The sequence below is a fragment of the Gadus morhua genome, chromosome 1 (assembly GCF_902167405.1).
Source record: "Gadus morhua chromosome 1, gadMor3.0, whole genome shotgun sequence".
Classification (NCBI taxonomy): domain Eukaryota; kingdom Metazoa; phylum Chordata; class Actinopteri; order Gadiformes; family Gadidae; genus Gadus; species Gadus morhua.
In genome coordinates, this window is record NC_044048.1 from 23713067 (window position 1) to 23782925 (window position 69859).

Sequence of the window (69859 nt, forward strand, 5' to 3'; positions counted from 1 at the left end):
TTTTAGACTTTAATACAATTTTTGTAAATAAAGCCTACCACCTGTTGATATACACAAACACACTTGTTTGGGTGGATACAAGTCATGAGGCCCCCTATTATGGTCAACAGTATCTGCATCGGTCTCTGAGTGAATGAAATATGCAAAATAATACAATTCTAATCATTATTTATTCTAGATTTACTACAATGTTTATGCACAGTATTTTTTTAGTGTAGTATACTTACTAAACCACTAGGGTCAAAGTTGACCCATGCAGTAGTCTGCTTCAAGGAATAAAGTTTGACATGACTTTAGAGGTTAGTTTAACATCCCGGGGCTACTTTCAATGAGGCCACTTCAAATCCTCACAAATCTAACGCCTGCTGTGCGACTAAGCTGGATGGGCCATTGAGAGCGCACCGCAGTAGGCCTTCTGGTTGAGCCACTTCATTTACCCTGATGCGGCCGGGCATCAGTGGGTCAACCACCAGAGGGAGCTGGGGGGAGCCTAGGGGACCTTCTCGCAGACCTACGGCTCTACGCATACGGCCTGGGTATCCTCCCATTGATCCGTCCAGGGACCCTACCTGGGGGACAGCCCTAAACTGTAAAACCAAACTCTAACAGGAAATTCAAATAAGACACAAAAACCAAAACCAAAAAAACTAAATTAAACCTAATGACGTTATCCTTACCTTAAAACAAAAGAAAATCCAAACACTGAATTCAAAACCAAAAATTCCAGTCCCGTACCCATAATCACTGTACATTCTTAAATAATAGATAAATAATGTATTATTATCCATTTTTAAATTTTGCCCTGGCTGTTTTTAAGGCATCCGGTTCTTCGATTCCATCGGATTTGTCTGATTTACTGGTTGGGTTTTTGATTCCAGAAATTCATATAAACTCATAAAACCACGATCACTGCGCAAGACGGACAAACTAAAATAAATCAGCTATATTGAACCGATGAAAATACTCAAAATAAATGAAAAACAGCCATATTTTTTATTTAAAAAAAGATACATTCATGACGTTGATGTAATGAATTCCAAATGACAGAAGCATGAAACACAGTGTCACATCATTTGTATGTAAACCTTGATTAAAAGTAGGTGACCTTGGGTGTCTTGAAAGGCGCCTCTAAATTAAATGTATTATTATTATTATTATTATTAAAATACTATACAGTACTCGCAGCCAGTTGTATGCACACATTCTATTTTCCTGCAGGTCTTAAAATATTTTTAATAAAAACGAATTTCTATTGAAGAACCGGTCTTCCAGTTTGAATGAAATACACATACCCGTTTACCTTTCTAAATACTTGAATTGAAGTAGGCTATCATCAACATGTGGTCATTCAAATGAAAACAGTGTTTGTTTGTTTGTGTATGACGCTTGTGGTCAAATTATAGTGTATAGAATGAATTGATATGGGTTATCAATAGTACCACAGCATTCAGGCACTTTTAGTCATCGTCAGTGTGTTTCTTCTCTTCGAGTCTCTCCTCGGGAATGGCACAAAGCTTCTTACCTCTTTGAAACATAACTCTGTAGGCAGAAAGAAGGCCAAAGAACGTTACACATATGCGTTACTGTGGCCAGGAAACTGACGACTGACAATCATCAGATTTAAACAATACAAAAAACATTTTACATATGTTCTGCATACTACTACGTGACGCAGCTCTTTAACTTATACTTTAACCCCTAATGATTATAAATGTATTTTGAAATACACCTCAAATTGGATTAAAATGTTTTTTTTTATAAACACAAGGGTCAGCTTAAGTCAGGAGATCGAGCGTATTGATTTATAGGTCGCTAGTTCGATCCCTTGCTCCCCCTAGGTGAGTTTCAAGGTGTCCTTGAGCAAGACACTTATGCTGCGTTCAGGTATTCTCTGCGAACCGACTCGGATCTCGGATCTGACGCCACGCCCACACTTCAAGCGTTTTATTATTTCGCTCGGTCGTTGGAGGAAAACATGGACGCCACCCGGAAAGCTGTTGTCGCGGTAGCATTGGCAGAGGACCAGGCGCTCCAAAATAAGTAGGCTATAGGCCATAGGCAGAGATACGGACGCAGTAAGGTATTGCAGTAATACGAGTGATTGAAATTGCCATTTAAACCACCAAAGTGGTCCAAGCACAATGAAAACAGTTCATACTACAAGTCACAATGGGCGCAGCCATCTTGAATTCTGTCTCGGAATTTTGCTCGGTCACCACCGAGTTCAACCGAGATGGCGAGTTCGCCGTCCGAGGAAAAGGGGCGTGTTTGTGTGTGTCGCTAGGCAACGTCCTCGGACCTCCGAGACGGATGGATATTAAAACGCAGCATAAACCCTAACTGCTGCTGACCAGTTGGCTGTCGCCTTGCACTGACTCCACTGTCGGGGAGTGTGTATGAATGGCTCAAGTTGCTTTTGATAAAAGCGTCTTCTAAATGTAAAGTACTAGAATAACATGTATAGTTTTGATTTGTATTTTAAATATTTCTAATTTGGCTTTCACTTCTCTCACTTACGTTTCCATTCCTCAAGGGATAGTGTTGCGTTGTCCCGGCTGTCGTCGTAGGGCTTGGGGTCGGGGCAGTCCTCCGGGTCCCTCAGCGTGTCAAAGTAAGGATGCTCCAGGGCCAGCTCGGCGGTGGGCCTCTCGTCCCCGTCCAGAACCAGCATCTTCTCCAGCAGGTCAATGGCTGCAGCAGAGGGGCCAACGTTGAATGGGTAGAATAATGAATCTCGTACGGATGAATTAACAGACGATACGTTCAGACACTGTTCGCTCTGGAGTACGGCCCCCCTTGAAGGAAGTGGGGGTGGCTTAGATGGAAATGCGATAAAACATTTCCGATTCATTAACAGGACTGTACATGGGCTATCTTCTGGGGACCAATGTTTAAAAAGGGTTAAAAAAAGCCTATTGTTTAGAATTTGGCTAGTAAACACCCATGAATTTCATTGTCAATAGTCTGCCTGTAGGCTTCTCTCAGGAAGATGCCTTCACCGTAACTGCTCATTAATTACATGTATCTAACACATCACATCTGTAAACAACAAGTGACATTTTTTTATAGAGTGAAAAGTAAGACATTGGAAGAGCAGGAGCAAATGCAGGAGAGGGTTAGAGGTCAGGTTAGAGGTCGGACTCACCTTGTGCACTGGCCTTGGGAAACAAGGTGGAGAAGTCCTTCCTCGGATAATGCGGGAGGTTCTTCATGTAGCTTTTGGCCTTTTAAAGCAATATAACAAGCACTCAATAACTGTAGACGACGCCGATATTGACTCCACAGAAGCCTCCCTCTCTTGAACCTCTCTTACCTCAGGGCTGTCCAGCTTCTGGATGAATTCTTTCCCAGGGACACCAGTCACTTTCATGATCTGGGTGAGCTGGTCCATATCTGGGATTCCATAGGGTCAAAGGTGAACAGCCTTTCATATCGCCTAAACAGAAATGATTGGATTTGTAAAGATTTGCATTCCCCAAATATCCTGTTTTGATTATAAATAGCATAATGGATAAGGATGCACGTTATATATCAATTTTGATAAAAATGTGGGGCATGATGACGCTAATGAAAGTGTCATTTGAATTATGTATTATTCAGATAATACAATTAGATCCGATAAATACAGTTGATAATTTGTAGCCCGTTATTATTTTACAATCGCAGAGGACAAGAGCACGAATTCTATTTGAAATACATGTTCAGCTCGGGTTCCAATAGCAAGGACAAAGTCCCACAATGAGTCACCTGACAATTTGTCATTGACAAGACGATGTGTTAACGACATTTAGCGCGACCATTGGTAGAGTACAAACAGTTTTTGGCAGTTGGCCGTCAGTTGGCTACTCACAAACTGCCATTCATTCTTTTAACGGTAATCATATTGATTATCGGCCATGATGAATTTGTTATAATCGGTTAGTGTAACGTTAAAAAAAAAAAAAAAACATTATTAGGCACACTTAATTACGGTAACAAGAACAACAAACGTGCTTAAATTTGAATGTTCTATTCACAAACATCCACAAAAAAAAGGATACAGTCTTTCCCTTTGAAGAGTGTTTTTCCGTTGATCATTTCTGCCATGATGCAGCCCACGGACCAGATATCCACTACAGAGCGGCGGGAGGCAAGGAAACCAGTTTACATGAAGAAAGGAAAGGAACCGTAGAGACACGAATCCACCCACGCCGTGGAATATATTTGGCAAGGGCTCAAAGGCCTGCTACATTCCTACCAAGCCAGACGATTGATGCAAGTATTCCCTAATTACATTCTCCAAGATATTCATAATATAACAATAACCCGTTAGCATTTAATCCATAATGAATGTCCTTCCCTTGGTTTTAATGAGCCAAACAGGTCTATTGAACTAAATTCTCGAGATAAAAAACACAATTAACAAAATAACAATGTAGGAAAACTTTCACATTACACCAAGCTGAAAGTACGGGTGACAGACATTGTGATGGAAGGGACCCTTGAGGAATCCAGCGATACGGATATTAACATGCAACATGTATGGTGTTCTTGCCAGTCTGGGTGTAGTGCATCCAGTTGAGAATGACTTCCGGCGCCCGATACCACCGGGTCACCACATAGCCCGTCATCTCAGCATCGGTACTGCGAGCCAGCCCAAAGTCGAGGATCTGGAGTCAACAGCACCGAGTTACAACGGTCGTGGTGGACTTTGGGTCAGAAAATAGATGGAAGATCTTGTCTACATGGTTTTCGTTTGAAAGATATTCCTTCTAGACGCTAACCTTTAACTCGCAGTCTTGGTTCACGGCCAGGTTTCCCGGTTTAAGGTCCTATGAACGAAGCGGGAAAATAACATTGTTGTTAACGGAAATTAAGTTAGAATCAAAATAAGGTAAATATTCCAACCCATGGCATATACTGACAACCAAAGCATGGAAAACAAAACCAACAGGACCACAGCTATAAAGAAAATTGTGACCTCAGAAAGAGAACAAAAAGGTGGGCAACATGTCGGAGGTTGTTGACTGGTTCGGACAATAGGGGAATTTTTGGACACTAATGCCGCTTTTCCACTGCATGGTACCAGCTCGACTCGACTCGACTCGACTCGACTCGCATTTTTGGCGTTTCCACCGCGAAAACATGGTATCTGGTACCTGAAGTGGCTGCTTTTTTTAGTACCGCCTCGCTCTAGGTTCCAAGCGAGCTGAGCCGATGCTAAAAGGTGACGTCGGCAGACGGCCGGCCACTGATTGGCCAGAGAGTGTGACGAAGTCACGAAAGCGACATGGCAACCATGCTGGTAACAGCCATAGCAGCGCCGCAGCCAAAATATTCCACTTCTTCAACTTCTTCAACATGCCAGCTAATAATACGAACACGAATACCATCGCATCGATGTCCTCCATTGTTGTTATGTGGGTTCTGTCCATGTGTGGGTTGCGTGCGTGTTGTTTGCGTCGCGTACACAAATACGTCACGGCCCTTTCGCGCAGCCGACCCCGCCCACGTACAGGAGGTACTATTTGCGGTGGAAAACGACCCGTGCTGCTACCGTGTCGAGTCGTGTCGAGTCGAGTCGAGTCGAGCTACATGTGCAGTGGAAAAGCGGTATGACTATGCACCAGAAAAAAACATCACCGATCGTGCATTGTTCGAATAAACAACTCAACACTGTTGGATGTCATTAGATTCTACAGGATGAGTCCAATTAAAATGAAGATGCATCGTTGAATATATTGTAGAAAAATCTGTTAACCTTTTTTTGCATTGTTGGGGTCAAGTAGTGCAATATATAGGGAACCAGAATTGTAAACTCAAAGAGTTTGAATAGCACTACAAAATGGTGACACCTCAAATGGTGCACAATATAGGCCCAACTGAAAAAATTGGGACACAGCGGTTGTCTATCAGCATAGAAAAGATTGCAAGTAACACTAATCAGGAATAAGGTGCAACTGCTTCGTTCCACCAGAGGTTGTGCCGTATCTGCAGTGTGATTCCCTAATTCGGTTCTTCTTTGAACAAGGGGGAATGTAAACTGAAATATTATGCGCAGATGTGGGGTGAGGCATATTCATGTCCTTAACGTCCCACAACATGCTGCTAGGAATCAGATTAAAGAATACTCATCCTACCTGTTGGGGCAGGGTTGGCCATGACTCAATACAATGAGGAAATAGGACTTACTCTGTGGATGATGCCTGCCTTGTGAATGTACTGTAATATAAAAGGAAAGGAATGACAGTTAAAACACACACACAGACACACACACACAAAAAGGGATGCAAAATAATGTCTAAAGTATCACGATTTACTGTAACCACCTATAACTCTAACCCCACATCATTGTTTGAAAAGGAATTGAGGAAATTTGATAACGTCGCAATTTTATTTGAATAGGCCGTGAACTTCATGGTTGGCCCTCATGACATCAACTACAGCCTCGTTCAACCACAGCGAAAGTCTCGCATTACAGTTTCAAAGGACTATCCAACATGACGTATTATTTCATTTCACAGGTAACTCCAGACATGTCCAGATGCTTTGTCAAACTACAACAAATGAACCAAAGGAATATTGTTTTGTGATTTACTGTGGGTCAATGCCAGATCGAGTTCAGCCTGAATTATTGCTATTTCGGTCCTATAACAAGCAATTGTCCCTGCCGATACAGATTCGGCAGGGACAATTGAGATTCTAAATGCTACAGTTTGCTCTTAAATATGTTCAAAATACAGTGTGAATAATTCAAAATGTAAAATGATTTAGATTTAAGACTAACAGTTGATGTTTATCACGCGACATCTTCCCCTTTTCTTAGACCTCCAACATGTAAATCAAGCCACCTAAATAATTGTCAATGATTAATTTTTCCCTAGGTATGTTTTTCTTTTTATGATCATAGTTTGTAGCAGTAATACACATTCTGAGTTTCATTGACCCCATTCATATCCCATACAAATATCACAAGGAGTAACTTGTTCACAAGAAGTTTTGTTTCACAAAATAAGGAATACCCTGAAAACTCATTAATATAGCACTTTAGCTCAACAACTACTTCTTACCTCCAAGATAACTTTACTAGTATACACAAATACCATATACTCTAACCAGGAGCCAAGGATAACGCCTAGTCAAATATCGATGAATCCTGATTTTATTAAGAATAATTGACTAAATCAAAAATAATTATTGCTAGCTCCATCCCTAATAAGAACACATATTTTCCCACAGTAAAAAAAAGAAGGCCAAGCTAACACCAACACACGACACTGAAGGCCCTACTTCTTTAGATACACAAATGTTTTGCGGAAACACCTAACTCTACTTTCTCACTCTCACCGTGTTTAGGTAGTTTGGTCAAACACGATCTCATTGCAATTCATTGCCCTTAGCGAAAATAGTTGCCTATATTGCAAAAAAACACCCGAGAGCTGTATGTACCAGAGGTGTTGTTGCCTTACCCTGAGTCCACACAGCATCTGATACACAAGAAACTGCACTTTGTCTTCGGACAGATTGCCGCGCACCTTTGACAGGTCAGTGAACATGTATGGCATGACCAGGTAGCTGCAGTAGATGGAAGAGACACAAGCAAAGGATATATTCGGAAAGGTAAGGTATGTAATGAACCCCACCACGCCACAGAGGTTTGCTCGCATTCTGCTCTGGCGGTCCACCTGACAGATGCTCTGACGTTCATAACAAACCGATTCCCGAGGCCAATCATTCCCAAACGTTTTTTTTTGTCGTTAAAGTTGGGTCCGCTGTTCCCATGTCTCACCAGTTAACCAATCAATACCGATGCCCCCTGTGGATTTAGACTTATAATGGCAGTTCCAAAAGCCCAAGACAATTTCAATTAAAATACCTTAAAATAGCTCAGCTGTCATGCGATTAATTTGTAATACAATAATAATAAATAAAAAAAAGAAAACAAAAACCTACGTGGCCAAGTTATAAACATCATAGAACCAAAAAAAACGGAAGCAGGTTTGAAAACATGATGTGAAACGGCCAATCATGGGTGGAGAAAAGGGAACCAAGCATGCACATACATAACAAAATAATAACGTAGAAGTAGGCAGAGTACTTACAAGTCCTGAAAGTCCTCGAACCCCGTAGCTGCAGGTGTGAACACGTCAAGAAGCCCAATGACCTGGTCAAACAAAGAAACACACACAGTTAGTAATCAGTGGATCTCCCCTCCCAGCCGGAAGGTGCTGGGTCCAATCCTCAATGTCCCCCAGCCCCTACCTGTTCCTGAATTGTATCATTGAAGTCACTGCCAGTTGACTAAATAGTAAAGAACTTAAAGAAAAATAGAATTGAATCATTTCCAATTATTATCATAAAAGGGTGCAATAGGAAATGAATGTTATGCATATGTAACTCATATTATTTCACTACTATTGTGATATTTTTCCTGCGATACATGACATTAAGAGGAGCAGGTGAACCTTTCGTTGTCCTGCCCCCTTTCTATGAATACATAATAGAGTGTGTGTGTGTGTGTGTGTGTGTGTGTGTGTGTGTGTGTGTGTGTGTGTGTGTGTGTGTGTGTGTGTGTGTGTGTGTGTGTATATACATTTTCGTGCTTCATGTGCTTCAGCAGTCGAAGCTCTCGATAGGCCCTCTTGGCGAATATCTCCGACTGAAAGGGCCTGTGCAGCTTCTTGATGGCAACCTTCTCTTTCGTCTTCTCGTTGGTCACCGAACTGAAATGTGTTACAATAACAAGTCGTGGTCCAACGTTATACAATGAACAAGTTGTAAATCGATAACAGTGTGGAGGGGGGAAATCTATGGGGGTGGGGCAATGTAAAATGACGGCCCATGTTGTATCACATGCGTAACCTGTGCAGCAATTTAGCAAGTTATTAATAAGCTCCGTTGACGTCTCCTCGATCTTCGCCGTAGTTTACCTGACAGCACATTGTTTACATCACCAAGACACACGGACGGTTAGGGCAAGACACGTCGAAGTTCGTCATTCTCGGATTGCATTCATAACCACTGCCCATTCTATATGACATGATATGGCGATACAAGCTCAATCCATGCCTGGACGCGTGTGTACGTCTCACACCGAACTCAGCGTTATAAATTAATCGCACCGTAAAAGCAAACCACCGTAGAGACTCACCACACTGAACCGTACGCTCCAGACCCGATTTGCTTCAGTCTAATAAACTTCACCGGGACTTCCCACACCGTATTGTTGATTTCCTCACGGGAGAAAAGCGGCCGAGCTTCCATGTTGAAACCATTCGAGAGCTCAGGAGGCGATCACGACGAACTGCACTCCTTCGCTACAACACCTCCACCCCCGCGTCTCGACGATCACTAGTTGGTTTGAAAGGTCAAACACAAAGGACGATAATAAAATACGGTCCGCTGGTCTGAGGTAATCCCACGATCTGGTGACACAGGGAAAGTGCATGAGTCTCTAACAGAGAGGTCTAACGAAGATACAGATGTACAGATGTATTCCCTGGTGGCAGGCCGACATTGTACTGGGCTGGCGGATGCCGCCCACTTATTCTCCTCTCTTGTTGATGGGATGTGATTTTACTCGTGATCCGAAACCACTTGCCGAAGCATGTCAACGTGATTCACTTCGTTCCCACCCACGCACACTAGAAGTTGTTTGTTTGTGTGTGTGTGTGTGTGTGTGTGTGTGTGTGTGTGTGTGTGTGTGTGTGTGTGTGTGTGTGTTAACTTGTTAATCTTCACCAAACAAACGCAATCAACATTAACGAGGATGTTATCAATGAGCATCGTGAAACGTCTGCAGGGGGTGCTCGCGACAGACGTATACGTCATCAGCAATAACATCTCAATTTTAATTAAAAAATGTGATCAACAATTGTTTCGTCAAACGGAGTTAAGCTACCGATTGGTTTCTACGTTGGGCTTCTTTCAGCAATGCAGCAAAGCAATACTTGTTTTCAAATTGTAATATTTAGTTGTGAAAGTCAGTTAATAACAGCAATAACTAACTCACCACATGGAGTTACATTTACATATGTACGCTATGTTCATAGCCCAGGCCTGACCCAAGACGTACAGCCTCCTTCCGCAATATGGTTTTTTTGTCTTTGATTTATTAATATTATTTAATAAACTAATACAACGAATGAATTGCCGGAACAAACTCAGAATTCGGCAAAAACATAATAAACTAACAGGTGGCGCTAATTGCTAGAGTATGGTTAATTGTTCGAGGAATATAGCTTTCTTAATACAGTAGGGGCCTCTACGAATAGCCAAATTTCCTAACCTTTATGCCTCCTTTCCTTAACCTTTGTGGAAAACGTCATCGGGTCAAGGAGAAATGAAAAGGTGCTTCCTTTCGAACATAGGAAAAGACAGCACTGTTAAAAATGAATTCGACTCCACTTTCCCTAACCGACGTCATTGCGTGACGGGGAGTATTGCTGACCTCTAGCGTCTCTAGCGTGGAACTACAGTTTTCCCAAGTTGAACTACAACAAATGCTCTTTCGATCCATGCGTTATTGTCGTATTGATTTCAATAAGGTTGTTGCCAACAGTGAGAATCACTTAGGTCGGACTTGGCTAAGGGGAATATTTTAGGCCACTTGAATCCCCATTCAAATGTGAAAAAAAAGAGATGTTGATGTTGAAATTAACTGCCCAGGGTAGTCTTTCTTTGTGAAGTCGGCATTTTATTTTCTTACGGTGTATACTTAATAACCACCAATAAATTAATTAATTTCGATTCAAATAATATGATTCTGGAATTGGTATCCATTATTATCAATTGTATTTTCTTCTCTCCTCTTCTTCTGCTTTCCCGCGTATCTCATGCGTCTTCGCGTAGAGTCGGTAGGCCTACCCTTCGTTGGTGGCATGCAGGGACGCGGGAAGGCAGTCCGAGGGGGGGTGCTGAGAGAGAGTCTATATAATGACGTCATGATAAATGCTGCGCAACATCCATTGTTTACAGAGACGAGATGAAGGGTGACGTCACATTCAGGGTTCCGCTCTGATAAACACTCTACTGGTGTGTAAAAAGAGTTCTGCCAACTAGCCACATAATAAGAGTGGATGTCAATAATTTAATGAAAAATCATGTTGTATGATAAAATTATACAAAAAACAAACAAAGTATTGATTTGTTCAGAAAACTTTCTCACTTCGGGGTGCTGCAGAACCCTAGGCACCCCCACTTCCCGCGTCCCTGGGTAACACTGTTGTTTTTATTGGTCGTCATGAAAAAAAACATAAGGGGTAACACTGTCGTTTTTTATTGGTCGCTCGTCATGAAAAAAACATAAGGGGTAACACTGTAGTTTTTTTATTGGTCGTCATGAAAAAAAACATAAGGGGCAACACTGTTGTTTTTCTTTGGTCGTCAAGTAAAAAACATAAGGGGTAACACTGTTGTTTTTTATTGGTCGTCATGAAAAAAAACATAACGGGTAACACTGTTTTTTTTTTTATTGGTCGTCATGAAAAAAAACATAAGGGGTAACACTGTTGTCTTTGTCAAATAAAATATAAGGGGTAACACTGTTGTTTTTCTTTGGTCGTCATGAAAAAAAACATAAGGGGTAACACTGTTGTCTTTGTCAAATAAAACATAAGGGGTAACACTGTCGTTTTTTATTGGTCGTCATGAAAAAAAACATAAGGGAAATACTAGAAATACACACATACATTTGAATGTCATGTATATCGTCTTTATTGATGATTGATTATTGTGTATTGTCATCACCTCAGTGGTGCAGTGGAGTGCACTCTGCCTAACCCAGACCGTGGCTCAATTTCAATGGAAAACCCAATATCATTAATTTAAAACGAAATGCTATCATGTCTATTGCACACTGTCATATAACCTCAGACATATTTAAATTTCAAATCTCAGTGGGAAGTGGAGAGAGCGGTGTGCTAACCTCGTGGTGACCGGGGTTCAAGTCCGGTTGATGTCCTCATTTGGAAGACTCTTATCTCTATTTCATGCGAATTATAAAGTCAAGTATAACCATTGTGCTGACTTTATTCGGTGTCTTCATGGTGCATTGATAAGTTCTGAAGTTAACACACCTAACAGCTCAGGTTCGGATCCCTGCAAAAACGTTGACAGGGGTACCACTGTCGACTTTTATTGGTCAACATGGAAAAAACATGAGGGGTAACTCTGTCGTTTTTTATCGGTCGTCATGAAAAAAAACATAAGTGGTAACACTGTTGTTTTTTTATTGGTCGTCATGAAAAAAAACATAAGGGGCAACACTGTTGTTTTTCTTTGGTCGTCAAGTAAAAAACATAAGGGGTAACACTGTGGATTTTTATTGGTCTTCATGAAAAAAAACTAGAGCTGTCAAGCGATTAAAATATTTAATCGTGATTAATCGCATTAATGTCATAGTTAACTATTATTAATCGCGATTAATCGCAAAAAAATGTTCTATGCTAAATATCCCTTGATTTTTTTGTCCCATAATTCTTCTCATTTTAATTCTCTTATCAACATGATGAAGTGCATCGGCTTGCCTTGTGCAAATGATTTTCTATTGATAACAACATTGGCATATACTGATCAAAACAGGACGATACAAAAAAAGAGCCTATAGTGCAAATAAACGACTGCTTTGAACAAATGTCATTTGAACATAGCAGTCAGGCTACTGCTTCTTTGTTTTGAGCCAAAAAAAAAAATTTTTTTTTTTTTTTTTTTTTAATAAAATAATTACGTTAATCGCGCGATACATTTTTTAACGCCGTTAAATTTGGTTTGCGGTAACGCCGTTAATAACGCGTTTAACTGACAGCTCTAAAAAAAACATAACGGGTAACACTGGTTTTTTTTTTATTGGTCGTCATGAAAAAAAACATAAGGGGTAATACTGTTGTCTTTGTCAAATAAAATATAAGGGGTAACACTGTCGTATTTTATTGGTCGTCATGAAAAAAAACATATTTAAAAAAAAAATATATTGTCCTTGTCATATAAAATATAAGGAGTAACACTGTTGTTTTTCATCAGTCATCATGGGAAAAAAACATAAAGGGTAACACTGTCGTTTTTATCAAATGAAACGTAAAGGGTAACACTGTCGTTTTTTATCTGTCGTCATGAAAAACCCATAAGGGGTAACACTGTCGAAATGTATCGAATAAAACATATGGGGTAAATGGCATGTTGCTTTCGTTGTTTTAAATATTGCCGCCGTAATGGATTATGGGATACCACTATCTCCTTTCCTTTCGTAAAGGTTGCTCAGGAGTAACCTACGCTGAAGGAGGTTATAAAGGAAGCATCTAGGCTCCTTTCCTAAGCATTTTTAGAATTCAAACCACCTTTTCTCCAAGCACTTCCGGGTCATATCGTAAGAAGAAGAAATTTCCTACGCAAAAAAAGAGAATTCGTAGAGGCCCCAGGTCTAAAATACCTACCAGGTTAGGATTATGGTATAAGTATTCCAAAATAAGGTACATAATGTGGCGAATCCCACGGGGTCACGCAGGGGATTCTGTGAATCAGTGTTGTCTGTTTGACAAAAGGGGCCTTTGTCTTCCTTGTAGTTGTTAGGTTGAGTGGGGTTAGCGGGGTTGGGGAGCCGGACCGGGCCCAGTTCCGGCTCGCGGAGTGGCACAATGACTGGGGTGCCGGGGAGGGGACGGCGGTGCAGGCGCTCCTGGACCTGTCCCCAGAGGACCTATGGGACCTCCAGGCCCTGACACGGGCGTTGGAGAGGCGTTTCAGGCAGGGGGGGGGGGGGGGGGGGGGGGGGGTCGTCAACCACAGCCGGGAGCTGCTAACCAGCCGCCGCCGCCGCCAGGAGGGGGAACGCTTGGCGGCCTTCGCAGCAGACATTCAGTTGTACGCCCGGCGTGGCTACCCCAACTTCCCTGTTGCGGCTAGGGATGAACTAGCCCTGCATGCCTTCCTTCAGGGACTTACCCCACCGCGGCTGGGGCAGCACGTCCGCCTCACCAAGCCCCCGACCCTCGATGTGGCTTTAGACGTGGCGGAACAGGCGGAGCGGGAGCTATCCGACCAACCCCGCCTGCAGGCGTCAAAGGACGATGATCGCCAGGACCTGTCTGGTCCGGCCAAGCACTGCTGCCGTCGCTGTGGTGCCCGGCGGGACGCGGCTGGGGCAGCCCTCTCTCGTGGCACAACGCCAGCGGCGTTCCAGTCCGAGCAGGACAAGGACCGGGTCCGGAAACCCCAGGCCACCAGACCTCGAGCCGGAGCAGTGTCGGCGGGTCAAGGAACGCGGGTGGGATGGACATGGCCGTCGACGGGCCAGACGGCAGAGGGCAACGGAGGATGGGGTCCCCGAACAGCGCTCCAGCGCCCCCCCCCCCCCCCCCCCCTACGGCAGAAACTGGTGGGGGCCTCAATGGCGGTGGTCCCCGTCCACACCCCGAAGGCTACGGCTGACCCGTGGGTTTCGGCAGAGGAGGGCCTATTCCGCCCGCTGCGGGGGACGGGCGTCCCGGACTGAGCCCCAATTAGACAGCCGGCCACCGGAACATTTCGGACAATGTGATGGGTGTTGGGGTCGTCGGGACGTCTGACCCCTAAGGTGGGGGCTGTGTGGCGACTCCTACGGGGTCGCTCAGGGGATTCTGGGAATCAGTGTTGTCTGTTTGCGAAAAAGGGGCCTTTGTCGTCCTTGTAGTTGTTAGGCTAAGTGGGGTTAACGGGGTTGGGGCGTTAATTGGTTGTGTGTAGTTGTGTGTTGTTTAATGTTAACGTGTGTGTATCGTTGCCGCCACCGTCACAGAAAATGACTTGTTTGTTGGGTGTGCTGTTGTTCCGTATACGGGGTTGGTGTTGAATAAAGGCAGCCGTAGTCGTGCGGTGTATGGGGCGCGGAACTGCATAATTGGTTGAACCTGGGCTCCCGTCTCATCCTTAATGTGCTGCTCGCCACAATAATTCTGGCCTCCGAGTTATTTTATGTTAGGTTTAGTAGTTAGACTTCCGAAATTAAGTTAATAAATACATGTCCATGTTGTTTAGCTCTGCGAGACTCAAAATAAAAAACGCATAACTTGAAACTTAATTTGCTGAATTGGCTCTCCGTCACTGCGCTACCGTCAACCGAGGAAAATGAGACACACACAAGCGCAACATAAACTTTTTTATTTTTTATATCAATGAAACACTGATACAACTATGAATAACCAATATTGCATGAATAAAATACATATAAAGAAATAGGCCTGAGATACAAAAGTGCAAATTAGGTTTGACATGCTTCTTTGTTTTCAGTTTTTGCAACCCTGTGCAAAAACTGATCGGAGGGAAGTAATTACTATGTGACTTGTTCTGATAATACACACTAATACATACATCTATATATTTCTGCTCTTTAAGTTTAGTTAAGACCATCATTTCCATTAAGGGCATGTTTTTAGTAGCATCCATTACTGACAGAACTAAATGTTCAATTTTCAACACAGGTATTCAACAGGTTCAACACAGGATATTAATGTTTATACAAGAGTACAAACAGAACAAACAGAACCAGAAATTAAAAGCTGACAAAAAATCTACTGCTGAAAAAAAAAAAGTATAAGTAAGCCCTCCCTTTATTGCAGTCGCCCCAAAAGCCCCATTTGTGCAAGAACATCAAAGTATAATATTTGTATCTTGACTTATAGAAGTAATATACACTTCTGTAAAGCTTTACTTTCCTGTATTGCAGGGATGGGCAACTTACATGATAAAGAGGGCCACATTTTTCATCATAACCATCGGAGGGCCACACGACTGCACACTTCAACTAAACGTGAGCTGAGAGAAGCTACACAATTTTGAATTTGGTAGATATGATTTCCTGTATTCTGGTGCATTTTGGGGATGGCCACTACCTAAAAAATCATCCAGAATCATAACCTATGTACGGTATGTTAATTTAACCAACATACATTCATTTCATGTTTTCCATGCTCAAACAGCCACATGAATGGTCAGTATTTTTATCAGTGCAAAGGGCTCACATACATCATCATTCAATGAAGTAAAAAAACTGAAAAACAGTGGCCCAACATTAAGTGCAACAACTCAATGAACTCAAACCCAACAAGCAGTTGTAGTAGTTGTAGTGGCGACTTAAGTGAATATCTTTAATAACTGATATCGCTTCTAAGCAAACTAGACGCATGGGTTTGCCTTCGAATTCTATGAATTCTTCTCATCTTTCTTGACCGAGTTTTCTGTAACTCGATCAATTATTATTATTCTTTTTTTTTTTATTATGTGCGGGCCAGACTGAGTGAGGATGCAGGCCGCACTAAGTGAGGCCGCCAGTTGCCCATCCCTGCTGTATTGGCAAGTGCATATCAGAGTTTATTAGGGATTGCCTTTCACTAAAACATTCAGTAACGCGGCTGTTAAGATTAGAGAGTTGTAAAGAGAGCATAATGGAGCAGAAGAAAGCACGATTTTGAAACCAAACTCGCCAAAAAATCCCCTACTTTCTGCACCATTTAGAACTGTTGCAATCACATACTGTACCTGGGATTGACAGCATATGCACTTAAATTGAACCTACTGCACTGCTTGTATCAGTGAACATGTTTAAGGCTTTAAGGCTGTAAAGTTTCAAAGTCTGACCAGTGATTAGTACATTTGTTTTTGAGATGATAGGAAAAATACATTGTGCTTCTACATAAAAATTTGCCATCATTGCAATGCTTTTCCTATTCCCTTATTCTCAGGGCATATGGCATATTCATGGTCTGGCAGTACTTAATGTTGTAAACAAGTACATTAAAACCTTCCTAAGGCAACTACAAAATCACAGTGGGTACCCAGATATGGCCTGATAATGTAGAAAAATCGTCAGCACCAATTAAGTCTGAGCGAATGAATTGCTGAATTCAAACTAGCAGCATTGAGCTGCCCTTAGACACTGGTCATGACCAATCCGCCCCATCTCAAGTCCCACCCAATTGGCTGGCCAAAATGTTAGTCTCCCCCAGGCTCTTTCCAATGAAATGTAGCACCATCATTCAGTTTTACTTAAAAAAGTGGTGCAGACCTGGATAACTAGCACCACTGGAATCATTCAACCACCTCACACAAAATACTTAACGTAGAGGCATCCAGGCATTCAACGTGTGGTAAACAACTTATATAAATATATAGACATAGCATCAGGACGAAGATTGCCACTACTTGAATTAGTGTTCCAGCTACTAGTATTCCTAATACCTCCCAAACACTTTTATCCCCGCCTTTGAATGAACTACATTCAGAATCTGTGGAATCACTTCCTGGTTTCATCTGCTCCAGTCCCAGATGTTCACATCTGAAATAAAGACAAAACCACCCATTTCTCACAACAGTCTTCTATTTTCTATTCAACCACTCAACATTTTCATTGTCAGGCTTTAATTATTCTGTTTCAAAATATAACTCTAAAATATCTTTGATTAACAATAGAGCAAAGACTATAGTGTTGTTAAAACATAGTCCATTTATATTCTGCATTGGGAAATGAACTACTTACATTTTGTGGGGCCGGCAATATGTTGAGTTGGCATTTGAGAATGTTCCATGGTTGCAATTAAGGCACACTGTGTCTTGAGAAGCTGTTCCTGTATCAATAAACATTGCTTTCTTGAAACCTAACCAATATTGATGCATGACTAAACATATTTGATATTTCGGAATGTTTGGTGGTAGCAGGTCTACGCAGGGCCCCAAATTTTACGAGGAACGGAAACGGAACCGGAACAGAAACGTTATTCTGAAATCCCCAAAACCGGTTAATAACAGGGTTTTTTCGTTCTCTACATAGCCAATAAAATTTCACAAAAGCATAGCCTATTTCATGAAAAAAAAAAAAAAAAATTGTGGTTGCCGTGTTCACTTCGCCGCCCGCTAAGCTCAGTTGTCACAAATCCCCACCACCACCCTGGCGAGAGGCCGCATGCCATTTCAGTTGCGATCATAAATAGGCCTTACCCGCAAAGTGAAATTGATTTGGAAATTATGTTTGTAATGTAGGCCTGTGAAGATGTATTGATGTATTGATGTATTTTGCCTGCCCAGGCCTTATGTCGTTTCAAAGTCGGGATTTTAAATGTTTGCACAATGAAATGTAGAGTTAAATTGGAAGTTGTTGGAGAGACTTGGGTATTTGTCAACAACATAGAAAATACAACATATTCGCTTATGGCGGGGTTAGAAATGATTGAGCGAGCCTCTATATCTAAAGATCTCCATGGAATATGGATACAACTTACGACCAGGTAAGGAGTTTCTAGCCCACTTATCCAGAAATGATTTTGATACAAAATTATATTTATCATAGAATATAGACTACAGTCAGCAGCAGTCTGCCTGATATGTGAGATGGATATCGCGAATATTTTTGGATGCTGCCTGTGATTTATGATTTTTGCGCGTTTAGACTACTGTGTAAATTAAGGGCAAATACCAATAACTAGGTCTGTAAGGTATCGAACACAAAAATAGACTAGGCCCAATAACACTGCCGGAACTTTAAGAACGAACGTTGTTTTGCGTTCCGAACCGGTTCAGGAACGATATGTTGGTGGCGGAACGCAAGAACGAAAAGGTTAAATATACCGGATCCGTTCAGAGCGGAACGATTGAAAAATAATTTCGTTTTCAAGCCCTGGGTCTACGCAGGATTTGCTAAAGCAGGGAAAACTTGGCCATTGCTGTGTTCCAATATCAATACTGTCCGTACTTAGAGCGGGATGTTTATTGCCGGGGAGGAGCCGCGGCGGCAGTCGTGATTGCAATTTCCGGTCAGTGCACCACTGAGTATTCGATTTGGAACTACACTGACATCTGAAAATTAGCGTACTTAGTGAGTGCGGATACTATGTTTAAGTGTACTCATGGAAATATGATTAATGGAACACAGCATATAATTCCCTGAAAACTCAGCCCTATTATAGCAGTATTAAAGTTATATTGACGTGTATTTTGGAAATTTGTTGGGTGTGTATACTTGTATCATTGTATGGATTCAAAGTGAATCGCCCATGTGGATTAGCTGCCCTCTGTACTGGACTTTTCTAACAATGATTTAATTTGGATATTCATGCACACATAGTGGGACACCAACCTCTTTGGCTGATGTATTGGCCAGGACTGCAATCCTTGTGTCTCTGAACTGCCATACATCCACCCCTCACTGAGTCCTTACAGAAGTAGCCGTCCAGTACCTCACACAGAGCATCTGATGTGGTTGTACACTGCTTCTTCAGCTTAAAGCCGAGACCTGCCAATCGCAATGCAGTTACAGAGAAGCCCGATGGAACACAAAAGTTGTCTGAGGAGGTGTTGAAATATAATGAAGGTGACAATACCTGAAGCACAGTCTGTGCAAGGAAAGCATTGTTTAAGCCCATTCGATCCATTGTTGAAAGTACCTTCGCTACACGGCAGACACACTGTGTACTTTCTCAGAGTACAGTCCTGAGAAACATATTGGCCTGTTGGACAGAATTGGAACGGATGTGCTTTGCCAAAATCAATAGATATAAATATCAATATTAATCAACATTGGAGGTATTTCACTCTTACCAGTTTGGCAATTAGGACAACACTCATGATGCATTATTGGATATTCATCCGAGGGACATCCTGCTGATATATTAGTAATGGCAATGAATATTAGCCAAACTAAATGTTCAAAGAAAATTGGACGAAGATGTCCAATGTTTATTCCAGTTTGAATCATCAGGAAGTTGCAGCAACCAAGGTGTTTGAGTTCGATGTCAGCTACGTTGTGTGGTGGACACAACTGGAAGACTGGAAATGTCTGAAAGCGATAAAAACATAAGACTTAAAAGCTAACAAAATTTAAATAAATGTATACACTACAAAAACTAAATATTAGTAGAAGCAATGTTAGTGTAAAGGCGATAAAGAAGAATAAGTAATATTTGAAAACCACACACACACCCACACCCACAATTACCTGTGCCGCACTTGGCCTGGACGCTCACTGTTCTGCTATCTCTTCATCTTGCATCTAGGGAAGCAAAACATTTTTATGAACACAGAACTGGTTTCATTGGCCAAACCCAATGCTGATGACATGCCATTGTCTCTCCCTCTCTCATAAAGCCCCCTTAACATAATTAATGATGCTCATCCATGTGTGAACATGCAATGGCACATACACACAATCGTGGCTGATGCCATAGATATTCAATTCTGATTCAACCCTGATATGATAGCATGTAGTTAGCAAGGTGGGTTTTCCCACCCATATTGTAGTAGGGCTGAAACGATTACTCGATTACAAAAAAAAACGGCAAAAACTGCCTCAAAGCTTCGTTAAATTCCTATTTCGCAAATTATGCGGCCTGCTCAGCACAGGGATCCTTGTTCAACACAGACCGTTTTTGAAGAAACACACGCTACATTCGGACTCAGTTGGCACGATGGCGGAGTCAAGAAGCAGTCCTTAAACGGCAGAGAATGTCCGAAGTTTGGGATCATTTTACACTAAAAAAAGAAGACGACAACAAGGTGCAATGCGTCTACTGCAATGTAGAACTGGCATACCACAACAGCACGACACTGAACATCTGAGCCGAAAGCATCCTGTTGTTAACGCTAGTTCACCAAGCGTCGCCGACACAAGGCAACGTAAACATTGATGATAGCTGATTGAACATACTGCATTTGTAGCAAAGTTGGGATGCGATTTGACTAGATTGATGTTTATCTTTGATTTTTTTAAGTAGTAAACTAAACTTATTCATGTTCAATTGCAAGCGAGTATAGCCTACACCAAATAACCCCTTTACACACACACACGCACACACCCTTGTCTCTCACTCTCCCTCACGCACGCGTGCACACACAATACACACCCCTACTCCCTGTGTTAGGTTACAACACCAAGTAGGCCTACCCCAGACATTATATATTATTTGTAGGTAATGGTAACTGCTGCAGATATACAACTCTACATAAAACAGATATTTACTTTAATGTGAGGGATAGATTACAGCATGACACTTGTTGTGCATATTAATAAATTGCTTTTTCCTCCCCCTCAGCACTTCACAACGGCGTATGGACAGCTTTGTTCACCAGGCTCCGTCATGCAATTTAGAAGCATGATCTCAACTTTCAATCCCAGGTACAGCATGTCATACAAACGATTGGAGAAGAAGCACAGAGACATCATTGAGAAATGGAAAACTGTCCTAAAGCAAACAGTGTGTTGCTCTGACAACATTTGGCATGTCACCTGGAGGTGACATGCCCCTTCATCGGCAAAGATTGGGAGATAAAGTCCCTCTCACTAACCACAATGGCCCTAGAAGAGAGACACACAGCTGCCAACATTGCAGACTGGCTAGAGGACACGACTGCCAAATTGAAGGTTCCATTTGAAAAGGTAAAGGCAGTTGTCCATGACAATTGGGCCAATCTGGTGGCAGCGGCAAGCATTCTCAAAGAGAGGCATGGTTGGGCTTCTGTGAGATGTGCAGGGCACACTTTACATTTAGTTGTGCAGAGCCCACCCAAAAACAATACAACTATTTCTAGTTGTGTGGGTTCTGCTAGATGCCTTGTTGAACTATTCAAGAAGAGTGAACTGGCCTGCACTAAACTCAAAGAAAAACGGCAGTAGATGGGAATGCCACCACTCATGTTGATACAAGATGTTAGTACCCGCTGGAACAGTACAAGACTCCTTGGAAGGCGATGGCCTGTGACTGCAGCTCTCTCCGATCCTGCAATCAATCCAAGAGCCAAACACCACTACCTGGTTCTAAAGCCAGAGCAGTGGAACCTCAGTTAGGAGTTGACCCAGGTCCTTCGGCCATTTGAAGGAGCTACAGAGTTTCTGAGTGGAGAACAGTATGTCACCCTCTCTGCCCTTCCACAGCTGGTCCAAAACCTAAAAGAATTCCACATCGAATGCAGAATTCGAAACTGCACCAGTGAAGGCATTTCAGTCTTCTGCTGCAGAACAGACCAAAGAGCGGTGGCAAGGGCTGTCTGAATTTCTACCTGATGCTCCCAACCCTGTTCTACTGGCTGCTGCTTTGGACCCCAGGTTTAGAAAACTGAAGTACTTGCCTGCTGAAGAGGTGTTTAAGGTCCAAAGTACAATTCAATCGATGGGACTAGCCGTCAAAAAGGAATCAAGACCGATGCATGTAAGGGGAAAGGAAGCCGCTGCCACCACCACATCAGCTACACACACTACAGGTGGATCACTCCAGAACAGTATTCTGGGATCATCATCAGAGGATGAGGGAGAGGATGAGGATGTGCAGCTTAATCAAGTTGTGCAGAGGAAGGTCTTGTAGTATTTTGGTGAACAGCCTATTTCCAAGAAGGAGAATCCACTGCCATGTTGGAGAAGAAATAGAACAAGGTATCCAACATTGGCACAGCTGGGAGGGTCTTTTTGGGGATCCCAGCAGCATCAACGCCCTCAGAGTGCTTTTTATGCTGCTGGGAACATTGCTTCAAAACGTTACGGATGCGGCACGGAACAGCTGCGACTCTGCCCTGCTTGCATTTCCACCGGGCGCCTTACGGCAGCGCAGCGCTGCCTTGCGAGCCAGCCGTATTCAGGCGAGATCACGCGATAATCCTAAACCTAATGTACTCACCTTCCACTCCCAAAACTACTGCAATTAAATGCCAGGCATTGTCCTTTCTGACATTATCTAAAAAGGATGATTTGAGACCCTTTGATTGATTGACTTCTGACCTGGTGCCACCGGTCATGACGTAATAATGTTGATGTGAAGTTGTGATAGGCTACATGAGCTGAATATTGTGTTTTATTTTGAAAATTGACCGGATGCTCTATGGCTTTTACTTTTTCACTTCCTGCCCTGCTCGAACTGCTCTGTTGAAATTGACGCGGTTCAGCAAAGGCTTGCGGCAAAAATAGAAATGCGACTGGGATGCTGCTGAGACGTTCCGCCGCCGCGCCAGGTGGAAATGGTCTCATTGATTAGAGTGGAACCTATCTGCTGCGGTGACCACGGCCAAGACGTGCCGCAGCCGTAACGCGTCCGGTGGAGCAAGTGCTGAGCATGTGGATATGTTGACATCTCTTGACTGACTGAAATACTTCACTATCTTGCTCGAGGAATAATTACTCATACATCATTAGCTTAAATTAATGATTCAATGCAGTTTGACATTTTTTTTAAATAACGAACCTCATCATAACTCGAATGACTCGATGAGGTAGTATTGGATGTCATGACACAGCTTCTTGGCACATACTGCCCACCGTAGTTTTTGAACAAGCGAGCACTATTAATTTCAATGCAATATACAATTGTACCACTAGATGGGAGTCATTTTTACAGTGTCCCTTTAAGACAAAACTAAACAGCATATATCAGTTTAATAATCCAAGTATTTATTTTTACAACCAAACAGCAGATCAATCCCTGAGCTACAATAATTTACCTCAAATAATTGAAGTCGTGTACGATGCGGCATCTAGGTTGGGTCGTTGGGTGTTGTGTGTCAGCTGGTTTCCGGTAGAGCTGTTTCGGTTCGACTGGGACTGCCCACAAATCTGTATTATAAAGAATACGGGGCGAGCAGCACGGAAGCGCGAGCAGCACGAGATGGGTGGTGACCACGATAAGCAATTATACAGTTCCGCGTCCCAATACACCGCACGACTACGGACTGTTATTAAGCCAACCCACGGGACATTGGTGAGACCTGACCAACACACACAGCACTCTCACTAATGGTCGCGATCACACTAAACATCACACAATGGAACAACACACAATAGGCTACCTTGGCTCGTAGCGTATTAATCCCCCCACAACAACCAACCACAAAGTAACCCAGGGAGCCCCAAAGAGGTCAAAACACCTACGATAGTTGAACCCCCAGAATCCCTTGCATCTCCGGGACCAGCGTCCACACCCGTGGTCGCTACAATATGTATTATTTTTAATAATGTATATCATTATTAATTATTTGTAATATATAATAATTATCCTTATAAATTCCCTTTTATCATGATGAATATTTTGTTAAGTGTTTGTATATTTATGTGTAGTAGTGGCGAAGTCACGCCCCTTCCACTAGAGTCCATGGGACCTATGAGAGATCGAAAAATATGAATGAGTTTCAATGGAGGGAAGGAAATTATTTTCTGGTCCCAGTCTTTATATGCCCCGGATTACACATATGTTGCTTGTGGATTTAAATTATACTGACCCCCTTTTTTGGTTTTCAAGTTAACAAAATATAGAGATCCAACCTTGTGTAAAACTGATCATAAGGAAGTAATGACTATGTGACTTGTTCTGATAATACATACACATACACACACAAACAAACATACATATTTATTTCAGCTTTTTAAACAGTGACCCTTGAATCTCTGTCACCTCAAGTGGTCCGAAGGGACCACTTACCTTTGCGAAGGGAAGGCCACTTGCAAAGCCATGGAACATAAACAAAGATATCTTTATGTTAGTAACATCCATTACTGACTGAGAACTTAATGTTCAATATTTGGTTTAAAACGGGTTGGTAATGTTTTAAAAAAAGAGTAAAATAACAGAACCACAACTAAGTGCTAACCAAAATTCTCTACTGCTGAAAAAAACAGATTAGAAGTACGCCATCACTTCATTGCAGTCACCTCAAAAGCAAAATTTTGCAACAAGTGTATATAGTTTTGTATAGCTTTATTTTCCTGTATTGGCAAGTGCATATCAGAGCTTATAAGCGATTACCGTTCACTATACAATTTGGTACCGGAGCTGTTGAGTTTTATCATACAGATATAGAGCCCAGGGAGTCTGCAAACGGTTTGCAACAATCTCTTCTCCTCCATGCTGTGGTTCACTCTGACAGGTCATTTGTAGGCAATCGGCAGCAGCTCATTTGCATAAAAACATGTTTCCTGGAACTCATATACTATGTTTACTTGTTGGGAAAACACCATAATATGTCTCCTTGAATGACCATGTTCAAGGCTTTAAGGCTGTAAAGTTTCAAGGACTGACCAGTGATTAGAACCTCATTCTGACTTGCTGGTGGCAGTAGTGACGCATGGCACATTTGGTTTTGAAATGATAGGACAAAGAAATTATGCTTCTCCGTAAAAAATTGCCCTCTTACAAGCGTTACCATGCTTTTCCTATTCACTTATTGCAGCGCTTTATGTCGAAAACAAGCACATTAAAACGTACCTACAGTAACCTCAAAATAACAGTGGGTTAGCACCAATAGTCACCGAATTAATTAATGAATTACCTGTCTAGCTCTCTCAATTCAGTTTGCCATCAGATTCCTGTTTTTGGCCGCCAGTCCTCTAGGCTCTCTATTCCAATTCAAAGCTCACGAGAATCTGGAAATCAAGGCTAGCATTAAGGTAGCAATGACTATCATTCATCTTACATAAAACAGACATATATCATTGTTTCCCCTGCATGCATTCAGCAGAGGAGGCGCAGAGCTGGATTACTAGTAACACAGCATTACTGGCGCCACTGCAATCAGTCATGCACGTCAAACACAATCATAACCTATAGGCCTTCGGGCCTTATGGGGGTAACAATATATAATAGTAAATATAGATAGCATCAACACGATTGTCAATATTTGAATTAGTGTTCCACCTACTATGAATAATAATACCTTCCAAACACTTCTCCTCCAGTTCCAGATGTTCACATCTGAAATAAAGAGAATAAAGAGAATAAAGAAAAAAGTCTGCTATTTTCTATTCAACCACTCAACATTTTCATTGTCAGGCTTTTATTATTCTGTTTCAAAATGTAATTCTAAAATGTCTTCGATTAACAATAGAGCAAAGACTATAGTGCTGTTAAAACATAGTTCATTTATATCCTGCATTAGGACATTAGCTACTTACATTGTGTGGGGCCGGCAAGATGTTGAGTTGCCATTTGAGAATGTTCCATGGTTGCATTTAAGGCACACTGTGTCTTGAGATGCTGTTCCTGTATCAATAAAAATTGCTTTCTTGAAACCTAAACAATATTCATGAATGACATTGAGGTTCAAAAACCTCAATGAATAATGGAAGAAGAGGAGATGTGACCCGGCCCGGAGGAACCGGGGGCCCCGTCTGGAGCCAGGCCCAGACGGAGGGCTCGATGGCGAGCGTTTGGTGGCCGGGTTTGCCACGGAGCCCGGTCGGGCACAGCCCGAACAAACTACGTGGCACCCCCCCTCTCTTCATCCCATGGCCCCACCACCTGTGGGAAGACCCGTTGGGGTCGGGTGCGCAGCCACATGGGTGGCAGCGAAGGTCAGGGGTCTCGACGGACCAGACCCGGGCGGCAGAAGCTGGCTCTGGGGACGTGGAACGTCACCTCGCTGTGGGGAAAGGAACCGGAGCTTGTGAGTGAGGGGGAGCGCTATCAGTTAGATCTGGTGGGTCTTACCTCAACGCAGTCTCAGCTCTGGTGAGGGTACGAGAGGGTCGCCTCCCTACACCTAAGGGTTGTAGGGGGGAAAACTCTGACTGTTGTTTGTGCGTATGCACCAAACATCAGTTCAGAGTACTCGGCCCTCTTGGAGACCCTGAATGGAGTCCTATATGGGGCTCCAGTAGGGGACTCCGTAGTTCTGCTAGGAGACTTCAACGCTCACGTGGGCAACGATGGAGACACCTGGAGAGGCCAATTTATGCTGTACAGTAATATACAAATGATGCGTTTGAAAAACCGAGGGCAGAAGTCTAAACTAGTCAACGTATCACGGGGATATGTTTACACAAATTTTGCTCACGCTAGGACCATGGGTCCTTCCCCCTCCAAACGGAAACAGGCAGGCGGTGCAGCGAGCGCAATGCATTGTGGTAGATGGAGGATTGCCTACTTTTGAGCCAGATAGACACTGCCTTTTCTCAGGCTAGGTAGAACCAATTAATTTTTTTTTTGCACATTTAGAATACATCATCATCATCATCATCATTTTTTCCCGCTCGGCGCATTTCATGGCCTTGGGGCGCTTCTGCTGGAGAGTTTTAAGTCTCTGTTCCAGCATCAGCAGGATGTCTGGATTCGACACCACATCGTGACTTCAGTCAGGGTTAGGTGCTTTGTCAAAGACACAAGGGTAATTCCGGTGTAAAATGGATTTGGGATATGTTTTGTATGATAATGAGTTGAAACGTTCGTTTTGGAGCACAAAAAATGCATATAGACGCTTTCTTCAGTTGGCTGTTTTTAGCCAATTCTATCAAAACGCTATAAACTTGGAACGATGGGGGCACTGGTTATGGTAAAAACGAAATCGCTATTTTAAACCACTTAAAAGGCTAAAAGTAGCCCGACACTCCTTGGTAGTATAATAAGGGTCTTAACATATAAAACAAGGCATTGAGAACTTTGTAAGTGTACAGATTGTTTATTAAAAATGACATTTTATACACACAATATCATCAGCAGACCACCCGTCGACGCCATTTTGTTTTTGAGAGTCGATAGGTAGATTGACGAACACAGAGATTGTGACATCCGTCAGCAACACGCAAGCTCTGTGTTTGCCAATCTACTTGCAAAAAACCTGCTTACCTCCATCAGAGATGGTCTAGCTCTAAGGTACGGGTAGCGCAAACGCCCAAAATGTGTCAACGTGAAAGTAAATAGACAATGGTCACACAGCTCATATTCAACCTTAGCGAATGGGGTACAACATCTGGAACCTTTCTGTGTTCACACAAACCATCAAAAAAATAGAGGAAGGAACGAGCTGACGACTCCGGGTCAATATAATTACCACCACCAGACGCAGGAAGGAGCAAATCTAACTAATAAAAAGCATTGCAAAGATAAAAACAGAGAGAAAAAAATAAAGAAAATTACTTACTTTCAAAATAAAATTATTATATAAATTTGACAAACTTCAACAATCCATAGTAACGCTGTAACAGTAGCACACATTAATGAAGAACTAAACATTGAACTCACATTAAACATTGTAGTTGGCATTGTAGTTGGAGGAAAAATCCACGGTGTTAGGCACAACCAAGGTATCTAAATTAGCTAGCGCTAGAGCGGGAGAGACGTCTCATGCACTAGCAGGCTCAATGGAAGTCAATTAGACCCGAGTTCTTCAAGCTTTTAATGACTGAGGCTTTGTCTTAATAATAAATAATAATAATACATTTAAATTAGAGGCGCCTTTCAAGGCACCCAAGGTCACCTTACAGAGCATAAAGTCATCATAAATCGTTTAAAAACAAGACATTGTGGAAATAATAAAATAAAACAAAAACAAGACAAAACAAACAAACAATCAAGACAGTGATCAGTTAGACGTTGTGTGCGAGTTTGAACAGGTGAGTTTTGCGTTGGGATTTGAAGGTTGTAATTGTGTCTGACTGTTTTATGTGTGGGGGGAGGGAGTTCCAGAGCCTGGGTGCTGAAAAGCTGAATGACCGGGCACCCATTGTAATGAGTCGTGATGAGGGGATACATAGTAGTCCAGCAGAGGTTGAGCGGAGGGAGCGGGAGGGAGAGTATTCTTGGAGGAGGTCGCAGAGGTAACTGGGGGCTAGGTTGTGGAGAGCTTTGTAGGTGAGGACTAGGGTTGTGTATTGGATGCGGTAGTGTACTGGGAGCCAGTGAAGTTGGATGAGGACGGGGGTGATGTGGTCAGATGATTTGGTGCGGTGTTAATCCCTGTGGCGCGTTGGCCAATGCTCCGCGGGCCCGTGGTTGAGAACTCCTGAATGAGACGACGTAAATTATGCTCATTTGTTTAAAAACATAAAAGTAGAAAAGAAAATCGAAAATCTTTTTAAGATCAGTATAAAGCAACGGACACACCAAACCAAACAACCATTGGTTTAGGCGCGTAGATGCGTTACACACGCTAAAGCAAAAGATTTAACTTTTTACACTCTTACACGTGACGCTTAGCCGCGATAGCCAATCAGCGTTGAGCTTGACCCGACGTCACTGGCAGAGAGATGGAGGACGCACAGAAGCAGAAAGAACATGGACGATTCCTACGTTCCTCGGACTCCCCCAACAAATACAGCGCAGCGATGGTGGTGATCTCCGGCATGTTTGTGGAGCAAAAGAAAAATAGCGGGGGAAAATAAGTTTTGGGCGGGCTCATCTAGCTGCGTAAGCCTAGGCACGTTGAACCATTTTTGTGACACATAATGATCAAGTGGTAGGTTAGGCGCTTTCCCTTAAGCCTACGCGCGTAATGTGTGTGGCCGTACCTTAATGATTCAAAAAAATGTTGGGATGTTTGAATAAAGCTTAACAACAAGGTTAACATTTAAAGGCCCACTATGCAGGATCGGCCATTTCGTCGCTGTTTTATTGGTTTACGCACACACTTTTTTCTCTACACATTGCCCCCTACAGCTTCGTAGTAGATATTTTACAACACTGTCGTAACAACTCGTTGACGACCCTTCCCCATGCACTTCTACGCGAGCCATGTGCATTTGTTTTCAAAGAAGCCGGCGAATGCGTGGAGCCGTGTCCGAAGTAGATGTTGATAAAGTGTAGAGGTTATACATTTTTTAAATGTTATATTTGTATTGCAATAAACATAAATCCATCCTTTTTTATAGTTGACGGGGAGAATTTATATCCTAGATAATAATTGTTTTATCTTTGTTGAACAGAACAATCAGTGTAAGAGTGTTGGCCAACATAATACATAACGATAGCACCGACAGTCGCCTCTTGGGTCCCTTATCAGTCGATTGATCCATGATGAATGCAAGAAGTGCCTCGCAACTGGCTGTTTATATCTAGCCGGTGCCATGTTTGGGGGTGTGTCTGTGCCGTAAAGCATTTTCAAAACTACAATCTGACTACATTTTCGAGGCGCGATTGGATACTTCCGCTGCGTCACATCCGGATTGTGTCGGTCCGAACAGAGCAAGTTGCATATTCGCTTTTTCCTTGGAGAAGCGACAAGGGGCAATGAAACACCCACCAAACGACCCAGAAATGGTTGTAGAACCATCAGAATAACTCTCAACCCGCATAATTAATGTAATTTCAGCTAAAAATTATGCATAGTGGGCCTTTAAAGAGTTGAGAGGTCTGAATTAGTGGAAGTCTCACAGAAATGGGCAACTGAAGAGAAGAATCCAACACACTTTGGACATACCTGCTGAAAACGTTAAAAGATCAAACGGTCATTCATTGAGAAGTTTGTTGTTCATCTCTGTTGGGGACCTCTGAAAAAAAAGGAATAATGGGTCAGGACACACAGCCCACTTATATCAATGTATTTCTTTGTATATTGATTTGTGATAGTGCCATTATTTGCGAAACTTGCCGTCTGAAAATAATACTAAAATAACTACCAACAATGTTACATAAGACATCACTGGTTATAAATACATTATATAGCCCACACATTAAACAGGTGGAGTAAGCACTTACCTTTCAAAGTAGGTTTCAACCTTTCCATCTAAAGCAAATATAATAATTGAGTTGATTACAAGCTGCACCTTTATACTAACATTGTATTCTGTCTAAAACCAAGGTAATAACACGTACCAATCTTTGAGCAGTTGCACTCCATGCTATGAAGTGATAAATAAGATAGAAGCATGTCAGGACAACAGCAATAGGATAGCAGTCACCATCATTCAGCATGACCATCATAGATATTAGGCTTGAATAATAGGCTTACCTTTTTTTTTTTTTCTGTAACAAACACAAAGCATGAACACTGTTATTAAGACGATTGGTATTGAGTTGAGCCATAATAATGCTTTTGAAGGTTCTCCACATTCAGAATCGGTTGATTGTGTTCCTGGTTTTATCTGCTGCTGTCCCTCACCACATCTGAAGTGCAAAGGAAAAAAAACACATGTTTAGTTTCCATTTTAGTTTAGTTTAGACCACATGTGAAGATGTGAATGGCATCTTCACTGTGTTAACATGTTTTAAAAGATTCAAGTGTTCCCATCAGGCTGTTAGCCCTGTAATAGTCTGCAGCTGTGGCTCAATTGAGCCACACCCATTCTGGTGCTCCTTAAGAGGGCCAGAGTTCTAGACTGGAGGGAGGCTTGAGTTGTGCAAGTGACTCGAGAGTTGTGGTATTGTTTTTAAGTAAAAATATGTTTTTACCAACAACATTGTGCGTCGAGGAAACACTTTTTCACACCACAGCATTGTTGAATACTTTATTCTGATTGGACAACAACATTCGAAGGGTGTGCATTTTTTTCAATAACTGGCACCTCTGCCTTTTAACTTTTCTAAGTCAATGCGCTACAAATCCAACATAAGAAATACAGTAAAATAACTATCGTCCAGATGTTCCCTTGATAACATAAAACAATATGCTCAAATAATATTTAGATTTCAGCTGATTCGGTCAATAAGAATACAATAATGTCAATGATAAAGTAACTGATATCTACTTAATTTACAAATAGTGAGCATACAGATATAATCATAGTATTATAATTGTGTACTAGTTCATATTACATGGTAGGCCTATACAAAGTAACGTTTCACTTTTATTTTTTTCGCTTATTATTCTGTTGCATTATGCAATGCCAACATTTCTTTGACTATATAAATTGGCTGAAGACATGACTATAATGTAAATGCAATTATACAGACTGCATTGATAAATTAAATGAAATGTCCCCTTACCTTGTGTGAGGCAGACAAGAAGTTGAGTTGCCATCTGAGAATGTTCCATCAATGCATTTGATGCACACTGTGTCTTCAGATGCCGTTCCTGTACAAATAATAATATTTGGAAAGAATGCAGATACATGAAATTCAGGTATAATGTAGACATCCTTGAGCAAGATACCTAACCCGATCTGCTTCTGTATCTCCATTCAAGGTCCTTCGCTATGGATGAAAGCGTCTGCCAAATTACACAATACCAGTTGCATAAAGTGCATTTCCAATTATTTAAAACATCATGGATTTGTTTTTGCTCACTGTTGTTCACAACCTGCCGACTCAAGACTTTTACAGTTGTCATATTCGTTTTGTACTTCACATCTTATTAGGTGAGTGCTGCATGCAGCGCTGAACTATTGTTCTTCTTAAGATGTATTCTTTTTTTCTTTCTTTTGGAACAATGCACATTTATCAAAGTTTAGCTTGCAGGTTGCCAATTCCATTGCCATTATCTTTTAGCCTGGATAGACGCAGGCATAAACGATGCCACCAAGGAAGCATATGTGCTACCCAGCATCTAAACTAGGAATAAACTGCAAATTAAATATGACAAGCAGATAGGCAAGCCTGCGTAAGCAGATTTCTGCGTAAGAAATTATTCATTAATAAATATTTTCATAAATACCTCTTTGGCTGATGTATTGACCAGGACTGCAATCCTTGTGTCTCTGTGCTGCCATACATCCACCCCTCTTGTTCTCCTTACAGAAGTATCCATCCAGTAGCTCACACAGAGCATCTGATGTGGTTGTACACGGCTTCTTAACCTTCAAACCTAGACCTGCCAATCACAATGCAGTTACAGAGAAACCCGATGGAACACAAAAGTTGCCTGAGGAGGTGTTGAATTCTTATTTGTTAAAGACAGGTGAATTTACCTGGAGGACAGTCTGTACAGGGATCACATTCTTTACGCTTATTATAGCCATTGTGGAAAGTACCTTCACTGCACTGCTCACAGGCCGTCATTTTATTCTCTGTACAGTCCTCGGACACACGCTGTCCTGTTGGACAGAAAATGGATGGAATTGGACCAGAAATGTTTTGCCAAAATAATTAAATTTAGTTTTTCTAAATTATCAATATTTTCCGTATTTCAGTCTCACCAGGTGGACATTCAGGGCAACATTCAATTCCATGTCGGTATTCTTTCGGGGGACAATTTGCTGATACAATAGTACCTGCAATAAAAAACAGCCAAACTAAATGTACCAAGGTGGTTGGACAAGGCTGTCCAATCTTTGGTCCAGAAGCTCCCATCATCAAGACATCATTGTGTGGCGGATACTGGAAATATCTGTGGAGATATAAAACATTGATCCATCGCCTAGCCTTACATCAACGCTACTAAAAATGAATAACAAATGGGTCATAGCCAAGAGTAACGTGCCTCCCTCTTTCCTACAACTCTACAATGCCCAAATCGAAATGTGTGTGTGTGTGTGTGTGTGTGTGTGTGTGTGTGTGTGTGTGTGTGTGTGTGTGTGTGTGTGTGTGTGTGTGTGTGTGTGTGTGTGTGTGTGTGTGTGTGTGTGTGTGTGTGTGTGTGCGCGAAACAGTTGCCTCTGCCCCTACTCTGCCTCTGATTGGTTTAGCCTGAAAAATACTTTTCTCAGGTACCCCTTGTTTAAAGAACAGGATATAATCATATAATATTTTTAAGTTAATGAAGGGAGGAGGTAGTGTTGGATGAATGGGTCCAACACAAGAGTTTCACCTAGGAGAAAGGGGTTTGTGTCCTGTGTGATTTTAGGCTAATTATGTTCAGTATTACAGCTTGGTTAGACTTTTCCGACAGAACTACAGTACTTGGTTAGGTTCAAGCAACACAACCTATTGGTTAGGTTTAGGCAACGCAACAACTTGGTTAGGTAAAGGCCACAGAACTCCTTGGTTAGGTTTCGGCAACACAATTAAGGGTTAGGTTGTGGTTAGTATAAGGTTTAGGCTAAAGGCACTACACAACTCCTTTTTCACAACTATGTATTTTCTCACCTTCTGCAACTAGGTTGATGCATAAACAGTGAACAAGACAGTAGAACAAAAAACTTTTTTTTGCCCATTTAATATCGGCACAAAAAAAAGAGACATGGGGATTTTTTTTTACAGCAACGATAAGCTCCGACGTAGGCTACACGGGGCTGCTATCGGTACTTGCGAAATTAAGGAAATATATTTTCTTCTTTGTATTGAGTTCGGCCTATATTAGCCTACTCGCATTAAGATGCATTTAGTCTTTTCCAGTCACCCTCGAAATTGTAACAAAAGACATCAGAGAAAACACTCCTTTAAGTCGGCGCGGGGACCTTTTCTTTCTCACATGGAGAAATTAAGGCCATTTATTTTCTGTTAATTTAGGCTTAATCAACCTTAGAATATTTAGAACTTTCTCCCCAAACAATGTAAAGTAACGCCTTATCGCCATACTCCTTTCCAACGGCCCCCTGTTACTAGGCATAATAGAGAAGAGAGCATTTCGTTTTCGTCGTCGTTTGATTCTATTTAATTTCCGAAAGGATAAATTGGTTACATACCGTGTTTTGTTGGAATAATGTTTGCCTTCCTATGTCTCTTTGCCACCCTTTATCAGAATAGGTTGCGGAAGAGGAAATAAGGTCGTTTTCTCATGAGAAAACGAAAGCGTGTGCATGATCGCTCGACACACACCCCTTTGGCATATCATCAAGAATTTAAAAAACGGTTTTACCTACATTGTGCAAGGCATGTTACGTTACGGTTGCCAACTTTAGGACTTTGGCTGGAGTAAGACTCTGTAGCCTACATTTTGAAAAAAAAAACTAATAAAATAGGCGAGTAAAAACAAATCTAAAAATAAAAGGGACAAATAATTGTTACATGACCTCCCCAGAAAACCATAATTCACGAGTTTCCTGCTCCCTGCTAGCCAATAACGCACTTAACGTTTGCAATTACAGTTGAAGTCCTATTGTTTCGGTACACAATTAGATTAGGCAAGGCTCAGTAATGCACACAATTTTATTAGACAATAGATTATTCGATTTGTAAGGTTATTTTTTGGTTTACCTTGATTGTCATCCACATTTTCAAACGCGCATCAGTGGGCTCCGACTCCGACCGCTCGGAAAAACTCTCTGAACCTTTCACGCATGGTTTTATCAACGATCAGAGAGTAGGCTACTGCAGTGATGCAGATGTTACAGCTGTTGGCCTTTAAATCCTCTCCTGTCAAACAATAAGCAGTGGGACAGTTCAGACATCAACAGAAAATTAACGGATTGAGAGGGTATAATGATAGCCTATGTGTTTTATTATTTATATAATGATTTTGGCGTGCTATTTCATGTGCGTGAGAGCGTCAAGGATGCCAATCGAGTGACACGCCAGATGCGTGAGAATTGGCAACCCGTTGCAGGAGAAGTAGGCTACACAAATCGGATAAAAAATAGTACAGGTCTACTAATTGTCCACTATAAGCGGAAAACATTTTTTTTTTCTGAAATGCTTCTTGGATGACTCTTGAATTCCGGTCTTATTCAACTGTCAATTAATTCGTTTGAGAAATAAGCAGGGAGCTACAGTAGGCCTATTGACTTTCTGTAATGATTATGGAATGCTTCATATTTATAAGGAATTCCCAGATTAATAGTCATTTCACTTACGACGATGGAATGTGGAACCTATTTATCTAAATTATTTTGAATTATTATGTGTGCGTAGAAGAGTCTTGCATGCACTTAAATAAGGCAAAGTAGGCTACCTTGAAAATCAAAACTGTCATAATACTTTTGAATCAACAATTAGTCAGAGTGTGCCTATGGGTGAGTGTGTCAGAAACCCCTGATTGTCTCACTTACAGAAATGGATTGATGGCTATAAAGCCCATATACACGTGCACGGCAATTCTCATATCCCCTCGGACCACATAATCACCTGATCAGTCATAATTCTCCGTGTGCGTCCAAATCCGAAACGTGAGTTTATATCAAGCTCCGGCTATAATTCACGCTTGGTGAATTACAGCAGTTCTTGGAAAACCTCCGCGTTTAGGTAAAGTGGGACTTCCCAATTGCTGATTTATATGAATTAGTTGTTATTCTTATTTAATCATAATTAATTACAATAGGCTATATGATAATTATTCATTATTTTTAATATAGAATAGTTATCCATTCCCCGTATAATGATGAATATTATGTTAAGTCTTAATTTCACCTCGACCTCTCTAATTCTAGTATCATTGCGCCCCAATGGTCATGCACTCATTTATGAACTCTCTGAAAAGGCCTCTCATGCAGGTATTGTCGCCCCCGGCTGGTCAAAGGATGTATTGCATTTTATTTCGGAAAGCAATTGCCATCTAATTATTTAAAAACGATAGAAGTCGAAAAAAAATCAGTTCCCCCAACACATTGTAAGCCATTTTACCTGTAGCCTACTTGTACCTCTGATGAGCATAGGATAATCGTATCTCGGGGCCAATGGAAAAGGTCCGGCTCGACGGGGCCAGATAAAATATGCTTGGCTAGTAGCCTACCTAATTAGGCCCTCGGCTTTCTGTACAATTATTCAGATTTAGAAAATGTTGGTGGTTGAATGTATGGCAATGGTTGTAACACAAATTTGTTACAATCCACCCCACCTCACGGTATTGTTAAGCTTGCTTTTTTAGCATAATGGTTTTAAACTAGCAGGGGAATAATCCATCACATTTTGCCTGAGCAACTTCGATACAATCATAATGTAGTCATATGATTGTATCTGCACGTATAAGTACAAAATATATATAGTCTTAGTCAGAAAGTATGCCTCAAAAATCCTTTTTTTATTTTTATACCTATAGGTGTCCAAATAAAAGTGGACATTTTCAGGAAGCCTGAGATAAGCAGACACAGACAGGTCTCAGCCTCGAGGGACCGCATTCACGTGTGCTCAAGACCTATAAACGCTCAATGTTGTTTTTGGCGGCCTGTTTTAATTTTAGCTCAACACAAAGCAAAATATCCATCCTTCAAAAAGGTGTTTCTACCCTGAGGGCCTCCAGTGTCACACTACTAAAACCTTAGCGATAACAATGGCACACCATGGTTATAGATTAGTTTGCATAATGTATAGGCCAGCAATTATATGGAACACTGGAACCGTATTGATTCACTAGACGTCTTTTGCACTTTGCCCTGACATAAATCTCACTCTGGGGCGGATTTCAAAGTTACGTGTCAGCAATAGTGGCAGAAATAGTGTAGCGATTTACGGAGAGTTGGAATAGTCGCAAAAAACACGGACAACATATTTTGGTGCCATCAGAAGAAAAATGAAAAAGAAAAATATTTTTCTCGCCTTCAAAGAAAGGATATTTCTTCAACACTAAACGGAGTCATTTGTGCACCACTGAAATAACCGAGTTTTCATCGATCACGTCTCTGCAGTCAGCCTATTCTAGGTAAGATGTTCACCTGTGGACACAAAAGGCAAGAAGGAATAAACTAACAGCCTTATCATCGTTAACTAAAGGTAGCAATACAGCATGTACACACACATATATATATATATATATATATATATATATATATATATATATATATATATATATATATATATATATATATATATACATAATATATATATATATATATATATATATATATATATATACATTATATATATATATATATATATATATATATATATATATATATATATATATATATATATATATATATATATATATATATACATACATAATATATATATATATATATTATATATATATATGTGTGTGTTGAACTACGCTGAATCTTTCGACTTGCCTGCTTATTGCGTCATAACAGCACTGCTAACCCAACCAAGCATCCCCACGTTATGGGTGCAAGGTCTTGCAAGGTCCGCGTCCTCCAAAATCAATCATTAACCCTCGAGAACAATGCAGTCATGCATGGGCAGGTAACTGTCAGTACATAATTGTTTAATCAAGGTCCATGGATTGTATGATTCCGTCTTGTGACCTTGCTGCTTCTAGGCAATTCTTTGGTTCGTATCACACAAACATCTTCCATCTGGAATCCTACATCCTGGACAATGCCACCAAGAACATCATTATCTTATCTAGTGTCTTGCATTGCCTTTATTTCTCTTTAGTAGCCTATACATGCTGGTTGTGTCAACAGTATAGTGTCAGGAGGCATGTGAAAGATCTATAATAATGTTTTGTGTTTCACCTTTGCTTGCTAAAGAAGTAGTTCCGCGCTTAACCGCCTAACGCGCTGCATCTACGCAGGCCTGCCTAAACTGCCATTGGGTCCTGGGGATGAGAGGTTTCGTAGCCCCCCTGAGAGGGGATCTTACAACAATGAAGATGTGTAACTTTTTTTCCGACATTTTGCCGTTGTTGACGGGCATTATAAAATAAAATATATTATTTATAATGGGGCTGGGGCTTCAGCTCAGGCAAGCCCGTGCATTTAGGCGGCCTTGCATCTACGCGCCTAAACCAATGGTTCCCTATGCAAAAATATTTTTTCTACGCCGCGTTCAGCGTGGAAGTACTTTTGAACTTCACTGCCAGACCATAAAGGAAGGCGCTCAGGCAACCGGCTAAGCCCCGCCTACAAACTACGTCAACATTAGTTACTCATACCAGTCTTTTGCTTTTTCTCAAATCCTTCTGTTGTGTTGACATCGTTTTTAACGTTGTGTAATGCTACTGTCGCTTTTGTAGCGGAAATCGGCTTCCCTTAACGAGTATTGAAGCGCGGAGTTTGATGAAAATACAACTTTTTGCATATATTTATATTGTAGGACATTATTTTTTAGTCCGGCAAACGTCCAGAAAAGAATTCGCTTTGCGGCGCCTTCTTCTGCATGCATTAGTTTACCGTCTTCAGGGTAAGTTTTAGTGTGTTATCCAAGCCATGCATGTCTCCAACTGATTTATCCTGCTGCAATAATTGTATCGCTTTGCTGTCATGCAAAGGCTAGTAATCGATCGGAAATCTCATGTGTTTTTGCAGAAAAGCATTGGTTAAATAGATAGATTATCATTGGGATTTTAACGGAGGAATGTTGTGGCGTGCACATTCCAGCATCGGAGATAGTTGAAGTCCATCGAGGCGTAGACAGCTCGTTCCACCATGAAGTCGCTTTGATAAGACAAAAGTTGATCATATAGGTAATTCAACAACACGTGAGGTGTCTACGGTGTATAACAAAAATCGTTCAAAAAAAGTTATGTTCACAGGGGGTGAATCTTTGCAAAGTCATGCCCTCTTCGGAATACATGGCTGGGAGCGTTTCAGGTAGGCCTTATCGATTTTTGATTAGTTAAGTTTGGTCGATTTTCAGTAGGCCTAACCATGTGAAATGTTGGATGACAGGAGCGCTTGGAGTGGTTGTAGGACATCCGATGGATACAGTCAAGGTGAGAGGTCAAATTGGCCAGTTAACTATTGCATTTAAAATATGTATGTATTTTTTAATGATAAATCCAATAATTTCAATCCTAAAGTCTCATTTAATCTCCAGGTACGGCTACAGGTGCACACTCAATATAACGGTATATTCGACTGTGTGGCCAAAACATTTGCCAACGAAGGGGTAGGTAGGCTGATAACAATCAAGTAATGCTTAAACATATGTTATTGTATAAGCAGACTTTATTAATTACCGTATGTCCCGTTTGCTTTCCGAAGCTCCATGGCTTCTTCAAGGGAATGGCGTTCCCGGCTCTGACCTCTGGCCTATCCAACTCTGCCATCTTCGGTTCTTATTGCAGCGCTCTGGATTACCTCACGCGGTCGCGGCCAGGCGACCGCGTCCAGGGCAAAGACGCTCCCGCAGCGCACGTCTTCGCGGCCGGCTGTTTCTCTGGACTAGTGGGGGTAATGGAGACGCCGCAAATGTCGCTCTTCTTTACAATAACAAATCACTCAGACCAACATTTTCAACATGGAAATGTAATGTGCTTAAACAGTGTAGTGGGTGTAGGGTGCTCATCTACCAGCCGAAAGGTTCTGGGTTGGATCCCCCCCCTACATTTGAGCAAGATGCCACCCCCCCTTAGCTGGCCTTGATGACAGGTATCTGAATGAAGTGTCAGGTAGGATAAAAGCATCTGCTAAATAACTAAATATGAACGGCCATTTGCGATCGGCCGTCTGGAAGAATCTCATCCTATTCAAAAATAATGTTTCATGATGCCATATTAATCGTCATTTGGACGTTTTTATCCAAAATAACATCCCGTGACTTCAGATACCGATCAATAAGGGGCAAGCAGGGGTATGGGGGGGAGGGATCTTGCTCAAGGACACCTACAAGCTAGACTGCGGACATTGGGGATCGAACCCGTGGCTTGGGGTCGAGTAACCTTACGCCACACTACACCCTCCGACCACCAGGTGGTGATCATAGCCCCCGTGGACCTGGTGAAAGTGCGTCTGCAGGGCCAGGCCAGTGGAACGCGCTACCGAGGGCCCCTCCACTGTGTCTCCACCATACTGCGGGAGGAGGGGCCCCGCGGCCTCTATCGTGGTGCGCTGGCCCTAGCCCTGAGGGACGTCCCCTGCTACGGCCTGTACTTCCTGCCGTACGAGCTGGTGAGGCGGGCCCTCACGGAGCCAGGAACACAGTCGGGTGAGAGGCGGTGCTTCGTTTAAACTTTATTTATATGTCAAGTTCTTTTCCGTGGTGCATTGCAGAGTGCTTGGCCAGGGTAAACGTTAACATGAAGAGAACAAGAAATGACATGAGTGTAGGCCAACCTGATGTAGATTAAAACCATGAAAGATTATTTGACCATTCAAATGTCACCTGAACTGCCAAGCTGGGAGACAAACACCCATATAATGAGTCTGTATCTGAACTAATGGTTGTCTATAAATATAACATCATGGTCTTTCTGTACATGGAAACGCGAGTAGCATTGAGGAAAAACACAGTGGTGAAAATGAATACAATGAAAAGGTACATTTTGGTGTAAACTACTATAAAAGCAGTGTAGTTGTGCAGGTAAAAAATATAGAAACAATGTACAATATAACTATCCTGGTCCTACCAGACCATCGTACTTTATTTCATTTGTACAGAAGGTCTGGAACTGCTCAATTTACAAACGTTCACTCACTCTGAGGCGGGTGTCTGTAGAAGTTTTAGAATGATTGGATCTGCACAGTGCCACTCTGGATCTGCCATAACCAATCGCATAGCGTTTGGTCGTGACGTATGTCATGCGACGGGACCGGCTCCTTCACCACTAACGGAGCCAGCTGGAAAATCTAACTTTTCCCGAACCCGGTGGGGAGAAGCGCCACAACATCACGGCCACCAACAAAGCTCTGCAAAGCTTGTTCTTGCTCCGGCTTTAATTTATCGATTTTTGGCAGCGATCCCACAACAGACCGAATAGCTTCTCTCGTATCCTTCTCCATTGTCTTCCTCTGACTACAACTGAAACGGGTGCGCAACCTAGACGTCATCGTTCTCAGCCACTCCCCCTGTTCCCTGATTGGACCGCCAGAAATCTGGTTTCCATGGAACGCATTCATATTAAGCAGACCCAGACCTAGAACTGAAGTGAAATGAAAGTTGAGCGGAAGTAGGTAGGTGGGCGGTGCCAGGCTACAATATAACCATCACAGTGTTAAAACCCAAGTTAAAATGGCCGCCGCCTCGCCACCGCGTCAATGTACCAGTATCCCTGACGTCTGCTCCTCCCCTGACCGCCCTCTTCCTCGTTCTCCAGGGACCTTCGCCGTGCTGATGGCCGGGGGCACGGCGGGCGTGGTGACCTGGGCCTGTGCCACGCCCATGGACGTGGTCAAGGCCCGGCTGCAGCTGTCCGGGGCGGGGGGCCGGCACTACCGCGGGGTCGCCCACTGCATCCTGGTCAGCGCCCGGGAGGAGGGGCCCCGCGTGTTCTTCAGGGGCCTCCTGCTGAACAGCGCCCGGGCGTTCCCCGTCAACGCCATCACCTTCCTCAGCTACGAGAGCCTGGCAAGGGCCCTGCGAGGGGGCTGAGGGCCGGGACGGGGGTCCACTGGGGTACACTGCATACACTAGTCCGGGGGGGGGGGTTAGGAAACGGAGGGGCGGGACTGAGCAGAGGGTAAACAGGGGGGGGGTATCTCGTTGACCCCGCCCACTCCCAGTTGAAACGGGCCCTCCACCGCTACATCATTGTGGAGTCCACACAACAGGACCACAGCGCCTCCAGTGGTCGAAATGTACCGTCAAAACCAAACAAACAGCATCCGGGGAAAACTACCAACATTAGATGTACAATGTTGCCCTTTTCCTACAAGCTCCGTAGCTCATTGACCAAAGAGGGAGGCTGTTTCATGGCTGTTGGGTTCTTGTCGTAGCCGTTCATGCTAACGGTGTACAGGGCACGCCGTCGCCTGTTGTCTTGTGGGCTTTGTATGTCCCCTGTGGCCCAGGAGACATGACCGTCTCGAGTTTTTTTTCACTCCCATTCGTTTGTAGCATTATTTTGTAACATTAAGATTGTTGTTGGCCAAACATAGCAGCCTTTATTTTTGTGATTGCTATTTTTCCTAATCTGTATTTTTTAATGATATATACATACATGCAATTATGTATTTATAAGATGTGTATATAGCGTTTACACTTTTAACCTAATTTACGTTGTGTGTTGAACTTAGAAGCGCTTGTAATTTTACCTGTGAGCTTATCTCAATGTAACAATGCATTTCCCCCATGACACCAGCAGGGAGCGCTGTTTCACCCTCCATGCCGTTGCGATACCTGCAGCTGCTCTACACTCTTCAGTTATGTTTACAGAACGGCTAGTGCCACGCCTCCTTTTTAGTCACTCCAATATTGGTTCTGTGCTCTGATGGTCCATGGCCAAACCTGTTGCTTTGGATGTGGTACAACTTGTAATTTAATGTTAGCATTATAGAAAGCAAATCACATATCTGAGCCTAAATGTATACTGTTTTTATGTTCAAATAAGCTTGAATCTAAAACAGCCTTACAAAGCACAACTTTTTTTTTAAAGGTTTTAAAACTGTTAAAAAAAAATGTTAGCACATGTCCCATAAAAAATATCTTTAATAAAAAGTATTGGTCCAAGACATGCCTCCTGTTCAATAAGGTATTATATTCACTTAACATTGTTCAAATGTAAAATTCCAAAACAAGATTATTTCCATATGAATGTACAGTATCAACTGGGTAGCAAGACATCAAGCCTTATTGCTACATCTTATTATATTAGATTCAACGAATTCAATCAATGCCTCATCCTCATTCAATGTAGGAATGTAATTCATTCCAACTAGTGGTGTAGACACAGGACAAAAAGTGGGACTCGTATTTCAAGAAAAGAAAAAAATGGTATTGGTAAAGCATTAAAAACAAAGTGAAATCTCGCCACAAACTCAGAATGTCACAGATTCCCTCGTTGCCGGGGAAACGTGCTTAATGGATGTAGAAAATGACTCTTTTTTTCTGCGGGCCCGCCTCTGGGCGAAATTACGATCATTTTAACAAGTACGTCTGGAATGTATCGACGGAAGGGAAAAGAGGAAACCGACGGCTACCTAGAAAACATCCCTGTAGAAAAGCTGAGCACGGGCGAGAATCCCGACTATGGGACTAAAACGGAGCAGTCTTCAGAAGCTCCAGTTTCTCGCATCAATCATCGGGAACGAAGTTAAGGCTTCACCGCGACATCGCTACTCCTTCACCCCCCCCCCCCCCCCCCCCCCCCAACTAAAAAGACTGCGTGCTCGAAAGATTACAAAAGGAAAGTTATCCTGAGTGCTTTCATATCTGAGGCTCCCTGAAACGACGCAGATCGCGTCGGGTACAGCTGAACGATCATTGCACGGACCTCTCCGATCCGCCCCGGGATACGGGGCCAGACCGCTATAAGACAACCGGGTCGAGATCCTGTCTGGAAGCAACGGCCACGACATTAAAGCCATGCACAAACACATAAGCTCTCGCAAACCTACACCATAAAATAATACAAAATTAAACATCAAACTTAAAATGACCGCATATAATCAACTGGGGATCCCAAATATGCAATCGCAAATACATGTCAGAAGCAAAAAAAAAAAAAAGATCTATGACTTTGTTTTTTTAACATAGTGGACTTAAGGGAAAAAGCTTGTTTGTGCAATATATAGTGCAAAAAGAGTCATGTGACACAGCAGGTACCTGTACTGTTCAGTCAGCAACAATTGTTTACAATTGTTTTAGGAATAACAATCGAAATGGACAACTTAGTGGTTGCTAGGTTACCACACTTCCGCTAACCAGCTCCCTTGCTGCCACTCAGCCTTCCCAATTTCCATTCTTTGGGGGATATTTCAGTTGAACTGGTGGAAATGCGTGTCAAGTGAGAACCCAACTCTCCTTTAGTGTGAAATGGGGACAGAGCAAGAGAGTGCAAAGAGTCAGAGAGACAAGGAGGTGGCCAAAAGTGAGTCCTGGATCGCCTCCCCCTCCCCACCCACTTGGCATCCTAACCTCCGTCCCAGGCTACGACTGTGAGGCCTTGAAGTCCTTGGAGGCCTTGAATTCCTTGGAGGCAAGCTGACCCTGGGGGTGGCAGGTATCCCAGGCTACGACTGGGAGTCCTTGAATTCCTTGGAGGCGGGCTGGTCCTGGGGCTTCAGGTCTCCCAGGCTATGACTGGGAGGCCTTGAAGTCCTTGGAGGTCTTGAAGTCCTTGGAGGCGGGCTGGTCCTGGGGAGGCAGGTCTCCCAGGCTACGACTGGGAGGCCTTGAAGTCCTTGGAGGCCTGCTGGCCCGGGGCCGGCGGTTCTCCCCTGGAGGGCCTGTGGCTGTGGTCGTAGTGGTACTGGGGGTCCTGCTGCCGGCTGGCCATGGCCCTCAGAGCCCTCCTCTGGGCCTGGCGGGCCCGGTTGTAGAGCAGCACGCCCAGCAGCACCAGCACCGAGCCCGCCGCACCCAGCAGCGTGATGTGGTTGCTGAACACGATGATGCTGAGCCACACGGACAGGGCGTGCTTCACCGTGCTCGCCACGCTGCGCACAGGGAGAGAAGAGGGAGAAAATATTTTCAAGGTGAATAACCTTAATTACCCTGCACATGATATTGACTAATGAATAATATTTATTTCCCCAAACCACGTTGAGAACCATGTGGATAGAATGAATCAAGGCCCAACACGCAAAGCTTAGTGTCAAGTGATCAAACCTGAAACACATGCCTTCATAACTGCCTTACTGGCAGTGTGGCTACCATTGGGAGTAATATCATAAACTCTTAAAGGGGACATATCATACCACCAGGTGTGAGTGTGATCGATTTCATCACACTCACACCGGTCGGACAAGGAGTCCAGCCGGGTAGGGGGCATTTTGCGATTGCTCATTCGCGTAATCGCGCACAAAATACATTTCAAAGTGGACCACCCACCGGGAGACCTCCCGATCGTCCCGATCTCCAGCCTCTGCTGCAGAGCGTAGTAAAAAAATCGCCGGCAGAACGGCCTGGGGGTCTAACACCGTAATATATATAAACTATAACCGCATTTCACATTAATCGCAAATATCCCGCTCGGGTCTGCCTTTGTAGGCGCGTTGAGAGGAGGCGCGGGCGATTCCGCTGTCAGTGCGTGTGCAGTGTATCAGTGATATGCGGGTTGATCCAATAGGCCTATGTGGTAGTGTACCCAAGCACCATTGGCATGTATGCGCGCTTGTCTCTGTGTGCGTGTGTGAACAAGAATGACAGGGAGAAAGAGTGCTATGCGGAGATGAATGAACGGAACGATAGGCCTATTTATATTAAAAAATAAATAAAATAGAAGGCAGAATCAATTTGTGGCGCTCAGTGTTGGCTCTGTGCCACATCGCCACACATTGGTCTGGGAAACACTGATATCAAATTATTTCAACGTGGGCTAAGGCAGAAAGGCCTACATGTGCCGAAAACAGATCGCTATTTATTAATTTATTTTACTGAAGGCAGCCTGCATGACGGTGAACTAGACACGTCTTTAGCATATGGAAACTATGGAACACGTCTGCCTTTCTAGTTTCGGGATAATGTATAGAACGTCGGCCATTATCGGGAAAATAAGGCTTATTCTCGATAATGACCGGCGGCGTTCTATACATTCTATACATTATCCTGCTCATTACACGGCTACTTGCCAAAAAAAGGAACTTCACACGGTGTGTCTTTTTACAATTTATTCGTTACCAGCATTCGTAATGTTGATCAGCAGAGAAATAGTCCGTCAAAGATGTTGACGTTGCTTAGCAACCAAGGACGCTGGGGTTGATAAGTTACCGGACTTCTTGCGGAGTGTTAAGACAGACGGCAAAAAATCCACTTTCCTTGACGCCGGTCATTATGCTTAGCAATGGTGAATTATCAAAAAAATATTCACGGCTGGAAGTTTTGAAGGAACCATGCAAGTGAACGGAGCGTTCTACAGCATTGAGAAGAGCCGTGTAATAAATAACGATAGTCACATTCATCATTCGATATTCTACGTGACTCAGACTATTCGACGATTGTTGCCCATCCCTAACAGAAATACATGTTTAAACTTAGAATTAAAAAGCAATAATTGCATGACTTGATGAGCCTTGAAGCTCGAGCCGGAGTCAAGTCTGAAGTCCTTTGGGTGGAGTCGCAAGTCAAGTCTTAAGTCACCGTTACTCGAGTCCAGGACTCGAGTCCCCATCTCTGCTAAAACCACAAAAATATTGACCCAACACAAACTAAGGTGTGACCAAAATGTGTTGCAGCTGCCGAACCCAACTTGGTCCATTGTGAACACATGAACCTGTAGCTTAAAAAAGGACACGCACTAAAAGTAACAAAACCTGTTGACACCCACGAAGCAATCCCTCAGGGTCCTCGCACAAAAACAAGCAACACGGTTCACATGGTTCAGATCTGCAGGTGGTGCAGAACTGCAGCTGCTGCAGACTAGAGCAACAGGTGGTGCAGAACTGCAGCTGCTGCAGACTAGAGCAACAGGTGGTGCAGAACTGCAGCTGCTGCAGACTAGAGCTACAGGTGGTGCAGCCTGAGGGGGGGGGGGGGGGGGGGGGGGGGGTCGTACCTGAAGGTGACGGGGGAGATACGGCCCATCAGGGCGTAGGCACTGACGCTCTGCAGGTGGAACAGCACTCCGTCAAACAGCAGCAGCAGCACCACGTCCTGACTCCAGACCAAGCTCCGCCCATTCTTCCCGATCACTGGAATGTCCTGTTGGGACGAGGGGGCAGGGGGGGGGGGGGAGACGGGGGGTCGGGGCCAGGGAGGGGTGCAGCGGTGGGACCTGGTGAGCAGGTTACGGAATACACAGAGCCACGTAGCCTCTTCTGTCACCCTACACCCCCATCCCTCCCTTCACCCGTCCTGGCCAACTCCCTCCTTTCACACCATCTCTCTCTCTCTCCCTCCCTCCCTCCCTCCCTCCCTCACTCCTTCCAGCTCCATCTCCCCTTTCATTTCTGCATTCCTCTCCCCTTCCCTCCCTCCCTCCCTCCCTCCCTTTATATGTGGTTTAATCTACAGGCTATCAGTGTGGCCGGCCTTGGGATATTCAGTATATTTGGGTGTGGCTGGTGATACTACGATTTTAATCTGATAATGTAGCTCTCAAAAAGTTGCAAATCCACCTTTGAGATCCACCTAAACACACACACACACACACACACACACACACACACACACACACACACACACACACACACACACACACACACACACACACACACACACACACACACACACACACACACACACACACACACACACAATGCAGCCACATGTCTGGCTCCTACTCCTACAGTGCTCTGCTTACCAGCAGGAACACCCAGGCAGGAATGAGCATGATGACAGCTGCTGCGCTGGTGTAGAACTGCAGCTCTGGTGGGCTTGAGAGGACACACACACACACACACACACAAATACAGTCACAGACACGCACAAAAAAAAAGAAGCCCAACACAAATGCAAAACTCATTCTCGTAAAAGAAAATGTTTGATGTGCCGCAATCAAACATAGCAGCCGGGCAAAATAGCATAATCCACTATTTGGCCCTTTACAGGAGTGAAGGACGGGGAGGAAGGGAATGAGTCGATGTTCACCCTCGACAAAAGATAGCTGACAGAGGTGCAGTCAGAGGGGGCAGTAGGTGCTTTGCGTTTACCTGAATTTGTAGGTGTCACCACTGAGCAGCTTTTTGGAGAAAACATTCTGTAAACTGGTGAACAAAAGACAAAAGAGAGACGGAGAGGGATAGAGTCAACGCACGTGTGGAGAGGGAGGAAGAGTGAGTCGCTATGGGTTTGAACAAACAGAATTGAATTAGGCTTAATAACTGCCAAGTGAACCTGGAGCAACAACGCGGTCCCACATGATCTACTGGGTGTCTGCTCCTTACTGGTCAAAAGATTACCAACCATGGCAACCATAATCCTTATCAACGTCATGACTCTTGCGCTACCCTATTGCCTGACACACGCACACGCACACACGAGGGGCCGGAGAGACAGCGATGCCTTCGAGGGAGGGGCCGGAGACTCACCAGTCCATGATGTTGGTGGAGAGGGCTGCGGAGAAGCCCAGCATGTTGAAGCTGAGCTCTGTGGCCGTACACAGTGCCAGGCCGGCCATGATGGGGAACAGGGAGAGATTTACCCACAATCCTTCAGAGGGAAATAGACACACAAAGCGTGTGGTAAGCAGGAGCAGGCGCAGAAAATGTAGCCCTTTGTGTGAACGCTCCCTGCCACAAAGTAAACAACAGCATAAAGCCCCTAGGCCTTGTTTTAACACATCGTCTAAGCACTTGTATGTATGTATGTAATGTATGTATGAATGTTTGGTCTGGCGCTGGCGTGACATTGATTGCAAAATGCAGAACTGTTACACAACAGTGTCCTTTCTCCATAATAGTTTCCTTTGTCAAGTCAGGTGACATATCTGGGGCATGTTTTACGTAAACAAGCAATCAATCTGTCAGTTATTTTTGCCCTTACTGCCTGATCTTGTTCTTCTACAGGTGTTGACTCAACAAATAAAGAACAAGAGAATTCTGTCCTGAGGACTACTAGAATAATGGATGCTGTTGTAGTAATTAAGAAAGCACAACATCAGCAGACCAATGCATTTGCTCTTTTGCAGAATATAAACATTAACCCCAGGGAAATGTTAATGTTCCTGCTAAAAGTACAACTTAAATCCCACAAGAAAAATTGCAGAGGTAGAGAAAATGGGGAATTAGCCCATAGGTACATTATTTAGTGTCAGATGTCTTCCAGTGTCTCCTCTGGCGTCCTTTGATTGGCGGGTTGACCCACCTGTGTACTCCCCCAGGATGAGGCGGGACATGATGACCGTGAAAATGGGCGCTGAGCTCTTCACCGTCTCGGCGAAAGACACGGCCACGTTCTTCAGGCTGACCAGGCCCAGCACTACCGTGGTGAACCTGGAGGGGGGGGGGGGGGGGGGGCATTATCAGCCAATGGGAGGACAGAACTGTCCCTGCTTAAACGCATATCAGATTTAAGCTAACAAAACGCTTGCGTGTAATAAATAGTGCATATTACGAATACCATTTTGTTCGGGTTTGCTTATCTATAGTTCACTAGTTCACTGTTGCAATAATTTCTTCTCTGTATACAGGCCCGTCGCTATGGGCGGGCCATATGGGGCCGGGCCCGCCCCCCACAATGCTTGTGCCCGCCCACTTGAGGCACAGATCTCCACAAAAAAACCCAGAGCCTCCGAGTTGACGTCACGACAATGGCTGCCCATTTCATTGATAGACTAAAGTGAACTTGCAGCAAGCACTAAGAGGCGAACTGAACACCCATTCTAACATTAGCATTACGATAAATTATAGCTTACAATTATAAACATCAACTGCTATATACTCCTTCATGTTCAACCATCGCAAGCAGTTCTAATAACTGATTCATCTGATTCAGCAAGGTCCCTGCGGGCATCCATACTTGTTGTTGTTATGAATTCTAGTCTCACTAACAATCACATTTCCGATTTTAGGTCATATCCTACAAACGTTTCCTGAACACTCTTATTTCGGAAGAAGGGAAAGTTTACATAAAGACACCGAAGAGCTTCCGAACCTCTGAGCTGCTTTGAAGGCGGCATCAGGTTCTCAAGCGTCACATTATGCGCCAGAAAATGCTTAACGTCACGCGAACGCCTTCCGTCTGTTCACACGAACGAACCGCGCGCCATATAGAGTGGCGAAGTCACGCCTCTTCCGGTAGAGCTCATGGGACCTATGAGATCGAAAAATATGAATGGGTGTCAATGGAGAGAAAATAATTATTTTCTGGTCCCAGTCTTTATATGACCTGGATTACACATATGTTTGTGGATTGGATTGATAATTTTTCATGCAAAGAAAACTAAAAATTTTCGTGAAGAAGATTGATAATTTTAGGTTTTATTTGAGGCCGCTTTGTGAACTACAGCTCTTCGCTGCTCTCGACGCATATGATATACGTCACAACACCCGCACTTGGAACTCGGCACAGAGATGGCGATCTCTCTGGCCCACTTCACCGCTGTTTCCAAGGGGAGGATAAAAGCATCGAAAGAGGTGAAAACCATCATAAGTCGGGGCACGTGCAGAGTTTCAGTTATGCCGATGGGAAGATTGTCGGTCTTCTCCACGCCAGTCGCAGGGAGCGTGACGTCACATACGAGCCGTGTAGTCTTTCTCGTTGTGTTTTCTCTACAGCCTTTATCTGAACAATTGCACAATAAACGGTTGAACTCTTTGCATGAAAAATTATCATTTAAATCCACAAACAACATATGTGTAATCCAGGGCATATAAAGACCGGGACCAGAAAATAATTATTTTTTCTCCATTGACACCCATTCATATTTTTCGATCTCATAGGTCCCATGAGCTCTACCGGAAAGGGCGTGACTTCGCCACTCTATAGGGGGATTATTCGTTTATTGAATGAAAAAAGAAATTGCTTGACCGGTTGCCATGGTTATCTCTGTGTGGTTAATTTTCAGTTGCGGTGTTAATTAGCGATGTTTTTGGCTTACTGTTACATTAAACTGTAATCAGAAAATGCGGTTATATGCTATAGACCCTATAATATCTGTGGTATAAAGGCTGGGACGAATTTCAAATTATAAATATGTACAATTTATGATGAAAGTATAGATATATAATGGCGCTCGACAGCGTATCTATGCAGGTTTATGTAAATTACAACTTTTTTGAAAACAATGTTGTGTGCACAATGTTATTTTTCAAAACGGAGGGGGGGAAATATTAGTTTCTCTAAATACCCTGCTATGTATAAACGTGGCCTAAGGCAGGGAACAATATTGGAAATTAGTCCGGTATTGATTGGGATCGCTGAGGCCTTCATCCACCGCAGGTAACAATGTATTCCTTTGGGGCAATAGCGGACATCCACGAACGCCCTCTCCATGGCTTGTTCTTAACACAGACAGGCTCCTGTTATTGTTGAGTGTGTCTGGATGATGGATGGTTTAAGCAGCCTCACTTGGCCTGAGCCAGACTGATTGGACTCTGGGGCTGGGTGAGGCTGCCGGCACCAGTTGAGCAGGTTGAACCAGCCGTCTCACACACACACACACACACACTCAGGGAGAGTTCTCCTGCATGGAAACACCAAGTCATGTATCGCACTCTGCAAAACGTACGAAAAACCGGCTTCAACTGACTTTCTTAAAAAAGCTATGCGGTTTATCCGTCTGCTGTATTAGGTTGAAATCTTTTTCTCTAATCGTGTACTGCTTTAGTGGTATTAATAGGCCGATTATAGTTGCACATTGTTGTCGTGCAGTTAGTAGACTTAATATAATTGTAGATTCCTACCCAACTGAGCCCACTGAGCAATCAGCACTTCTATCTATAGTCTCCCTTTGTCTGAGGTCATCTCTGGGTACGCCTCCTTGCGATCCCTTGTCTTCCTGGCTCTCACTTGGATCACACCAGGAATATACCAAATAGACATGTTCTTTCTACCCCCCCTCCCTGCTATCCTTCTCTCGATTACCTGCTGTGTCTGTAACTAAACCGGAGGAATTAAATGCTGCTGTATTCGTTAAATACCAGGTCTCCGTTAATGCTCCTCTGGGATTTCCACATCCGGACGGAGACTTCCAAAGTGCCACTGTTGTTTTTACGATCTTCTTTCACTCTCTCACTCCCTTCCCCCACCCCCTACTCCCAAAGCTGGCAACCAACTCAAACTCATATTCACCAGTAAATGCTCTCCCAAAGACAGTTCTGCATCTCCTCTTCGCGTCGCGAACCACCTCTTGACTCCTTGGTTCTTGCCTCAGTGCTGGGATGGGTTCCTGACAAGCTGAATCCCTACCCTCGGTCCATCGCAGGCTGAACACTCCCCCTTTGGGCTATACCTTCATTGTTGAATGCACTTTTGTCAGTCGCTTTGGACAAAAGCTCCTGCTAGGTTGATGTACCGTTAACATGAGTTATAGCTGCAGTGTAATCGCTCAATACTGGATACATTTCCAAAGATTAGGTCCACATTAGAACCTCGGACCACAAATGATGATGAGAATGCTATATGCTACAAAAATAATTAACATATATAAACAAAATATATGTTTTCCTAAACCCTGGCATAATGGGGTCATTGATTCGCTAACATCTTCCTTCGGCCTGAAATTGATTGGCTTAAGCCTTGCTAAGGACTGGCTTTAGGAGGTCATTGATTGGCTAAAAGCTTTATAAGGCCCGGCATAAGGAGGTAATTGATTGGCTAATGACTTCCTCTGGCCTGGCATTAGGAGGTCATTGGTCCTCATTCAATAATATGTTTCAGGGTTTATCTGAGGTATGCGTGTGTATGGTTCTATGAACAAACATTTGCACAGGATAGGTCTTGTGTATTATCTATGTATTTACTTATCTGAACAACTTTAATCTTTTTCTTCTATGTTTGCTCACCGAGGCAGTGTTTACCATGCGTTACAGACGGCACAAAGGAATTTATCATAGAAGAAAATGTTGAGAATAACAGAAAAGTTATATCAGTAAAAATAATGGATTATAAATATTGTAACATAATTACAGCATAATGGCTTGTTGTTGATTTAAAAAAAAGTGTTGCTTTGTGCATTGCATTACATGTTTTTGATTGTACGATCGTCATGGATGGTTTGTGTTTTGGGCTCCTGTATGTGGATTGAATGTTTTACCTCTGGTTTAAAGGTCCGAGAGCTACTGCTCTGGAGCACCTACTGACGCTGCTAGATGTGTGTTTTTTGATCGATTTCTGAAAGGAGGACTTCCTGAGCGATTTTCCTTTAACTTACGGACAGAAGTATGATTGACTTTTGAGGAAAAATACGCAAATGCTCTAGCACGAGGCCGACTGATTGGCTAACGTCTTGCTTAGGCCCGTCAATAGTTGCTCAGTAATTGGTCGGACACTCACCTCATCAGGCCAACAAACAGCATGGTCATGACGAAGTTGGACGGATACTCGGTGCGGGTCTTGTGCTTGTAGAGGCAGCAGGGGACAAACATTTTGAGGCACCCGATGATGGTGGTGGACAGCATCTGGACAGCACCTAGGGGTACCACACAAACAGACAGACAGTTTGACCACGATTGAATGTAAATGTACACATTTTACCTGAAGGCCTTTAGAGCTAGACAAACAACACCGCCCGTTCCTTAAAGATACAGGTACCCAAAAGGCTCAGAGTTCAGTAAGACGGTGAGAGGAATCAGACCGTTTAAACCAGTTGAGATATACTGGGTATTTACAATCCGTTTTTTTATCTTGGATAATAAAACCTTGAAATAAAAGTCTCCTTGCCAATAAAACCACATCAGATAAGACTGATAATGCTTATGGTACGAGTATCCTAATATTTGATCAGGCTATGTAAGCCCGCTTCTAGGAAACACTGCTGCACATCCTTTGGTTCAAAATTAAACGGATTACTTCGGCATGGCCTACACTCTCTCTTTCACTTGTCATTTCATGACACTGTTGAGTATAACAAAAATGTTTAAAAAAATAAATAAACCAAAGTGTGAGATGTGTCGGGACACACACACACACACACACACACACACACACACACACACACACACACACACACACACACACACACACACACACACACACACACACACACACACACACACACACACACACACACACTTACCCAGCATGCTCGGCTCTCCCTCCAGAAGCGACAGAATATACTTGTTGAGAAAGAGCGTGCAGAAGCTGAAGAAGAACCACAGCACCAGGTATGACATGGAGCGCAGGTTCCAGACGCCGGACTCCGCCTCGATCACCGTGGTCTCGGTGACGGTGATCTTCAACACACTTTCACCGTGCATGCTCTCGCTGCGGGTCAGCACCACGCGCTCCCGGCTGCTCTGGAACGGGGAGAAGAGACGCAGCCACGGGCATCTGCCGCTGGTCGGACCGTTAGCAACCATGGTGCTGGTTGTTGTTCGGGCGCACCGTCCCACCGACACTTATCCAACACGACTCCTCCTGGGTGCACCGACGAAAGCGCAAGGAGTGGACCGCGGTCTCGGTCGTCAGTCCATCTTGCCCCAGGGTAGGAGTCAAGCAGGTGGTGGTGGTGGTGGTGCAAACATGGCAGCACTCTCAAACTGTTCCTCAACTGTCAGAAATCCTATATGCAGAGAAGAAGCACGCCCAAAATAAATCGTTATGACTATACACCAAATGCAGTAATAACATAACAAGCAGTGTGTGATGGGAACACTAGGCGATGGTGCACGCTAAACGTGCAGGCTATTATTAAACGTGCAATGCCACGTGTACTGTTAGGCATCAGGGTTAAATTAAAACCCAGTACAAAGGGTAGTTGGTTATCAATACAACATACACGGGATAACACAATAAGAGCCATAGTGGTTCACCGGGAGCTTCTAACATGTTTAAGTCCCTGGACCTCCGGATTGCGAGTTACACAGGGAAATACAAGACAGTCTACAATGTTTTGCATAACTTGTTGATCTTGTGAACGAACCATTACAGAACACGAACAAGCTGCATTATGACATTAGCTCATCGCGTTAGCCTCCTGGAGAGGAAACACGCACACAATAGAGGAAGCTACGGCCAAGATGTGCGGTCACGTATGTTACCGAGGTTCACTAACAACATCTGGTTTAAGTAACGCGTGGATCTCGACCTGCATCGAGGCGAAGGTTTTCACTCACCCGGGGATCGCCTCTGGGCGCACAGTGCCAGGTTTAAAAAGCCTCAGTGGAAGCTTGCACGCCTCTTGTCCAATAGTTACGTCCTCCTGTACACACTAACGTTATGGTGGGTCCGTCTCCCTTGGTTGATATTGTTCTTATGTTTAGGCTGTGTAATGTTTTCCAGTTACAATCCAGCGTGCTTCCAGTGAGGAGCGAAGTCAAACCACGGGAAGTTTGGGATCATATGAGATCAGACTGCTTTTTGTGTGTGTGGGGTGAGCATTGTCTTTGTGTGGCGGCGGCTGTTCGCTGGTGTTTGTTGTGCGGGTCAACGCCCCCTAGTGGCGGACATCAGACGGTGGCGGCCGCTAGTGTTACAATGTCACCAAATACACTGGAAGAATCAGTAGCTTCTGGCTAAATATTTACTATGGTATAATAGGCACATGGGCCCATACAAATAAACCCTTTCTACTTAAACCTCACTTTGCACCACAGCACTCGACGCATTTTCTGCAGGAAATATTTTGTAGTTTGGCATCATTATTACATGCATTATTATTTCGGCACCAGCATGAATCTATGGTAGACTGTGATCTATCATCACAGTCTACCAGAAGGACAAGTTGAATACATTGATTAATGCAATTACTTTATGTGTTTAACAAATGAACCACGATCCTTAAAACAATGTGCCTTGCACAAGCAGAGAAGTCATTTCGAATGGTGGCGGACTTGAACTACAGAGCGGGGCTGTAGAAGACACTTCAGTACACACTAGTGCACATAGGAACGACGCCTGGAAATCACAGCAACTATGAATGCGGAACTGAAACCTACGCGAATATAGACTTCGCCAAATATAAACCGAAACTAAAATATGTAGTGGGAAGATGCAGTAACAAAGCCTGCACTCTACATAACTTTTAGGGAACATGGACGAGATAAGGTAAAATAAAACACGCACCTTCTGCAACTTTTCCTACTGAACTGACATGCCTACCAGTGTGGGTCGCAACATGTGACCCTTTGGTCCGCGAAGACTCGTGAGCGACAGACCTACTGCATCGTTGGCGAAGGCGATTGATTACAAGTGGTTATGACGACATCTCTACTGTACTGTGTGGCAATACGAGTGCCGTGTAGTTGTATCATAGTAGGGCTAATTGTAGCCTAGTATACGATTAGTCTTTAAACTTTCAGATCAACGTATACATTTGTTAAATGATGTCAAACTACTTTAACACCACTGGTGTACTCTACACCAAAGAGCGTGCGAGTTTGTTGTGTTCACAGCCCCACTGTGTATGTCGGTCCTACTTCACAGACCGCTGTTGGACAACTCGCCAGCAGAGGGCGCTGATGTTCCACATCTGAACCTGAGGCCGAGGCACCAGGAGTTGATCCCGACACCATGCGGCCCGGTGAGGTCAAACACCTTCATTAAGTAGGACAATACAAAATACAAATAAAAGATTTCCTCCCCTATAGATTTAGTTTGTCTTTTAGTTGCGCAGGTTTAATTGGAATACATCCCCTACATGTTGCTTAGCCGGGGAAGTCGGACACATTACATTTAACTGCACGTACACATATAAAGACCTCGACAAATAAAGGAACGAAGCCTTTGAATCATGTAAGATCTCTTAATTAATTTAAGTCTCATCGTTACACGTTACGTACATTATACATTTACAGTTTTTGCTTTTTCCAAAGTCAACCATGTTTGTCCTCCCATCATGGCACTCTAAGACACTAAGCGTCTTAGAGTACCATATTAAGCGCAATATAAATTTAATTTATTATTATTATTATTATCATCCTCGTTTTCGTCCCCGGCTCCCTCTTCGTCCCCAGATCAAGCCCTGGGCGGAGCTGAGCCGAGCGGTGCAGCTGTACTTCTGCTTCACGCTGGCCTCCATGTGCGTGCTGCTGGGCCTCACTCTGGCCAGCTTCTGCGGACAGTACGACGCCCTCCTGGAGCAAGACTTGGGTGTCTCCCTCATCCAGCTGGTGGGAATCTGTGAGTGCCATGGCAACAACGTTTCTCATAGCAACGCATCGAAGCGCCTGTCGTCCGGATTGAACGTGTTTGGTGGAGTTGTACTCTTGTTGGGGGAATTCAGCCAGCACCTGTGATATGTAGCACCTCCTACTCTTACTGTGTGCACCACCGCTTATCATAATTACATGTGCGCTAACCTCGTTTCTTTCAGATCCCTACAGCTGATCGTCACTCAGTCCGGGGGGGGGGGGGGGGGGGGGGGGGGGGGGGGGGGGGCTTTGTATCTCACACTGGGTCGAGCAGCACTTAAAAACGTTTGCTTGTAGTTGCCCCAGTTTCAATTGTATGCAATTGCAGGTTCCTTTTCGGTAAAAAAGTAGTCCCTAGTTCATAGTTAGACGATCTCAAAAAGATTGTGTGAAAGAAGCAGGGGTTGAGAACCTGGATGTATAAATAATAACAGTGTTGAGGTTTCAATTGACCACATGGCTGCTGCAGCTTTGGTTTGAGTCGTCAAAACATGAACCGAAAACAGACTGTGTGCCGGTGGAGGTCCTTTCACGAGGGGGCTCGAGAATACAAGAAGTGAGGTCCATTGTATCTGCACATTCCTTCATCCCAGTGAGTCTCTATGGAGCGTCAAAGGTCCACATAGGACGACCCCCCCCTCACCCTAAGATCCGACGCACACGCAGCGCACCAAAGTGGCATATTTGTTGTCCATATTTGTAGTATTTGTAGTAAAACCCCCCAAAGAAGCAGTGGGCAAACGTACCGTAGTGTTTATCCGAACACTCCTAATAGTTAAGTCTTGTTTTGATGAGACAAATCAGAAACATCACTCTGGCGTCCGTGCCGACATCGTCGTGTGCTCTGGGCTTCAAGCGTTGCGATGCCGTTGGTGACGGTTGTGTTTCCTCTGTGTTTGTGTTGCTTGTGTCGACGCAGTGTTCTGCGTGTACTACGTGGTGCGGGGCGTACTGCAGGAGAACAGACAGGAGCTGTGTGCCTTCCTACTGAGCGTGCTCACTCTGGTCCTCCGCTCAGTGCTCAACTACAGCCTCCTGCCGCACCAGGAGCAGCAGCATCTAATGGTGACACACACAGACACACACACACACACAGACACACAGATACAGCCACACACACGCACACACAGACACAAACAGATACAGACAGACAGACAGACACACACACACACACACACACACACACACACACGCAGACAGAGACACACAGACACACGGATACACAGACACACAGAGACAGACACACAGACGCAGACAGAGAAACACAGACACACACACACACACACACACACACACACACACACACACACACACACACACACACACACACACACACACACACACACACACACACACACACACACACACACACCTAAACCAAGAGAACAACAGTAACTCAAATGACACACTTCCTACATCATGTGACATTCAATGGCTGAGTGCCCTGAGAGCTTAGCACTTTGGTTAGCACTAAGCTATTAGTAGGGAAACAGCCATCTTTCTCCTCGGAATCGAATAAGATGCCTTACACACTTTGGGGGGGGGGGGGGGGGGTCGATGGGGGTCCTGTATGTTTATGTAGGAGTAGTATTAGTAGTAAGAGCATATTTGCAGAAGTTCTTCTTTTTCTAAAGACACTCCAGTGAGTGTCAAATCTCCCTATTCCAAAGTAATGGAAAGACTGTGTGCCTTGGTACAGTTAGGAAGTACTGTGTGCGTACTGTATTATAAAGGTCACACTTAAAGGCCAAGCGCCCCGAAAGATACTAGGCAGAAAACACTTCTACTGAAAGAAATGGTTGTACACTGATGATGCAAATCCATGATGTCACGTGACACGTGAAGCAGACTGTCTGTGTTCCTAATGCTCTGCCGTGATTAATCGTCTCTTGTTCTGCCGGGATTTCCGAACACTAACAGTACAGATTGAACAACATTACACAAAAACAAATCAATGTAGGCGGTTCAACGCAGATGTTTAAAGGGTCCCTGTGTCACACCACCAGGTGTGAGTGTGATTGCCCTTCCCTGTGCCTTGGTGACATCACGAGGGGGCGTGTCCACTTCCATCTGTCATACATCAAGGTGGAGCCTCCCACTGGTGATGTCACTAAAACACAGGAAAAAGCCGGTTTTCAAACGGCTTGTAATGGCTGATCACACTCACACTTGGAGAGGTATAATAGGGGCCCTTTAACGTGTCGACACATGTCCCCAGGTGAGGTTTGTGTGCATACTGTGTGTGGGCGTGGTCCACGTCGTCTGCACCTGCCTCCTCATCGGCGCGGCTGATAGGATGGCCTTTCGCGTGGGCGGGGCCTTGGAGAGCGTCCAAGAGCGGTACTTCCTGCTAAACCTGTGCTTCTCCATGGTGACCTTTGACCTGCAAGCTCAGGTGAGATCCTGGAGTGACAACATATACGGAATACAAAAGAGAGAATTATTGCAGTGACTTTGACTGTTTAAGATTAACTTCGAAATGTATAACACCTTATTAACATATATGTGTATTCCAATACAGTTGGCTTATATTTACAACAATTAAACCGAACAACACATTTTGAAAAAGGCTTGCAGTTGTATACACATAGATTCTAATGAATAACTACTAGTCGTGAAAATGTGTTCCCACGACTCCAGCTGTGCTTGTGTATCTTGATGAAATCGGGGAGCGAAGCCACGAACCTCAGGGACAGCATTCTGATCGGCTGCGCCCTCTTCTGGTCATGTCTCACTACTGCAGTCGGCGTGGTTGCTGTGAGCCGTACTTTCACTTGCTTTCACTTACTTTGACTGACAGTTGAAACTGCAACAGTTTTTTCCTGTTATCTTTAGCTAAATGTCTTTATGGTTACTAATTTAAATTTTATTGGGCTGTTAATGTTATATACGAATACTGTTAAAAATATGATTATTCTGACCAGAAATCACAAAAATAAATGTAAATGGTTATAGGCCATTTATAAGTTCTCCATCAGTTAATGTTAATGTACAATTGTTGGGTTCTAAACTGTTATCTTTTAGACTTTTTCTGTGAAATGTAATTATGATTATTTTCTTCCCGCTCCCTAGCTTTTGAAAGAAGCCAGAGTCTTGGTTTTGGTATTCCTCCTCCTGAACATTCCAGAAGTGGCCTTTTTCATCTATCTCATGTTCACGGTGAGGGTCCGACGCAAAATAGTTACCAATAGTAATTATTGGTAAAATAAAAAAATGTCAGCAATAGATTCTGATTAAGTTTTCCTATTGCCGTTCTCATTTCTGTCTGTCTGTCTGTCTGTCTGTCTGTCTGTCTGTCTGTCTGTCTGTCTGTCTGTCTGTCTGTCTGTCTGTGTGTCTGTGTGTCTGTGTGTGTGTGTGTGTAGGTCATCAGCAGGTGGCTGGCAGACAGCGACGGCCCCCACACGCTGGAGGCTGCCAGCGTGGTGGGGGCCCTGCTCTCCGTGGGGATCAAGATGGCGCTCCTGGGGGCCCTCGGCCGTCTGGACAAGCACTTCCGTCAGGGCCTGAGGCCTGGGGAGCCTGGAGCTGCCGGCTGAAGCATTAGTTACAAATATACATATTTTTTCCATCATTTTCCTATTAAGTACATATCTATATATACACCTGTATCTATATATCTATCTATATATATATAATAATAATAAATTGTATTTATAATGCACTTTATATTCAAGAATCTCAAAGTGCTTCAGAGAAAAAAAAAAAAAAAAAACTATTAAAAGGGGAACCTCAAAGAAAGATTAGCTAAATGCCCTTTTAAAGAGATGGGTTTTGAGGTTCCGTTTAAAAAGTAATATAAACATGTATATATATTTGATATACATGTGCACTTTTGTGGCTAATATATTGCCTAACGTTTTTCTTCCCTGGACTTCCGCCTACTGAAGTTTCCGAGGTTCAAGGAGATGGTCGCTAGATAGCCCCGGTGTTTAAACCAACCAACCTGTACTATGTCCGGTCACTGCCCTGCGCCGTCCACTACGCACTCAGACAAGCCACTCTGTGCTCTCCGGTTTGCCTTGTGTGTCGGCTGTTACTACTGACGACTGTCATCCAAAGCCATGTACAGAGCACTTTTAGAAATGGGGATACAGGTCATCCATGAGCAGGTGGCTAAAGCATCTTACTAAAAAGACATTGGGATTAAAATTCAGTTCCTTTAATGTACAGTATTAATTGACCGTGTCCTTTGTAACCCGTTAACTGACCATCACCATGGAAACCTGTTTACTGACCGTCTCCATGGAAACCTGTTAACTGACCATCACTATGAATAACCTGTTTATTGACCGTCTCCATGGGAACCTGTTTACTGACTGTCTCCCCCCCCTTCCCCCCGAGCTAGAGCTGACCAGAGACGCCTCTTCATCAGGAGGGGGAGGTGAAAGTCAAACAAAGTGTTACGTGCAATAGTAGCTGCTGCTTGCGTTGACAACTGGTGTTTCTTGTGCAGGACGCATCGAGAAGAAAAAATTTACAATTGTATTAAAATACCTTTTTCTTGTCATGACTTTTTTGGTATATTTTTTTGAAACACTGGTATGGAATTAGCACAAACTTTAGTTATTTTTACTTCAGCATCTCGAAGATTTTCATTGTGATGGATGCATGTTAAGTTACCAACTATTGCCAAATAAAGTCCCTTCACCAAAGGGATAGCCAGAGAGAACGTAACGGAAATCTTCGAGATTTCCAATTTAACTTTATGTTTTAATTGAAACAAAAATGACTTTAATCAGAAGATTATTAATGTTCTGCAAATTGGAATCAATAATAATGTAACGAATTTTGTTTACAACATTTAAGCAAAAGTGTACAATGAAACACATACATACGTTTCCATGTTAAAGATTTGTTGTTTATTAAAGTGCTCTGGGCGAGAAAAAAATAGCAGAATTCATACAGAATTATTTACAAATGTACCATTACAAAAGTGAGAGCTGAGAGAAACAGGTTTTGAAAGTGAAAAGCACTTTTCGCAAAGACTCGACTACTTGGCGTAATGTAAAAAACAATGAAGGAATTCGTAGTTCCTGACAGACAAAACCCAAGAAGGATCTGTTGACAAGGGTGAGACGAGAAGGGCCCCTCGTTCACAAGGTTAGGTCTGAAGGGACACTGGCGGTAGCGTTTCATTGTACAACTCCTTTGTTTCTTGTGAATGATTCTTCAGTGGTCAGCCTCACGGATTTCAGTAAGGCTCTTTGTTTAACCCATGGGCCACGGACTTAAAAAGTAAACGTGTAGTCAAAAAAAATGAATTTATATATCTATATAGACATATAAAGATTTACGTTTCCCAAAACCACTGGGACTTACTTCAATAATCTGTTGATTAAATCTAAACATGGAGGGAGTACCAACGTCGGGGATGCCTCTTTAACGGGTCAAGGATCAGTTATGGTTCCACGTCGACGCAACGCAATGACCACGCAGACGCTTTGACGCAGTCAGGAACCTGTTTTGGTTCTGTCGGGTTTTAGTGAGCGGACCAATCACAGCCCTTGCTGCTGCTGCGTCGCCTCGACGCAAGGTTACAATTTTTGTGAGGGCCACGTCGCTCGCGGTGGACACAAGGAGGGTCCGCAAGGACGCAAGGGGTCCGTAAAGCCCCTTGCGTTGTGTCGACGTGGGACCATAACTGAGCCTTTAGTAGATTGAGGAGACTGAACACAATACATGGCACACTCAACACTTACAGGAAATTAAGAGGAATGATCTCTCTTGGTCTTCTTGAAAAACATACAGTGATACGAGCTACAGTGATCAATGGGAACACTGGTCCACGGGCTGGTCGATAAGTATCCCGACTGAATAAATGACAGACCTTCCACATTATACATCAGACACGCTATACGTATTCAAAACACACGCACGCACACACAACTCAGACTTTGAGCACACCACCCACGGTAACAATCGCCGACTAAAAAGCCAACCTCCACCAGTACAGGGTCCCACCTTGTGTCAAGACCCCCGTTAGACGTGTGCATGTCCCCCTATGGCTTACGACGCGACTACCACCACGTCCACGACAAAGAACACGCACAAGACCGCCTGGGGTTTGACTTGAGTTTTTTTTTGGTCTGAATGGAATGGATGTTTCAGTTCTGGATAAGCACAACACAAAAGGTCACGCGAGGGTTAGGAGAGAGGTTTGTAAAACAACTGCTGAATACATTTGTAGTATCGCGAGAAGAGTCAAGAGTAATGGAACTTACTCTCTGCTTCAAGGTGCTGACAGCGCAGAGCGACAGCGTAGAAAAATACTCTAAGTACAAGGCTACGGTAGATCTGCACAACTGTGAGAACACGTTTAGAAGAATAATTAAGATCTTGTAAACCTTAGAAAAATGACATTAGTTTTCAATACAACGTACCAGTGGTGAAGGCACAGTCTATACATTAGAAATGCTATAGCATTGGTTTTCTCCTGCTTTACATTAAGATCTGAGTGAAAAAAAAGAAAAAAGGTATCAATCTTTTGACGAAAAATTCTGCTTTTTTCTTATTAAATGAAGAGCAACAGTCTTGTTTAACATTATAGGAAACGTTTTGGTTCTGCAACTTTTGAAAAAGCAACTTCACACAAGACGCCATTTGAGTTTTCAGCGAAGCAAAATACTTTTCCCCCCTTATGGTTTTCTTTATACACTTTCGATTAACTTTATACGCCATTTGTAACTGACGTTTCAGCCTTTAGAGCGACGCGAACACGCCAACGCTTCCAGGTGTGTAACCCTTTAAATATATGTATAAAATTAGACTTCATATCAAGCAGATTAAAAACGTAGCTCCATTAATTTGAACACGTAGGATATGTGGTAATTGTTGAGCCTTCCCTGACAGCCAGTGATCTTCCCGTAAAGTGTAGAAAGTGTTCCGACACCGGATCACAACGCTCACCTACGATGGCCCGCACAGACCATCGAATCAAATGGCCCGTGTGTACAGCGCTGTCCACACTCCAGGTCCGGAAGGGGAACGACCCTGCCAGGTTTTGCCTCCCACCTCACGATCTGAGCTCAGGGGAACTGATTGAAACGCTACCCCTCGGGGTAGACCTCGGTAGCCCAGCACAGATAGTAGGATAACAACACCCTGCAGGCACCCCCTTTCTGAACTTTGAAGGTGTCATTATAAAAAATATATAATAATAATAATAAAAATCAGAACCATGATTATTAATAATACAATTGTTAGTATTATTAATTATTATGGCTGATAATAAAAATCTATCGTTACTATAACTAGAATATTGAAAATTGTTATGAATAAACTATTCATATTATTAATTACAAATAATAATAATTCAAATCAAATTCATGTCATCAATGAATAACCATGTAGCTGGCTTCGACCCCAGGACCCACTGACTGGATATCATGTTTGATTGGCCGACAGAGCTGGCGGGGGGGACAATGGGCCAATCAGAAGCCCTCAGAACTCCTCTTCCTCAGAGGTGAGGTGGTGCTGCTTCTTCCTCACGTTCCAGTGTAAACATTGAGCCAGGCTCTCGAACCAGTCCGTGACCGGGTCCCGGAAGCAGATGGAGGGAACCGGGAAGCAGGAAGTGGTGATGGTGATACTGGATGGAGACACAGCAAACAATCAGACTGGGAGTTTCACAATAAAAGCGCAAAAAAGTATGACCTTATCTCACACACACACACACACACACACACACACACACACACACACACACACACACACACACACACACACACACACACACACACACACACACACACACACACACACACACGGTGGATCTTGCCACACAATGAACTTCCTCAAAGAGGTCTGTTACGGTAACAATGGGGTGGATTCCAAGAAGCAGGAAGTTACCGTGGACGGGTTACAAAAGAGTGTTAACAAACCAAAAAAGGGGCTATTATGTCAGGTCCCTGATGCGAAACTAAAGCCATCAAGTCCCAGGGCAGTTCCCTCTTCGATTCGATCCTCGACTATACCCTGTCCCTGGGAGGGTTCTGCTTCCTCTACAGACCCGGCTGTCTCTCCTGGCCGGCTGCCCTCGCCTCACCTCCATTGCAGGGAGGTACGGAGCACCTGTCCGTCATTCTAGCTGTCCATCCGTACGGAGGTCTGCCTCTCTGCCCGTCGTCAAAAAGACACTTTTACCCCAAGCTTAATATACAAAATACAAAACTAAATACAATTCCAGGCTTGAAGAGTTCTCCTTTTTATCGACCTCTTACTCAAAGATGTCTCCTGGTTCAACTGGGGATGGGACAATGGGGGGGGGGGGGGGGGGAACAAACAGGTAGTGCCCCCCACCATCGCCTACCCCTGACCCTATCCACCCGGTTGCCACGGCGACGGGCTCGGCGACTGACCTGTCCCCGTGGCAGATCTCCTGTCTCTTCCGGCCGTCGAACGACACCCAGGCAGTGTTCCGCGCCTCGCTGGACAGCATGACCTGAGAGGAAGAGGAGGAGCAGGAGGAGGAGGAGGAGGGGGAGGAGGAGGAGGGGGAGGAGGCCCAGAGGTCATGCTAAGGTCAAGGTGATGGGGTCCTCAGGTATCCTCTATAGGAGTATCTGGTTCTCAGGCCCAGTATAGATTAGGGCTGAACGATTAATCGAATTCAAATCAAAATTGCAAATGTAATTAAACGCGGTAAGCAAATCGCAAAGGCTGCAAAAAAAACAAAACATTACTGACTGGAATTCAGTACGATTCATTTATTTTAAAAATTCAATCGTTAAATAAAGACGTTTATAATATAAATTAATCTTAACATATCGGCCTGGCCTAAACGAAAGAGCAGTTTTTATGTTGACTGCTTCCAATGTTGTGTTGGACAGACTAAAGAATGTTTTTTTTGTGAATAATACACAACATAAGGAACTTAATAAATTATGAAAATCTCACATTAAATCGCAATATTGGTCAAAATAATCGCAGTTAGATTATTTCCCAAAATCGTTCAGCTCTAATAGAGATAACCAAGAGGAAAGGCCAAGAGACACCTAAACTATTTCATACCATGCGCAACACATTCGCACAATAAATACAATCTTTGGCCGTTTATCTCGTATGCACACTTGGACAACACTGGAGCAATAGTGTTGACACAGAGGAACCAGTTTTAAGGTTCCAGGTTCATCGTACACATCCTGCTTCTGGCATTGTACGTGTCCATTACTATTTGTAATGTTATTCTCAGACTCGTTCTGCTTATTGTTTTCTCGCGCCCGGCCCTGGCGGAAAATCCAGTCTGATTTCTTTCTGATTTCCATGCATTCTTTGATCCGTTCCCAACATCCTACCCCCTAGACTGCCGTCAGTGAAGCGTACTGTGTAATGTACTCACAGGGAACTTTGGATTGAACTCTGCAGTGAACTATGTATATGTAGTGAACTATGTAGTGAACTCTGCAATGAACTCTGAATATGTAGTGAACTATGTAGTGAACTCTGCAGTGAACTGTGTAGTGTTCTATGTAGTGAACTCTGTAGTGAACTCTGCAGTGAACTCTGCAGTGAACTCTGTAGGGAACTATCCAGTGAACTCTGTAGGGAACTATCCAGTGAACTCTGTAGGGAACTATCCAGTGAACGATGTAGTTAACGCTGAAGTGTGCACGATACACAACAGCAACTCGACGAGCGATCCCCAGCGCTCATCGTGTGACCGGTGGGGCGGTGGGGACGGTGTTGGGGGGGTCTGGGCGCTGGTTACCTTGAGCTCCACGCCGGCCGGTACCACGATGGGCCTGAAGGAGAGCGAGTGCGGGCAGATGGGGGTGATCATGATGGCCGGGACGTTGGGGTGGATCATGGAGGCGCCCGCCGCCACCGCGTATGCCGTGCTGCCCGTCGGCGTGGAGACGATCACGCCTGAGAGAGAGAGACGACACACACACACACACACACACACACACACACACACACACACACACACACACACACACACACACACACACACACACACACACACACACACACACACACACACACACACACACACACACACAGAGAGTTGGTTTTGGTTATGGACTAGATACATGGTCAGAAGGAAGCACAAGGAGAAGGAAAAGCAAAAGAAAGAAAAAAGGAAAAAGAAAATACCCAAATACGGTCATGTTTTCTCTCTGAATACTGCTGACTAACGTTGACTAGTTTGTAAGAATTGATCATATATATATTTTTCCATTGCTTTTTAACCACTTAGTGTTCGGGCCATTTTTGAAAACATTTTTTTGTTTTTGCACTACGCCTACTCTAGAGAGCGCTGCTCCTTCATAGTATGACCTCTAATCACATGCTTGGTCTCTTTGGAAAGCTGAGAACCTGTAGAATTTTATGACATTATCAGAATAACTATCATGTACTCTCACAGTGCTGGGAAGTCTATAATATTGTTTTTCCTCCCGGCCGGTTACACACAACTCCAAAACCAAGCTGATTGTAGTACCCTGGGTAACTCCATATCCCTTGGAAACACTACTGAGCCCTATCCCTAGGACTTGTGATGCTTTGTGTAAAAGAAGATCAACAAAGCATAAAAGATGAAGTCTCCAGATCCTTTTATGTACTGATACGTCCATTCGTTCTGGTCAGGGTCCTTTTGGATACTCCAAAAAAGACCTTTGGCTACCAAAAATGCATACTGTAAACAAAAGTGAACCCAAACATGTAGAAGCATAATCTTGGTCTCAAATGAAAGGTTACCCTCTGTGCTTTCTTGTGAACCATTTAGATAGCATACCAGATGTTCTGATATGTAATGAGACAGGTATAACCACACAAAAATCAAATTTTTAGCTATCCGACTCTGGGGAGGAGCCTGCTAGTTTACGCACACCCCTTGCGCATTTGTTTTCTCAACCACACGTGAGACGTTGTTTGACATGCTGGATATCGTCAGAAAGGTATTTTCATTGGCTATTAGGATATCTAAGGCCCGTCCCCGACCCTTCCTGTGTGCTGGTGTAGCTGTCAATCAAAGTATACACGCCCCGTTTTGATAGTGATCGCCTCATTGGCTTGTAAGGCTTGTAAACAAGGAAGTATTGGTCTTACAGACATGTGGGAGGGCTCTATGTCACCGTGAGACCCTGGCAAACACAGCGGATTCAATGAATCAGACGACAATAGCAGAATTCATACCCTGAATCGCAGTTTTCTACAAAAAAACAGTGGCGTTTTGGTTTTCTATTTTTCGGCTGCTTTGTATAAGATGGCTTGTGCATAAACACAATGTAATTACACTAAAATAATGTTTGATATTCGATTTCTGGGGACTCTTATGAACATTTCAAGACCCAACATGAAGTATCAACTCATTGCTAAGGATATCCGCAACGACGATAAAGTTAGAATGCACCAAGGGAGGAGGAGGGTGAGGGGGGCTATTTTGACCTAAGAAACTAGGATATTTTTGATCTATATTCGCCAAAAATATCTATTCCACCATATGGTTGACATTGGATGACATTCCTGAGATTCTAAGCTTTCAAACGGTGTATGACATGACTATAACACTCAACTGTATGATGCCGAAAATTGACCCAGCATGTTGGGGGGAAGGGCTGGTGTAACGAAAACGTGCCCGCCGGCAGGATTTGACCGTTAAGTGGTTAAGGGGAAGTCTTTGTTTATTTGTAGCATCACTTCATCATCATCAGCATCTCGACAGTCTCGACATCGAAGATGCCAATGTTTGTTTTTCGTTTTTTTTTTATTTCATGTCGTTTTTTTTTTTGTGTTGTTAATCATTCCATCATCATCTGCATCTCGACTGTCCAGACATGAGGGCTGGGCCCCGCCACCTTTGTGCGGGGCGTGTCCCGGGGTACTCACCGTCCCCCTGAACGGTGGTGATGAGGTGTCCGTCCAGGAAGAGGTCCACGTTGGAGAGGTAGGAGGAGGGCCCCCGGTCCACTACCACCTCGTTCAGAACCTGGGGGCCAGACGGCCAGCGGTCAGACACTCACACAGCGCGGCTCTCACCCAACAACACCATCGATGACACCGCAGGACGTCCCACCGCTCTCCCACCGCTCCCCCCCGTAGTATTATCACAACACCCATCGGTGGTAGATTCAAATAACACCTCAAATCAGGTCATGGTTTCTCTCTGAATACTAATCCTACAACTATGAACACTATACCTAACACTATCAATCATTTATCATACATCTATTTTTGTATTGCTTTTGCATTTTAAGGGGAAAAGCCTTGTTTGAATCTTCATTTCGTCATTTCAACATACACCAAAAACAACAATGACTCACTTTGATTCATCACTGCCATTTTATCACTTTTTTTTTTTTTATAAAAAAAACAAGCCTATGTTAAGCGGAACAGACCCTCCTCTAGCTCCAGTCATCTACCAGTAGGCCTGTGTGGTGTTAGCACACATAGCAGCTACGCATAGCAGCTACGCATAGCAGCTACGCATAGCAGCTACGCATAGCAGCTACGCATAGCAGCTACGTATAGCAGCTACGTATAGCAGGACACAGCACTGTTGGCCGGTCCGAGGCGGCGGCCATGGGGTGTGGGTAGGATTTGGTATTCGCGCCAAGGTGACTCATTGTGATCGTCATCCTGTCGTTATGACAACCTATTGTCATAACCACAGGTAGACCCACCTGCATGACACAGGAGCTGATATGGCGTTGATGGGCAAACCCCACAGAGTGCGAGTGCGGACTTTTGTTTGCCCTTGTGCCTGACTTCATTCCATCAGGTGACTGCCTGACGTTGATGAATAACTGAGTGGGAAACTCTGCTTGGTTCCCGGCTACAGGTGACTGATAGATAGAGAGACTTTATTTGTCATTGCACAGTCACCTGTACAACGAAATTGAATCGCTACATCTGAAGGTGCAGTAAAATATAAAGACAAGTCAACATAAGACATGAAGAACATACATCTCACTGTCACTATTATAATAAATACCATTAATAAGATTGAATCATTAAGAGTGAAAAAGGTAAAAT

At 43.5% G+C, this 69859-nt stretch overlaps 6 protein-coding genes and 3 long non-coding RNA genes across 18 annotated transcripts in view; 2 read left to right on the forward strand and 7 right to left on the reverse strand.

Annotated features, from left to right (window-relative positions):
* Positions 1-970: 970 nt before the first annotated feature.
* mapk13 (mitogen-activated protein kinase 13) lies at positions 971-9548 on the reverse strand. The gene is made up of 12 exons (XM_030358905.1): positions 9131-9548; positions 8573-8702; positions 8082-8143; positions 7449-7554; positions 6172-6201; positions 4764-4811; positions 4535-4649; positions 4041-4112; positions 3314-3393; positions 3146-3224; positions 2518-2691; positions 971-1539 (listed from the first exon to the last, which is right to left on the reverse strand). Exons 1-12 carry the CDS (start codon positions 9241-9243, stop codon positions 1448-1450), a joined length of 1101 nt encoding a protein of 366 aa, XP_030214765.1. The 5' UTR covers positions 9244-9548; the 3' UTR covers positions 971-1447.
* Positions 9549-16799: 7251 nt separating this feature from the next.
* On the reverse strand, positions 16800-23820 carry LOC115544061 (tumor necrosis factor receptor superfamily member 14). The gene is made up of 7 exons (XM_030356863.1): positions 23422-23820; positions 19937-19990; positions 19540-19777; positions 19323-19448; positions 19079-19234; positions 17486-17573; positions 16800-17284 (listed from the first exon to the last, which is right to left on the reverse strand). The coding sequence occupies exons 3-7, from the start codon at positions 19694-19696 to the stop codon at positions 17038-17040; spliced, it is 774 nt and encodes a 257-aa protein (XP_030212723.1). The 5' UTR covers positions 19697-19777; positions 19937-19990; positions 23422-23820; the 3' UTR covers positions 16800-17037.
* A 1770-nt stretch (positions 23821-25590) lies between these two features.
* On the reverse strand, positions 25591-34327 carry LOC115544068 (uncharacterized). Of its 2 annotated transcripts, none has more exons than XR_003976798.1 (6): positions 34184-34320; positions 32756-32946; positions 32528-32653; positions 32275-32430; positions 25865-25952; positions 25591-25664 (listed from the first exon to the last, which is right to left on the reverse strand). It is a non-coding gene; the product is annotated as an uncharacterized LOC115544068 (long non-coding RNA). The 2 variants fall into 2 exon arrangements; XR_003976796.1 differs by lacking the exons at positions 25591-25664; positions 25865-25952 and adding exons at positions 30764-30788; positions 31608-31695 and having other exon boundaries at positions 34184-34327.
* Positions 27674-29464, reverse strand: LOC115544075 (uncharacterized). The gene is made up of 2 exons (XR_003976799.1): positions 28871-29464; positions 27674-28689 (listed from the first exon to the last, which is right to left on the reverse strand). It is a non-coding gene; the product is annotated as an uncharacterized LOC115544075 (long non-coding RNA).
* Positions 30102-30638, reverse strand: LOC115544081 (uncharacterized). Its single transcript, XR_003976800.1, has 3 exons — positions 30498-30638; positions 30381-30408; positions 30102-30172 (listed from the first exon to the last, which is right to left on the reverse strand). It is a non-coding gene; the product is annotated as an uncharacterized LOC115544081 (long non-coding RNA).
* Positions 34328-36838: 2511 nt separating the features above from the next.
* On the forward strand, positions 36839-43340 carry slc25a45 (solute carrier family 25 member 45). Of its 4 annotated transcripts, none has more exons than XM_030356243.1 (7): positions 36839-37071; positions 38866-38923; positions 39002-39045; positions 39150-39221; positions 39317-39505; positions 40025-40259; positions 41368-43340. In XM_030356243.1, the coding sequence occupies exons 2-7, from the start codon at positions 38887-38889 to the stop codon at positions 41640-41642; spliced, it is 852 nt and encodes a 283-aa protein (XP_030212103.1). In that variant the 5' UTR covers positions 36839-37071; positions 38866-38886; the 3' UTR covers positions 41643-43340. The 4 variants fall into 4 exon arrangements, with proteins under 4 accessions (XP_030212103.1, XP_030212122.1, XP_030212113.1 ...); XM_030356253.1 differs by lacking the exon at positions 36839-37071 and adding an exon at positions 38207-38513 and having other exon boundaries at positions 38854-38923; XM_030356235.1 differs by lacking the exon at positions 36839-37071 and adding an exon at positions 38212-38513.
* LOC115543708 (solute carrier family 35 member E2A) lies at positions 42681-55952 on the reverse strand. 2 transcript variants are annotated; one of them, XM_030356209.1, is made up of 9 exons: positions 55815-55952; positions 53827-54312; positions 53085-53220; positions 48954-49081; positions 48179-48299; positions 47801-47854; positions 47452-47524; positions 46705-46850; positions 42681-44647 (listed from the first exon to the last, which is right to left on the reverse strand). In XM_030356209.1, the coding sequence occupies exons 2-9, from the start codon at positions 54107-54109 to the stop codon at positions 44368-44370; spliced, it is 1221 nt and encodes a 406-aa protein (XP_030212069.1). In that variant the 5' UTR covers positions 54110-54312; positions 55815-55952; the 3' UTR covers positions 42681-44367. The 2 variants fall into 2 exon arrangements, with proteins under 2 accessions (XP_030212069.1, XP_030212061.1); XM_030356201.1 differs by lacking the exon at positions 55815-55952 and adding an exon at positions 54866-55436.
* On the forward strand, positions 55483-60539 carry LOC115543720 (uncharacterized). Its single transcript, XM_030356221.1, has 8 exons — positions 55483-55796; positions 56175-56271; positions 56705-56870; positions 57801-57946; positions 59100-59276; positions 59522-59638; positions 59954-60040; positions 60247-60539. Exons 1-8 carry the CDS (start codon positions 55783-55785, stop codon positions 60418-60420), a joined length of 978 nt encoding a protein of 325 aa, XP_030212081.1. The 5' UTR covers positions 55483-55782; the 3' UTR covers positions 60421-60539.
* A 1181-nt stretch (positions 60540-61720) lies between these two features.
* nadka (NAD kinase a) overlaps positions 61721-69859 on the reverse strand; it is a 22247-nt gene continuing 14108 nt past the window's right edge. For all 5 annotated transcript variants that reach the window (XM_030356273.1, XM_030356281.1, XM_030356308.1 and 2 more), the window contains 4 exons: positions 68714-68813; positions 66591-66748; positions 65242-65324; positions 61721-64472 (listed from right to left, as the gene is read on the reverse strand). In XM_030356273.1, the coding sequence (XP_030212133.1) occupies positions 64325-64472; positions 65242-65324; positions 66591-66748; positions 68714-68813 (489 nt within the window). In that variant the 3' untranslated portion in view covers positions 61721-64324. The remainder of the gene's footprint in view (positions 64473-65241; positions 65325-66590; positions 66749-68713; positions 68814-69859) is intronic.

Excerpts from the sequence above, each read along its gene's own strand:
- mapk13 (XM_030358905.1), bottom strand. The coding sequence starts at position 9,243 with ATGGAAGCTCGGCCGCTTTTCTCCCGTGAGGAAATCAACAATACGGTG. Across the intron at positions 6,202-7,448 it reads AGATGCTGTGTGGACTCAGG|TACATTCACAAGGCAGGCAT; the intron begins GTAAGGCAACAA and ends TTTATATTACAG. Across the intron at positions 4,812-6,171 it reads AGGCAGGCATCATCCACAGA|GACCTTAAACCGGGAAACCT; the intron begins GTAAGTCCTATT and ends CTTCGTTCATAG.
- LOC115543708 (XM_030356209.1), bottom strand. The coding sequence starts at position 54,109 with ATGGTTGCTAACGGTCCGACCAGCGGCAGATGCCCGTGGCTGCGTCTC. Across the intron at positions 53,221-53,826 it reads GGGAGAGCCGAGCATGCTGG|GTGCTGTCCAGATGCTGTCC; the intron begins GTAAGTGTGTGT and ends TGGTACCCCTAG. Across the intron at positions 47,855-48,178 it reads TCCACCAACATCATGGACTG|TTTACAGAATGTTTTCTCCA; the intron begins GTGAGTCTCCGG and ends TTTGTTCACCAG.
- LOC115544061 (XM_030356863.1), bottom strand. The coding sequence starts at position 19,696 with ATGATTCAAACTGGAATAAACATTGGACATCTTCGTCCAATTTTCTTT. Across the intron at positions 19,449-19,539 it reads TTGTCCTAATTGCCAAACTG|GCCAATATGTTTCTCAGGAC; the intron begins GTAAGAGTGAAA and ends TCTGTCCAACAG. Across the intron at positions 19,235-19,322 it reads TTGCACAGACTGTGCTTCAG|GTCTCGGCTTTAAGCTGAAG; the intron begins GTATTGTCACCT and ends TGCGATTGGCAG.
- LOC115543720 (XM_030356221.1), top strand. Across the intron at positions 56,871-57,800 it reads CATCCAGCTGGTGGGAATCT|TGTTCTGCGTGTACTACGTG; the intron begins GTGAGTGCCATG and ends GTGTCGACGCAG. Across the intron at positions 59,639-59,953 it reads CTGCAGTCGGCGTGGTTGCT|CTTTTGAAAGAAGCCAGAGT; the intron begins GTGAGCCGTACT and ends CCCGCTCCCTAG.
- slc25a45 (XM_030356243.1), top strand. The coding sequence starts at position 38,887 with ATGCCCTCTTCGGAATACATGGCTGGGAGCGTTTCAG. Across the intron at positions 39,506-40,024 it reads GTTTCTCTGGACTAGTGGGG|GTGGTGATCATAGCCCCCGT; the intron begins GTAATGGAGACG and ends TCCGACCACCAG. Across the intron at positions 40,260-41,367 it reads GGAGCCAGGAACACAGTCGG|GGACCTTCGCCGTGCTGATG; the intron begins GTGAGAGGCGGT and ends CTCGTTCTCCAG.